The 72,089-nt window shown below is 43.0% G+C and overlaps 1 protein-coding gene across 1 annotated transcript; it reads right to left on the reverse strand.

Annotated features, from left to right (window-relative positions):
* Positions 1–16,911: 16,911 nt before the first annotated feature.
* On the reverse strand, positions 16,912–22,239 carry LOC142488770 (sperm microtubule associated protein 1-like). The gene is made up of 3 exons (XM_075589139.1): positions 21,883–22,239; positions 18,669–18,768; positions 16,912–17,398 (listed from the first exon to the last, which is right to left on the reverse strand). Exons 1-3 carry the CDS (start codon positions 22,147–22,149, stop codon positions 17,241–17,243), a joined length of 525 nt encoding a protein of 174 aa, XP_075445254.1. The 5' UTR covers positions 22,150–22,239; the 3' UTR covers positions 16,912–17,240.
* Between the last annotated feature and the right edge of the window lie 49,850 nt (positions 22,240–72,089).

Below are 72,089 nucleotides of genomic sequence, written 5' to 3' on the forward strand. Positions count from 1 at the left end.
GGACCGAAACGTCGGTTTTTGTGTCTTCTATCAAATATAGAACATTTTTGATTTACTTAACTGCGTGCTGTCCCTTGATGTCGTGTTGCAACCGGTATCGTATGGTCTGTTATTGCTTTATGGGATAAGCACAAAAACGTATTTACTTGCATATGGTGTGCCGGCTGTGCTTTGGATTATATATATATATATATATAATTATATTATATATTATATTGCCATGGCTGGTCCAGCTATCTCTCTACCTTCCCTGTCACATAAGTTCTAGTAAGATACAGACAGTGACAGGCTGTCCTGTGGGAGTTTCCCCCTCCTCATGCTGACTTCCTGAGTGACCGGAGTGGTGGGTACACAGAGATCTGTGAATAGCCAATGGTGGTGCAGATACTGGGTCCTCCCTCCTTGAGTCTCAGGAAGGAAGTAGCTAAATTATAGATTGAAGTTCAGCCCTATTGGGGTGAGACCTTCAGTCACAGTGAGGGAGAGTTCAAGACTATCCCTTTATGGGGTAGGAGCTTTCCTCGTCTCCTCCCGGCTGGGAGAGAGACATGGGCTCAGTCCCTCATGGGCTGAGACAATAAGCGAATCCAGAGAGGCCTCCCCATTACCCGCAGGCCAATACCATCCAGAAACCAGGGGTCTACCTTATCAACTGGAGCATACACTGTAACGACACCAGCAGTGGCTGCTATAATAACGATCATCCTCATTTATACTTCTGGCTCCGCGGCAGTCTGTGTGGAGAGAGGTATTGGGAGTAAAGGACTGTCATAGAAGGGACCGCTTTCGGCAATGCTGAAGCCCCCTATGTCTGGAGGCGCTCTCACCAAGAAGTAAAGAACCAGGAGGTTTGTCCTGTCTTTCTGCCACAACATCGCGGGCATTTCATCTCTCCTGTACCATTACAGGTAATCAGCAGTACACGTAGCAGTAGCCTGGCCAAGATCTCCCAGAGGGGTGTGGGTGGAAAACTTGCGCTATATATATATATAAAAGGTGCCCCGTTATTGGGAGCTGCTCATGCACTAAGAGGGATCCTGAACCCCCTGGGCGCACTCCTTCCCTTACTGCTGCACCGTCCTTTGCTGCTGGAGCTCAGTTGGGAAGCGCACACCAAGCAGCTCCCACAGCCGAGCCCGCCGCTACACTCCACCTTGTCGGGCAGGCTGCGCTGAAGCACATAAGGGATCTTCATCCTCCAGCGGGCCGCATGGAAAGAGGCCCACCGCCCAGCACATCTCCTACATATAACCTCCCGCCCTTACTACATCACTAGCTCCTCCCCCCGGGATTAACTCTGTAGCTGCCGACGGGGAGAAGTGGAGCAAAGGGAGCCAATGTGAAAAGTCCCACAGAGTGGGGGAAGGGGGAAGGGGGGCTCGCACCCACCATGGGCCCCTGCCTTAGTGCAGGGGGCCGATTATACTTCCTCTGCAACCAGGGATTCTGGGAAATGACATGCAAATGAGCACTCAAAATGCGTCACTTTTTGTTCTTACCCATTTTAACGTGGACCCCTATGTACTTATGCCTGCTGCATTACACAGCTTTTTCAGCACTGCCTGGGTTAAAGACGTGCATAGCAAATGTTTGGCAAGACAGTGTTTTAAATTAATAGCTGTCCAGTCAGAAATGCTTGCAATTCAGTGAAGTGGATGACATGTCTGTACTATACGCACTTTAAACAATATGATATATATATATGTAACATCATCTACTATGTAACTATGTAAGCATAAGGAAGAAATGGATAAGATAAATTAATTTAATTTGCTTTAGGATGTTAATTAACTTTTGGAAAGTGTCGTGGAACAGGATTTTACATTTCTCTGTCTCCCTTTGCAGCTCATAGGATTCATGTCTCCCTAGTTTTGCTGCCTGCTATTTTCCCTGTCCCAGCAGCTAGCTGCATGTGAAAAGGCAACATTATTGTTACATGTTGTTTACACAGCCCTAGTCAGTGTTGGTTGCCTGCAATCCCCTATTCTCCTAGCTGAGAGTGGACTATTCCTACCCCCCTGTCCTTGCTGACAGTTAGTATAGTCTCACTTCACTTCTAGTGTGATCCTTGCCCCTCACTTCCTTTTCACCCTGGACTCTGAGTGAGTACCTGCCTGCTATTTGCCCCAGCGAGGCCTTTCTGTTTTAGGCCGAGTCCATAGACGGACAGGCCGTGCTGAGGCGTGCGGACGCTCCGCGCTGAGCCCCTGCATCCTCAATGAGGATGCCTTGAGAGGGGGCTCACGCGAGCGTCCGCAGGCGTGCTGACGAGTTGGAGGTTTCAGCTGAGCGCCAAGCTGTTTTTCAGCGCGCTGTCGGCTGAAAACCTCCAATCACAGCACAGCAGCGTCAACGTCACGGCACCGTGACGTCGGCGCCGTGACATTGACGTCAGTGCGTCGCGGGCGATTGGCCCAGTGACGTCACTGCCCCGCCTCCAACCACCTCCCCCCGGCTCCCTTCGCGCATGCTGGCTCGCCTGCAAGTCCGTGCAATCGCGCTGACTGAAGCAGGCGAGCCTCAGCGTTAGCGCGCCTCCGCTCTCCCCACACCTCTATGGCCCGAGCCTTACACTGCCTTATCTTGATACACTACACTTCAGAGAGAGAAGCACTCTCTACCCTCTACACACTACATCTGCAAGTACCTTTCTTCCTGTGATTTTCCCTCAATAAAACTAAGAAAGACAAAAGGACTTGTTGTGCTTTGGAAGAGGGAAGGCATGAGTTAAGCTAACTGGAACTATTCATACATCATTCGTGACCCTGGTTCCAGGATAGAAAGTATTGAGTCTGTGGTTGGAAGCTTTTCATTTAGGTAAGGCACTGAAAAGAATAATAAAAATGTGCTAAATGAATGAGCCTGGCAGTCGAGGGGTTACCCAGGGGTTTATAAGGGCTGTTAGGTTTACATCAGAAGCCATCTTCATAAATACCCAGTACCCACATGCTTAATAGTACTGCAGCCGCACTAAAAAAACACAAGCAAATACACAGTATGGTTTTCTGAATGCAGGGGATTAGCTCATTTCCCTGGAGATGCGATTTGCAATTTCTTCAGCTACATTTTCATATCTAATGAGGCTAATGCTGTAAATTTGTGCAAGCAAAATAGCACCGGTGAATGCCCATTTGTGTGCAAATTTGCTGCAGATGACAAGGGCATGTAGTAGTATCGTCTTGATGCAAAGTCCTTTTCATTTTATTTTTCTTAAACAATGAACCTATGGTGAAGTTAAAATGTACAGTATAGTGAGACTTGGATTACTATACAACGCAGCACATTCAGTTTTAAGTTCAGGTTCAAATTCTCCCCTTCCTAATACATGCATAGCCTATGTGTGTTAAAAAAAAACAGTTCTGTAGTATTAAATAATACTGTACTTACTACATTTATTTTGTAAATTCAACTGTTAATTAAATTTTTAATGAGTATTAATATAATGAGCATCCTTCTATAGATTTCTCTAGCAGGGTTTATCCCACCTGCCCAGCAGTGCAAAATATTTGTAACACGTTCCTGTTTGTGATTTGTTGCTAATCTTCCCCCTAAATTTGAGCTGCAAACTGTAACACTAGCTAATGTTACCTTAGGCTGCGTCCATGGAAGGACAGGCAGCGCTGAGCCGTGTGGACGCTCTGCGCTGAGACCCGGCATCCTCAATGAGGATGTCTTGAGAGGGAGCTCACGCGAGCGTCCGCAGGTTGGCTGAAGCGTTGAATTTTTCAGCCGACAGGCAAAGCTGTTTTTCAGCGCGCTGTCGGCTGAAAACATCCAATCACAGCACAGTAGCGTCAACGTCACAGCGCTGTGACGTTGATGTTGGTGCGTCGCGGGCTATTGGCACAGCGACGTCACTGCCCCGCCTCCCCCCGCCTCTCCCGGCCTCCCGATCGCGCACGCTGGCTTGCCTGCATGTGCATGAAATCGCTCATGCTTGAACAGGCGAGCCTAAGCGTCCGCGCAGCTCAGTGCGGCTCCATCCTCTATGGACGCAGCCTTAGTCATATAAGAAAATATTGTAGCTGCTGAGTTTCACTGACTGAAGGATTGATTGAAACTGAAAGGCGGCCATTAAGGGAACCCTGGGAAGCATAATTTCTTTGCTGATCGATCATGGGAGAGCGAATCACTCTGCAGCTTAGGTAATTCGTTTTCAATAAAGGTAATCAAAGGCTGCATACAGTATATTAAAACATCAATATATACATATATATTTATTTTTACGTGCCACGTAGACTGCATCTTTAACCCACACAGTAAATGTCCGCTTTGACGTTGCTTCATTACACTTCTTAGGCTAAGTCCCCGCTGGCGCTGAGCGCGCTCATGCTTGGAGAGCGCTTCAAGCATGAGCGCCGGGTGTCCGGCTTGTACGTGCGCGGGGGAGGGTGGGGGGGATATTGCGGGTAGTTCAGCGTGCGGGTAAGTATAGATTTTTTTGTTTTGCTAAGCGCCGAACGCTGCTGAGCGTGTGTGCACGCGCACAAGCGCCGCGCGCACCGCGTGAGCGGGGACTTACATATATCTATATATGTAAGTTTCCTCCGCAAGCGCCGCCCGCTCAGCGCTAGCGGGGACGCAGCCTTATTGTCTTATAACAGTTAGCTGTGCTGATACCATTTTGTTAATGTAAGAAGCTGTGCAAAGTGATATTAACTTTTATTGGAAGATAGTTCCATTATTTATGTTGTAAAAGGAACAATATGTCTTTTGTGAGGCTGTTTGCTTTTAATAATGGCAATAATTACCTAGTATAACAAACCAGGTTACATTAGTCCTTTGTGCCTTCTCTCCCACATACCCTGGAATCTATGTGAAAAGTCACACTTAATAAAAACATACAGCGCCGGAAACCAAGTCTTTGTATTTGCTCTAGTATCTGCGCACGCCGAGCTTTCTGTGTAGCCTCATTTGGTGGTTTCCTTTGTAGACATATTGTATGCATGCGCCTGTCCCAACTCCCAACACCTTTCATGTTAATTGCACAAGGTAGCTTCATTGAGCAGACGTTATCACTTGAAGCAATGGCATTCAAATGAATATGAAGTGCTCCACTTTCTCAATCTCATTTCCATGTCAATACAAGGAATTTGTTTGGGTGTTACACACCTGTGAATCTTTTTTTTTTTTTCAATTCATTTTTTATTCAATTCATTGAACAAGCTAACTAAACCTAATATTTATTTTTCAAAGTGATATTCTCATTAGATCATTGTTGTGGCAGTCAAACCTTTTCACACTTTGTTCAAATAATATACATTTTCAACCACTCTGCTGATGTATTGGAGTGGCTCAGTGAGTTTATTGGCACTGAGTTTGAAGCAAGGGAACCTGGTTTAATTCCCGGTGTTGGCTCCTTGTGACCTTGGGCAAGTCACTTTATCTCCCTGTGCCTTAGGCGCCAAAAAACATAGATAGTAAATGAACCTTTTTCCCACCAATTAAGTGCTACCTCCTTCTCACGATTGTCAGGCATAGGATTAGCAGACATATTTTTAATCATACATTTCTGGGATACATTGTGAGACACATTTGCTTCAGCAGGCCCACATCCACTCAGACTGCCCGGCTCACCAATGTCCTGGTTCCCCACAGGTGCGGCTATTTCCAGCACCGGAGTAACTAAAGAGTCTCGGCACACAGTCCCAGCAGCCGTAGCAAGCAATAACTATCCCGGTCTCATACTCACTAGCGATTTGTCGCCATGGATCGCCGACACCAGTGCAGCTTCAACAGTGCCAGGCTCACGGGCCTCCTCAATAGCTTGGCCCCAGGGCAAAACAAAATGGGGAGCATCCGCTTCTCTCACCACCAAAGACGATTCTCTCTTGAGAACTTTCTTGGGAGTAACCTGTGCTTGTCACAAGCACTTCTGCTTGGCCTGTCTCTGGCCTTCCTGTGCTGAAGCGCTGGATCCCCAGCGCTATAGCTTCACTGTTCCTGTGGCCTGTCTGCAATATACCCTGCTTCCAGAGGCCTTCATTGCTTCCAGTTCCTTCCCTGCTTTGGAAATCTATTCCTGTGCTGAAGCGCTGGATCCCCAGTGCTATAGCTTCATTGTTCCAGTGGTCTGTCTGCAATATACCCTGCTTCCAGAGGCCTTCATTGCTTTCAGTACCTATCCTCCTTCCAGAGGCCATTCATGTGCTGAAGCTTCCTGTTTCCTGAAGCCTCCTTCATCCAGAGGCCGTTCTTGTGCTTAAGCTTCTCGGTTTTCTGAAGTCTTCGCCTTCACTGCGACAAAGCTCCTATGCTGAAGCTCCTACGCTGAAGCCTTTCCTGGTACCGAACCCAGATTGTGACCTGGATTCCGTTTACCCTGCTATCTCCAACCCTGACCTGGCTACCCACGATGATGGAATCCGCAATCCGGACCCAGCTTCGCGGTCTCAAGTTTGTGTTTCTCTATCCCCACCTCAGCCCTGCGGTCCGGTCCTGGTTTATGGTGAGCACGTTCGTTAAAGGGAGTTCATTGGTAAATAGGGTGTTATGGTGCTCACCTGTTGGTTTCCAGGAGCCTGGGACTCCGCATACAGGGAGCTTGGAGGGTAGATATAGAGTCTGGTGCAGCACCTTCACCTGCAAGGGCTCTCCAAGAGGCAGGGATTCACCCCTTGCAGGAGATTGTAGATCATTAACGGAATGCAGAGTCCAGGAACATTGCAACTGGGGTTTATTGGAGCCTTAGTTGTCAGAGATTATAATACTGATGGTGTCCCTTATTCTCACCCACCCACTCATCTAAGCAGATGCACTGTTCTCAGAGTCAGGTCTGGGGTAATCAAACCTCACTCTCTTCCTATGGCAAAGGGCTTTGGCAGGAACCAAATGCCCGAGGTGACTATATCCCCACCCTCTTCTGAGTAGCAGCTATATTGGGAACTACGCAAATAGTAGGACACAGGGTTCCAACAACCCATGCTCAGCTGTGGAGAATCAATGTAGAAGTGATAGTATCTTGAGTAATAAAACAATTCTTAGAAGAACCACTTTGAATCCACTCTCTTGAGCATATGAAATTCCAGTGTGTCTATTACTATCTCCTAAGATGTGGGGGACCTGTGGTATAAAGTGCGGGTCAGCTATGAATGCCTGACCCCATAATATGTACCACAGTAATGAGCGTCTCCCTGGAGAATGACACAAATATGCTATAAACAACCGATCCGTAACTGAAGGAGTGGGGTACTCACAGTTGAGATGTGGTGGGTCCGTCTGCGTGCATCACGTGAAATGTAAATACAGTAGCAGGAGGATTTCCACAATGGAAAGAAGCGGAGCACAGCAGCGAAGTACGGGGGCTAGACGCCGGTGAGTATAGGGTTAAAAATCCTTTAATCCATGGTAGACATCATGGTATGGGATGAGTAAAATCTCTAACGCGTTGCGGGCCGTCGCCCTTTGTCAAAGAGAATATTCTAGCCCCCGCACTTTGCTGCTGTGCTCCGCTTCTTTCCATTGTGGAAATCCTCCTGCTATATTGGGAACTAACCTCAGTCTGAAATATCCCAGCCATGGGGCATCCTCCCTTCCCTGTGCAGGACAGGACTCACCAAAAGTCAGAGTACCTCAGACCCTCCCCGAGGCTTCTCAGGAACTCTCTGGAAATGGGAAGATCACCAACTTATGTACCCAGGGGGTGTAACCCTTGTTATCCCCAGTCTCTGGGCAGAACTTGCTGTAATAAGTCTGTCACCCCACCAGTCACATGACCTACTACAACTCTCCAGGCCCTGCCAGACAAGCATGTGCCTGGAGATTGCAACAATATAACTTTGTAGTGAGACTACTCACATACAAGGCCATGTGCAAGCTGGTTAACACTAACACTAGCAGCATCTATCATAGTTGACAAGCTGCACAGGGGTCTAACGTCTAGCACTGCCTGCTATTACCAGGACATATGTGCCAGGCTATGGAAAATAGCAGGGTGCTACACATGCAATGCAAGATTCTCTGCCAATGCGTCTATTTCATTGTCCCCATCTGTAAAATTCCAGTTCTGTGGCCAATTTTCAATGTAAAGGTATCGAGATTGTGAGTAGTGTTTCACACTTTTCTTTGCATACCGATGCAGGAGTAGCCTGGATTTCATATTGTTAATCAAACTTTTTAAAAATTGATTCCCATTACCAAACTTCCTTTTTCCAACCACTTCTTTTGTTTTGATGTAGAAGTTGCCGGGTTTTTCGGTCTGACATTCTAAAAACATTAATGTTCTATTTATTTCTGAGCGAAACTGATGCAAACTACATTGTCAATAGTGTAATTCCAAAGACAGTTCAGAAAACTCCAATAAGACATTGTACAACAACAGACCTACAGTTTCAACGAATGCAGGCGATTCTAAAACCTTCTTTAAACCGTGGTATTTGGTACTTTCCGTGCTTACTCTAGAAGTATCAGAACTTGCATTGCTGAAATGTTCCCATAGAGCATCATACAGTATAATTGCCAAATAGCTTTGACGGTCGTAAAAGGTGAATTAACCCATTTTACGTTAAACACAACCAATTTACAGCCACTGACATTGTAGAGACTCCGCATAAGTTTTCAATTCATCCTGATTTTTCGCAGATCTGTGGTACAGTGAATATCATTTCGTCACAAAAAAATTGTAAATGATTCAACCCTGCAACTTCATCAACATAATCACTCCCGCTCATTTCAAGTCTGTGATTAGCACAGTGCCAAATAGTTGCATTAGGGAAATCATCGGGGAACAATTTTACAACTCCAGCATTTCGTGCGAGCATACAGTAACTGATGCACCATCAGATGCAAAAGAAATTACATTTTCCTTCAGATATTGAAACGAAAATCATGCATTTTTGAGACTGCCTGGAAGTGCATCATAAATGTTTTTTGATTTTGCGCCACATTGTAAGTGTGCCAAATCAAAATAGAAAGGAACTGTATCATTAGATTCACCAAATTACAAGAACGGTTTTGCCATTGATTGTAGTTGATTCATCGATTATAACAGAAAATTTAGATTTTTTTTGGTTCAAAATATTTTGAACTACGGCCTTACGTAAAAAGAGGAGAGAATGAGGTAAAGCAACTTGGGATGTCCCTAAGCACAGGGGTCTAAGGTGAAGAAAAATAAAAATAAACTGGGCACTACACGTAAAAGTAAGAAATCCGGGTCAAGGAATATGTAGAAGTGAGCCAAGCACACCAAACGATAGCAAAAATCACAGTGTAGCAATATAGGTCATTTAATGACTAGAGAGTCAGAGTTTCTCCCTGACACATTACACACCTGCCTTACACATTTCCTGCCATAGGCCTCATTCAGACCGGATGCAATGCGACGGGTGCGCGCTTACGTGCGTGTGCACGTTCGCCACTCTTTCGCTTTGGTGTATGGGAGTTTTCAAACTGAAAACGACACCCGGCGGCAAAGTACAGCGCTTGAAGACAACTGAAGTTGTAATTTTAAGCGGCAGCCGCGTGACGTGTACTTTGCCAGCCAATCACAACACACACACTTTGTTTTTTTAAAGTCCCACCTCCAATCGTGTCATTCTGTCTGCTGGGGATGAGCACACATCACCCTACAGAGAGGCGCGGACACGCGGTACTGTAGTATTCTGTCTGAGCTCAGCCTTATGTGGTTTGCAATATCTGCGCAAGAGTTTTGGGAATGTGAAACAAAACGCAAATCATTTCCGTTTTCCTGCAGTTCAATGTCATGTTCCATATCTATAAAAGGTCTACCATTGTGGACAATATTATAAACAGTTCTAAAAATTATGTATGCTTTTTCTTCATGTATCTTCAATGATTTATAGACTGTTTATTTGCTGTATAGTTTGACTGTTTTCTGTTAGAAATTTTTTCTCTTAATTATTTCACTTTTTTTGCTTTTAGTACCACTGTTGCAGGGTACATGCAACCACACCCGCGGGTTCTCTTGATAAGGCTTCTTTATTGAGCCTTAAAAACATACAGCACACAAAACAAAATAGCTTCTCTTCAGCATACAAAAACAAAATAGCTTCTCTTCAGCAGACAAAAACAAAATAGAAACAGAAAATAAAGAGATGGTAAAAACACATAGAATTAATGCATGTATTAAATAGACATAATCAGTCTTGTTTGTCAATGAAGGTGAGGGAAGGTGGGGGGGGGGGGAAGGGGAGGGAGGGTGGTGGAGAGTGGAGGGGAAAGGGATATAGGATAATTCACTTGATGGTGTTGCAATAATAAAATAATAGAAACAATGGTCATATGTTTCAGTGACTCACACGGCCTTATGTGAGATCCTTCCTCAGAGGCGAGTTAGAGGTAGACCCTTTCCTTCCAGTTGAACTCCCACTAGCGCGTCCGACAGTGGGACCGGTGTCGGAGGGTCTTTCCGGAAGTCCGGCGGCTGCCTAGGTCCTTCACAGAATGAGCTCCGGCAGGGAACTACGCGTTTCACAAGTAATGCTTCGTCAGGTTCCTACCGGTCCCGCTGTCGGACGCGCTAGCGGGAGTTCAACTTGAAGGAAAGGGTCTACTGGATAGACCCACGGCTGACTCTGGGGTGTTTTTTCGTTTTGTGTGAGTGCTCCAAAGTTTTTATCTTTATTTGTTGTAATAAACCCTCTATTGTAACTAATGCAGGCTCTGCCCATTTCTTGTCATATGGTCACCTGGGAGAGGAGCTATCCACACTGTGTCCCCATTGGGAGATATTGAGAAGGAGACGAGATTGATCCTTATTAGACTGACAACATCATTCACTGAGGGAAGGGGCTCACACAAGGCCGTGTGAGTTGTTCTTCCATATTTATATACATCCCCCACTGCTAGAGCATTTATATGCAGTGTCCCATTCTCTAACTCGCCTCTGAGGGAAGGATCTCACATAAGGCCGTGTGAGTCACTGAAACATATGACAATTGTTTCTATTATTTTATTATTGCAACACCATCAAGTGAATTATCCTATATCCCTTTCCCCTCCACTCTCCACCACCCTCCCTCCCCTTCCCCCCCCCACCCTCTCCTACCTTCATTGACAAACAAGACTGATTATGTCTATTTAATACATGCATTAATTCTATTTGTTTTTACCATCTCTTTATTTTCTGAGATTAACACCTTGCGCTGACCGCTACAACATATCCATCGCCGCAATAAGAAGATCCTGGGTGTCATCTTCTTCTTGGTCAAGCTGCAGAATTGCGACAAGGGCTAGTATATACTCACTTCTTTGGTTCTACACTAGCCCACAGGCGTTATATTTTTCACACGCTATATAAGGTAGGGAGCGCCCCAGTTTTACTCTTTGTTCATCAGACTAATTAAGCAGCCCTTCTCATCTGAAACTTAACCTCGTCACTGCTGCACTGCAAGCCTAAACATAGGTTTGCCATGTATATGGCTGGTGACGTTCATTCACCCTGTCACATTCCTCCCCTGTTAGTGTGTGGCTGGGGCCACGCACGGCTGAAGCCCGACCATCCACCCCTTCTCTAGAAAAGAAGTCAGCATTTGCATTTTCCAGGCCTGTGCTGAATCTCAAATGAGAAGGGTTGGAGGGCCATATACCACCTGGTCAATCTAGCATTGGAGTCCTTTATACTATTTAACCACTTCAATGGAGCATGGTCTGTCACCAGAGTAAAATGGACTCCTGCCAGGTAATGCCTCAAAGCCTCGATTGCCCACTTTACTGCGAGGTACTCCTACTCAGAAAAAGGATTGGATGTTCCACTCCCTCAAACTGTTGTGACAACACTGCCCCTAGCCCTATCTCTGATGCATCGGTTTGCACTACAAAAGGCCTGTTAAAGTCTGGGCTTCTAAGGACGGGACCCTCTGATAGACACCTTTTTATGTCCTCAAAAGCTCTCTGACACTCCCTTGACCATACCACTTGTGTAGGGGCACACATTTTTGTGAGGTCCGTTAATGGGGCTGCAACTTCCGAGTAGTTGGGGATGAACCGCCGATAGTACCCTGCTAAACCCAGCAGAGAGCGTACCTGTGTTTTTGTTTGGGGTGTCGGAACTTCTTTCAGGGCAACTACCTTGTCGGCTAGTGGCCTTACTTTTCCACCTCCCACTGCATACCCTAAGTATTTGGTTTCCGCCTTACCTAAGGCACATTTCTTAGGGTTGGCTGTGAGCTCTGCCTCTCTTAGAGATTTGAGGACCGCTTTCAGCCTATTTAGATGGGCCCGCCAGTGTTTACTATAAATGACAATGTCATCTAGGTAGGCTGCGGCATAAGCCCTATGGGGTCTCAGCACTTTATCCATGAGTCTCTGAAATGTGGCTGGTGCTCCATGCAGTCCAAATGGCATTGTCACAAACTCGTATAAACCCATGGGGGTGGCAAAGGCTGTTTTTGCACTTGGACTTTTCCTCTAAAGGTATTTGCCAGTATCCTTTTGTTAAGTCCAGCGTGGATATATATTCCGCGTTACCAAGGGCGTCAATTAACTCGTCCACCCTTGGCATCGGATATGCGTCAAACTTGGATACCGCATTGACCTTTCGGAGGTCCACACAAAATTTTAACTTCCCATTGGGTTTAGGGACCATAACTAGTGGACTACACCACTCACTGCATGATTCCTCAATTACTCCTAAGTGTAACATTTCTTGTACCTCCTCTACCAGGGCCCTACGACTTTCAGGCAACCTATAAGGACGGGAACGTACTTTTACCCCAGGTGCTGTCTCGATCACATGTGAAATTAAATTAGTTTGCCCTGGCAAATCAGAAAAAACACCATGGAATTGTGTAATTATTTCTAACAAGTCCCCTTTTTGTTCAGAGGACAACTGTCTACCCATTGGGATTTTATCATCACCCACGATGTTCTCCCGTGGGGGGCTGAGGACCCAAGTCTGTTTCCTCCTCCACCGGGTGGCTGAATAGAGACCACTGCATCTTCCAGAGTTTCAGCAAGTTCCCATGGTAAATTTTGTTTACCCTATCTGGACCCTGGTTGAGCGATCTCGTAATCCACATCACCCGTGCGGCGGAGTACTTCGAATGGGCCCTGCCATTTGGCTAGGAGTTTGCTCTCACAACTAGGTAACAACAACATCACCTGATCTCCTGGGTGAAACACTCTCATATGAGCATTTTGATTGTAATGTCTCTCCTGACTGTCCTGGGCTGATCTAAGATTCTCCCTAGCAAAATGCCTGACCACATCTAGGCTCTTCCTAAGGTCCAATACATATTGCAGGGTATTCTTAGAAGGGGACCGCTGTTCCTCCCAGGACTCCTTTGGAAGGTGCAGGATACCCCGGGGTTGGCGGCCATACAGCAGTTCAAATGGAGAGAATCCTGTGGAGGACTGGGGAACTTCCCGCATGGCAAACAGCAGAAAAGGGAGAAGTTCATCCAAGGCTCTCTTCTCTGAATCTACAAATTTCCTCAGCATCCCTTTTAGAGTTCGGTTAAATCTTTCCACCAATCCGCCAGTCTGTGGATGGTAGACCGATGTCCAAACAGACTTGACCTCTAGTAATTTTAAGACATCCTGCATCAGTTTAGCCATAAAAGTTGTACCTTGGTCTGTCAACATAACCTGGGGAAGTCCAACCCGTGAGAACAGCTCCAACAACTTGTTGGCTACTTGCTTCTCCGTTGCTGTTCTCAGGGGGAACGACTCAGGATATCTTGTTGCATAGTCAACTATTACAAGAATAAACCTGTGTCCTTTCGCAGAAGGTTCTAGAGGTCCTACCAAGTCTACCCCAATCCTCTCAAAGGGAACTGACACCAAGGGTAGAGGAACCAAGGGGGCTGGATTTTGTCCCTTTGGACTAGTTAGCTGGCACTCCAGACATGGCGCACATAACTTAGCAATATCACTATGCATCCCTGACCAATAGAATCGGGACGAAATACGGTCCAATGTTTTATCTCTGCCAAGGTGACCACCCCAAGGGACAGTATGGGCTAGAGTGAACACAGATTTAACAAACGCCTTGGGAACCAATATCTGTCTGGTGACCTCCCCTGTTTGTGTCTGCCTATTCACCCTATACAGGATATCATTTGATAATTCAAAATGGGGGAATACCATCACCCTCTGTGCATTCAATATCTGCTCATCAATTTTTACCACCTTATCATACTGTCTATCAAGGACTGGGTCTTCCCTTTGCCTCGGGCGAACACCAGGGAGGTATAGGTCTGGTAAATCTCCAGGGCCCATATCCCCCTCCCTCTGGCCATCCCCAGCCATCACTTGTGACTTCTGGCTACTAGAATGGTCACCTTGAGACCCAGATTTCTGCAACCAGTCCTGTTTGTCAGAGCGTCTTTGCTTCCGAGTCTTTGGAACCCGGTGTTTACTGGGAAAAAGGTCTGCCGAGAAGGGGAACAGTTTGCCAGGGTTCTCCTGAGCCATAGAATTAGGCTCCTTGTGAGAGACTGGAGCCATTAGGTACGAAAAGAAAGGTCAGTCCTGGCCGAGCACAACGGGGGCAGGGAGCCCAGGAGCGACTCCTACTTCGAGATAGGCCTCCTGACCTTTTACCTGTAGCTGGATTTTGGCCGTCGGATACCGTTTTACATCGCCGTGTATACATTCTATACTCCATGGAGAGTCAAAAGAACACACGTTAGGCGGTAACAGTTCCTGGAAAACCAGAGTTTTCCCAGAGCCCAAATCTACAAGGGCCTGGACGTTTTTCCCCCAACCTGGCTGCAAGTAGCCAGGGCTTGTAATTTTCTCCAGTGAAGGCCGAGGCGACGGTCCTGCTGAAGGAACAATCCATCTGTGGACAGTCCACATGCCGTTGGCCTTGTTCTCTGCAGGCGGAACATGGAGAGGGTTCCCTCGCAGGAGGAGGCCGTGAATAACGCTCCGCTGGACCAGATACTGGAGACCAGGCATCTGGTGGGTCCTGTGGGCGATGCGCTTGGAACATAGTATACTTCTTGTGATGTAATGCTATTTTAGTTGGATTATTGTATTGTTAACATTGATTTGCAGCGTGTACATGTAGCTTACATTTTATGCTACATTTATACACTGTAAATGCAATGTTTTAAGTGGCATTTGAGGCTTTAGATTGAATGATTACATGAGATTTGTTTAGGAAATTGCTTTTTAATTCATTGAGGATGTTATGCATAAGTGGTGTTGCCATTGCAGGATGGCTTCACCCCTTAATTACCTTTGAGGTTAGTACTCGATAAGGTGATTAAGGGGTTCATTGGTATGTGAATGTCATTGAAATGTATTGGCTATTTATTATTTTGGCAACGGACCACAAGGATGATGCTGGCGACGGGGCCTTCTTATTGATGAGGTTAGTAGAATTTTCTTTATTTTACTACGGTATTTAATGTGTTTAATAATGGCCAAATAATGTATTATCCCTATGTGGATAATAGTTATTTGGCACATTATTGTACTGTATGTGTTGGGGGGACGGGGGTATTGGCCCCAAGGGTATGTGGTAGGACTCCCATGTGGGTAGTGGGTGAGGGTGGTTAGACCTCAGGGGGTTAGTGGGGGGTTTGTGGGGGAGGGTATGTGGGTGATGGTGGGTTAACCCCTTAATGACTGTAGCGGTTAATAACCGCTATGATGATTAAGGGGTTAGGGGACATTACATTGGATGTTTTTATTCTTGTGTCTGTTTTGCAGAAGCGGATGGGGCATGGGCAGGATGAAGATGAGGATGGCCTCCATCGTGGCAGCCGCACATGGGTGAGTGCGATATGTATTTAATGTCTTTATTGTTCTGTATGTATTTTAAATGGACAACTGCACTATTATCCATTTGTGGATAATAGTAATGTTGCCCATTACTGTATTGTATGTTGTGTATTGCTGCTATGTTTATTGGGGACATTTGTCCCCAATAAACATGCTAGTATGTGTTAACCGCTTCATTGCCTTAGCGGCTATCCGCTATGGTAATGAAGCAGCATTAATGTATTTTAATAATTTTGTGCAGGAGCAGGGGGTCCCCTGAGCTGAACCGCATTGATTTGTGGCTCAGAGACCCCCTGCTTCCCGAGTTACAGGCCCCGGTTTGGGGCATCGGTTACAGTGTGGACGACATGTTTATTGCGGGCACGTAGTGTATGGGACGCTATAAACATGGCGGCGACACTGCCCATCCGATCACACATACCGGGGCCTGCAACTCGGGAAGCAGGGGGTCCCTGGTCCACAAAGTGATGCAGTTCAGCTCGGGGGACCCCCTGCTCACTGTACAGTATTATTAAATAAATATTCATGCTGCTTCGCTACCATAGCAGATACCCTCTAAGGTAAGGAACGAGTCTTTATTGATATGTGTGTTTTATTCATAGTGTAGATGTGCAGAGGGTCTCCGGAGCTGAACCGCTTTGGTTTTAGGTCTGGGGACCCCCTGCTTCCCGAGATACAGGCCCCTTTATGGGGTGCCGGTATCCCTCTGCTTTGTTTACATTCCACGGTCACATGATCGGGACCTTTAAATGCAGAGGGATACCGGCACCTCATAAAGGGGCCTGTATCTCGGGAAGCAGGGGGTCCCCGGACCTGAAACCAATGCGGTTCAGCTCTGGAGACCCCCTGCACATCTACACTATGAATAAAAATGGTTTAAAAAATAATTTTTAATGTGCTAATGTTTGCGCCGAGAGAGCAGCGGATCTCTCTCTGCTGCAAACACAACTCGCCAGGTGACGGCTTCTCGGCAGTTTCTCGCCAGGCAGCCATCCCAACACTGGTTACTCGCCATTTCATCAAATGGTGGTGGCGCATTCATTGGCCAGGGATTCGCCCCTTACAGCATACAGCCAGGGTAACACGCCAAAAACATGCCTAATTGCTAAACTGGCTAACGCATTTTTTCGCTGCTTACTGCATGATGCCCCTAATGTTTAAAAATGACTGAGATAAGCACCAAAAGAAAGAATTGTGTCAATTTAAACAAACACTTTTTATTTAATAGCTGCAAATTCAAAATATAATATAAACAGAGGGGAAAATGGGTGCACATTGTCACATTATCATCGAATGACTCCCCAGGATCTGGTCATTGACTCCTTTTTGAAATCCAGGTTTCGTCTAATCTATATCTGATTTCTACAGATTATTAGATATTAGATTATTAGATTATTATTTTTTCTGACAACTAATTAATAACAGCTGCCTTTGTGTCTTCTTTACTACAGCACACATATGTAACACATACAAACATACATACATACATGCAGCATGTCGAACTCAACACATACATATGGTGCCAACTCCTCGATAGTGTTTTAGTCTTAGTAAATTGTTGAATGGGTAACAATGCCAAATGGGGAAGGCATCCTCCGCAGTGAGGGGGTATTTCTTCTGTATCCATAGTTTCCATTATATCCATATACAGGTTTAATTGAAGAAAGGAACACGCCATGGCCTCTGGTATAATCTGCAGAATGACCTGAAAAGTGTATATGTCAATTACTGTAGCAGTGCTCTGGAGAAACAATGTAAGCTACCACTTTAAATACCACTTGACTGATATTGTTTGTGCAAGGAAGCAGAGTGCAGTTATAGCAACCACGTATGTAAACAGCACAAAACACATAGACCCACATTTACAGGTGGTTTAGTTATTAGCAATGTCAAACTCTGTACTGTATTCCCGGACCCAGGGAATGATCTCAAACGTGTCATGTCCTATCTATTATCCTTTAACTATATTTGAAACATGATGAAGAAATCAGTGAGACTTCTAATAAATAAGATGTGGGAAGCCATAAGAAATGACAGTGTGGATTCTAGGTGTAAGGAACCGGGGGGCACGTCCCACGCGGCGTGCCCCCTCCTCACTCACGTAGGCGGCTGTGGTCGCCGCTGCCTCAGCTTCCCGTCCCCCTCTGGCACGCACGGCTGCACCCGCCATTGCCTCCACCTCTTCCCCGCCTCCCGGCTTCCTCCTGGGTTGCGCGTGCCAGCCCGTCGGCTTCATAGGGCGCGGGCAGGACCCGCGCATCTTATGCGCTCTCTCCTACTCCTGGCTCCGCCCCGGCTACCACAGGACGCTGCGCCACACTCCTGAGCAGCGCCCCCCAGCCCTGTTCCTCCCCCTGCCTTGCTCCTTTCCCAGTCCTCCCTGGAGACGCACCTCCGCTCCTCCCTTTCCCCTATTGGTGTCTGCTGGGTATTTAGCTCCTGCTGCCATGGTCAGTCAGTGCTCAGCATAATCCTCTGTAGCCTAGTTTTGTCTGGTCTTATGCTTGGCTCTCGCTCTTGTATTTCAGTTACCACGTTCCTGACCTGGCCTGTCTACGTACCTCTTCTGGATCTCGACCTTGGCTATCCTCGACTACGCTTACCTCTCTAATCCTTGTACTCGGCTAACAGACATCACGACGCGGCTCTCTCTACTCCCAGACCATTGGCTTACGGACTCAACTACGCTACCTTCTATAACCCGGGATACGGCAAGTACCCGACTAACCCTTCTCTACAGCCCAAGACCCGGCTACGCTAAATACCACACTCCGGGCACGCCCCCGCTGCTGTGGGCGTGTGGTGTTTCCCCTTCCCACCTCAGTACCGGGGTCTTGTCAGGTTTATGGGCAGCACGAGAGTTACACTAGGTAGCCCATTCATCTCGTGTTCCTACCTATCCAGTAACACCGCTATAAACACATGATGTAACAGAATCGTCCGATCCATCGTACTACTGAGGATAAAGCTACTACCTGCACCGCAGTTATTCCTGGTTATCAGATAAAGAGCAGCAGCTCCCTTGAACTGAAACCGATCAGCCAGCTCACCGTATGTTGATGTCCCCCCACGTGACTGTAAAGACAAAATGATGTTTAACTTGTAACATGCTTTGAAAATCATGTCAAATAAGTCCATGCGGATTTTCCTTTCACTTAATCCTTATTGCTGCCGATGCTGACTATGTAGTCCTGTCCTGTGCTTTACATTGATCTTCCCTCTTCAATGTGCTCGAAGTAATACTGTGTCTGGGTGTAAGAAGTTGTAAACCTGTTAAATATTTGGCCAAAACTCTCTACACCTTATTTTACAAAGATATTATCCAGTAGTATGCTACTAATTACACAAAGGGAGAAAGTATTACCAAAACTGTCTTTTTCTTTAATAATATTTTTTTTTCCTATTATAGCGCCGGCAGTTTGTGTGGCGCTGTACATATAACTTTGCAGGCACAAATAACAATATAATTTTGGTGACTTATGCCAAAGATCGAAGGGAGAGCTGTTACTGCTTCACATACTGTAATATTACCAATGGGCCTGTCCTTCCGATTTTTAAAATAAAAGTAGAACTGTAAGTTTGTACACAGAAAATGCTAAACTTTTAATTCCTTAACATTAAAAAAAATTAAGGACACAGAGTGTCTCTAGCAAATCTGAAGTACCTGTTTTGATGCACAGATTCTTCAGGGTTATAAACTGATTTGAATTAAATGCATTGCTTTCACAAATTCCCCTGTAAGTAGATACATTTGTGCAGTTATTCTTTTAGTAGCTATGTGGTCTCTGAGTAGCACTGGATAATATTTCGTTTATCTACAGATGTGATGTAGTACAGCCGCACATAACGGTTATTTCCTGTTTTTGGCATGTTAAAATGACCCAGAAAGTAGTGTAGGAATAACTGTGGCTATTGTTAAAATAGAGATGTCAAAGCCCAACACACTGACATGCTGGGGGTTCTGAAGGGGATAGGGAGATTTCATTCAAGTCAATAAGATCACTGATGTTAATAGTGAGTGAGACTTACTCTAAATCAATGAGACTCACTGAAACTTGGGCCCAGATGTACAAAAGGGTGCTTTAGGGTTATGCGTTATCTTCAGATATTGTGACCTTGTTTAAGTCTTACAAACACACAATCCCTGCGAGCTCTGAACCCAACACCCACCACCCACCGCACATATATATTTGTGTCAAATGGAGTGCTATGGGGTTTGTGACCAAATGTATACAACAAAAGACAAACTATCCAATGCTACATCCAATGTGCCAAAATATATAATTAAATACTTATCTGTCTGTTTCATAAGCATGGGTCATTTGGTTACATTCTTTGGCCAAAGCATTATAAGCCTGCAGCCTCACAAAGGCATGGCCTCTCTGCAGGTCCTAACATTAACTGTGAAAATTCTCATTTACCTCTGTAATGGAGAGAGAAATGTCTTAATAGACCAGTCTTCCAGAGGTGCATGAAAAAACCTGCTACATCAAAAGTTCAAAGGGCAAGGTTTTTCATGCAGCTGTAGAATACGGGTCTATTAAGAAATGTCACCCTCCATTGCAGAGGTAAATGCAGAGGTACTCACAGTTAGTGTTAGAACCTGCAGAGTGGTTATGCCGTGACATGGTTGCCGTCTTATAACGCTTTGGCCAAAGAGTTTAATTAAATGACCCATACATATGAGAAGACAAACAGTTAAGTATTTAACTATAGAATTTGTCACATTGAATGTAGCATTGGTTACTTTTGTCTTATTTAAGTCTTGGCATTAATCGTATCCAGACCTGGTGTTAGGGGTTTTGTTGGAGTGGAGAGAGAGAGAAAAGGGAAATAGCGCTATGTTATTTAATTCATACCTAACTTCGGCGTTACACCCATCCAGACACTGCAAAAGGCCTATATTAGAGACTGAAAGGGAATAACGCGGGGTTTAGATATGGCAAATAATGTAACGTTATCTCCCCACCTCAATCTGAACAGAGTTTAAGATAAAGGGCATGCTTATGGTAACAGTTCATTTGCATATTATTTCTACTAGCGTTCATTAGAATTCCCATCATTCTAAAACTGGGTTACTATTAGGTTATTTGTATTTAGGGAACATGGAGTTAACATTAACGTGATGTATACTCTATGCCACATTTGCCCCAAATGTCTCCCAATAGCAGGTACATCTTTCATGCCTTTTCTGTCTAACTTATTTCTGTTTTCTTACATTTTTCTGCCTTATAGACAAATTACTAGTCAAACACTTTTGCAGCCAGAAGAACCTCTAACGGTTGGTTCTGAAATGTGTGCGTGCCTACAGGACATGAAGGGTTAGAATATGTCCCATTCCTAATTAACAAATAAATCAGAGATGCTGACTTGTTAGGACCCAAGTTGATGATAAAATTTGAGGGCACTGGAGCAAACAACGGCATTTTAATGGAAAAGTATGATTTTGTATGTAAATCCTTATTTATATAGTGCCACCCAGGTACGTAGCGCTTTACAATACGCACTTTGCAAATACACCTGGCATATTATAACAGATAATGGGAATAAGTGCTTCAAACAAAAATAAATAAATAGGAAAATGAGTCCCTGCCGCAAACAGCTTATTTTCAATAAGTCCGACTCCTGGTCCATAGTCCCTATTCAGTATGCTGTCAAGACATCTTCCCCATGCTGTAGAAGACATCTGCTCCACTTATTTGACAGGAACTAAACTCTTCTCCAGCACGGGCAGCAGGTTAAATGGGGGCTTTTGAGAGGACTGATGCTAAAAATCAATAATGTGAGACATAGGGGAAATCAGAGAATTGACAGATATGAAAAGCCCATGACTCTCTATATGTTACATAAACTGCATGGCTATGTAGGTATCAAAGGTAAAAAAAATTATCTTGAAGTTTGATGCAGAAAAGAGTAATGTCAGCAGAAACCTGATGGTTTCATTTAAAAAAAAAATAGGAATGAAAATATGTATATGCACTGCCTTGTGTGAGCTTCAAATCCCATTGGCGTAAAACATAAGAATTGCATTATTGCTCATTAATATGCTACTCAAAATCTAGTATGCTCTGCCTTGGACTTTACATGTAATGAGATGTAAAGCAAAGTGTTACAGTATATCCTTTTCAGTACTAAAGCCTGACAACAAAACATTGTTTTATACTGTATAAGCAACATTCCCATACTTACCTGTCCTGTCTTCTTTAGCAAAGGCGGAACGGGTTTAGTTAGGAAATAAGCATCAACATGGGAATCCCTCTGAGAATTGTAGGGTGGAATTATGGAGCCAAGTTTTGGTAAGGAATGGCTATAGTCTGCAGAAATGCTTTCCACTGCCACACAATCTAATACAAATCTTTTTTCCATAGCCTGGAGTTCGGCCACGGAAGGAGTTGGTGCAAAGCGACTCAGCAGACATGATTTCGCTTTCCTTTGAGACAGAATTGAAGTTGCCATAAGACCTGTTTAGAAAACAAATATAGTAAAAAAATATGTTTGGTTTACTGCAGTACCTGTTTCCTAATGAATCCACATTACTCAGTCACAGCCACAACAAAAATCATGATGTGTTGCTATGGACACAAAGAAACAGAAGTACAGAGACGCTTTGCTCTAACAATTGAAGCCTGCTATTCTCATGTTTCCTGAATAATCATCTCAAAGAGCTGATCATTTCTTCTAACATGTTGTGCATCAATGTCAGGCGCCAATGAGCGTGTAATATAAACTAATAGTTCATGGTTTTGGAAGGAGAGGAAGGGATTTTATGCTCTAAATGTCAAAGTTGTAGTGTAGAATTATACTGGGTGTCTATATACTTAGTCACCCAAACCCATTCTGTCCAGACAAAATACAATTTTAAGAACCGCAACACCTATAGCTTATCATAATGGCCCTCTTGATCTTGCGTGCTGTTGCCATCTAGCAATAGCAATAATTAACCAGAGCTTTTCCCCAGAGTAAAGGTTTCCCTATGACTATTTGAGGATGTTTGGAAATGGAATGCTTCAAGAGCAGGGAGTGGGATTGTTTGAGTGGTTGCAATAATATTTGATTTCTCTAGACAGATGAAACTTTAAGTGACTGGAGTTGGTTTTCGGCATATCTCTGGGGACACACAGTTCTTGAGATAGTTACTATTTAATGTGTCAGTATTTCTGGCCCCTTTTGAGAAATTAATAGGGCTGCCATCTAACCCTCACTCCCACTTGCCATTGCCTCACTTGTGCGTGGCCTGCGTGAACATGTGTATGTTTAGGACAATTTCTTGGTGGAGTTAACAGTTATATATTCAATGGTACAATCGACTCAACTATAACATATATATATATCATCCAGGATGATATCCCAGAGAGACATTCAGAAACTTTGGTCTGTACAGCAGGTGTAAGGTCAGGGGTTACAGAGTAGAAGGTGTATCGGCGGTCACTGCAGAAATAGAAACTCCGCCAAAGTGTAGATAAAATCAATCTTTATTCAAGACGTGGTGCTGGACATCACAGAGATTCACATCCTCTGACGCGTTTCGTTCCGTTGAGGAACTTTATCAATATATATATAATATATAATATCTCTTTGATAAAGTTCCTCAACGGAACGAAACGCGTCAGAGGATGTTAAACTCTGTGATGTCCAGCACCACGTCTTGAATAAAGATTGATTTTATCTACACTTTGGCGGAGTTTCTATTTCTGCAGTGACCGCCGATACACCTTCTACTCTGTTACTCCATATCTACGGCTGGGGCACGCCAAGGATCCCCTGCACTACAAGAGAACGTCACTTCTTCCCCTCCCCTTGCTGCAGCAGGGCTATCTGGGATACGTGACTCATCGCTGGAAACCTCCCCGCAGCAACCAGCCTGGCGATCGCGACGACGTCATCCGACAGCGCAATCCACGTGGAGCCAGCACCGGGAGTACAACGGAGGCAGCAGTGAAGAATCCAGGCGGGCTAAGGGCAGCAGGCTTCGGTCGGTTTATTCGTGAGTACAGGAGGGGAGTTTAACAAAAGGCTTCTTATCCTGTCTCCTTACCAACCCCTGCATTACGGGCCCCCCCACCTGGGAATTTTAAGTCTGCATATTGCCGCCTCTATTATATACCACAAAGTATTATATGTTCATTGCAGTGGGATTGCTTGTTTTCTTATTTGTTCTCCTTGCCATCTGAGGGTAATCTTGACCCATACCCCGCTACACATACCTCTCAGGAGCATCGAACACTATGGGGTTCATTCCCCTTACGCTATATAAGGTCAGGGGTTGAAAGGTAAATTTGTGTGTCGTCAGCATAGAGGTGAAATTTAAACCCAAGAGATGTGATTAGGTCATCTAGAGAAAGTGTGTACAGAGAGAGGAGGTCCCAGGACAGAGCCCTGGGGTACCCCCCACAGAGAGATCGATAGAGGAGGTGTTAGCAAAAGAGACACTGAAAGTACGATGGGAGAGGTAAGAGGAGATCCAGGATAGAGCTTTGTTGCGAATACCAAGAGTATGGAGAATGTGAAGGAGAAGAGGGTGGTCCACTGTGTCAAATGCTGCAGAGAGGTCGAGTAATATGAGCAAAGTGTAATGACCTCTGTCTTTGGCAGCATGGAGGTCATTAGTTATTTCAGTGAGGGCTGTTTCAGTTGAGTGAGCAGTGCGGAAGCCAGATTGTAGATGGTCTAGGAGAGAATAGGTGTTGAGAAAATGTAGCAATCGAGAGAATACAAGACGTTCAAGGAGTATAGAGGCAAAAGGCAGGGGGGAGACAGGTCGATAGTTAGAAAGACAGGGTCAAGCTTGCTGTTTTTGAGTAATGGTATAACTGTTGCATGCTTGAAGGAGGGTGGAAAGGTTCCAGAGTAGAGGGAAGAGTTAAAAATGTGTTGAGCGTAGGGATTATAGAAGGAGCAAGAGGTTTTAGGAGATGGGAGGGAATGGGATCAAGAGGGCAGGTGGTAGAGGGAGAAGAGATCAGCAGTGACACATCCTCCTCCGAGACAGTGAAAAAAGAGTCAAGGAAGGCAGGAGGAGAGTTAGGAAGCGGTGTGGGATGGGATGAGGCAACAGAGGGGATGTTCTGACGTATGGATTCCACCTTTTCCTTAAAGTCAGCAAAGTCCTGAGGTGAGATGGATGAAGAAGAGGAGGTAGCCTGAGGGTGGTCTGAGTAGAGAGTCAATGACAGAGAAGAGTCAGCGTGGGTTAGACTTGTGCGTGTTGATTAGTGATGAAAAGTAGGTTTGTTTAGCCTGAAAGAGGGCAGATTTGAAACAGGACAGCATAAATTTGTAGTGAAGGAAGTCTGTGAGTGTATGAGATTCCCTCCAGAGGCGTTCAGAGGAACGAGTGGAGGAACGCAGCATGCGCGTGTGGGAATTTAGCCAGGGTCTGATGGGATAGATTTTTTTCTTTATTGAAATCATTGTTAAGGTATCATCTGTACGATGAGCTGAATAAAGAAAAGCATCTATGCTTATGCATCACGAAACCTGTGTACGGTTGTGTGACAAACGGCTTACTCCGGGGCTCCGCCGTCTGTCCGGGACTGTTAGAGCATGGTCTTTTAGGGTAGGTTAAATGACGAGGCGTCACGTGCTGTTCCTTTAAACAGGCTATGCCTGGTTTATTCAGTCCCAGGCACTGAGACTGTCACAGTGCATACAACAGAAACACAAGCAAAACAAAAACCTGCTCATCTGATCAATAACTTAACTTAGGTTTTCCCTGACTCAGGGTTGAAGTGGCTTTTCCACTTCCAACAACAAAATAAGGAACTTTGCAGTTTTAGACAAAAAAGAGCAGAATGATTTAACCTGTTTGGGGAGAGGCTTTTCCCCTCTCTGCTTCCAGCAGACTTCCTGCCTCCAGGCTCTTGGGGGAGAGGGAAGAGGAACCAGGAAATCAGTCTTAAACACCTGATTTCTAATTAGCAGGACAGGTGACAGAAATCAGGCAGCAGACAAACTCTGGTTTGGATCCTTCATCCCTCAGTTCCAGCACTTGCCAAACTGTGGGATGGAGTGCATGTATTATGAGGCTGCACTTCCAGCCTAAACAGGATAGAAACTGTTCAGTATCCTGGGAGCCCTATATATGGAATTTATTACCATCACCTGGTTTCTGTCACATATCCTCCCCCCCAGCTCAGACCTCGAGGGATGAGCGACCATGGATATTAGGGAGTGCATCCTTGACAACCCGTCAGCATTGCCATGTTTGTGCCCTGACCTGTGTTCCACAGAAAATTTAAAGGGTTGTAGGCTTAGGAACCACCTAGTCACTCTAGCATTCTTCTCTCTGTTTTGACACATCCAGGTGAGGGGTGCATGATCTGTGACCAACCGGAATTTTCTCCCCAACAGATAGTATTTGAGCGTCTCTATAGCCCACTTTATTGCGAGACACCCTTTCTCGACTATGGAGTAATTTTTCTCCTGGGGATTTAGTTTCCTACTTAAATAAAGGATGGGGTGCTCCTCACCTTGAGACTCCTGGGAGAGTACCGCCCCCAGCCCTACCTCAGATGTGTCGGTTTGGACTAAAAACTCTTTAGAGAAGTCAGGTGTGACCAACACTGGTTGGGCACAGAGAGCTTCTTTCAGGCTTCAAGGCCTGTTCGGTTTCGGGGGACCACTTTACCATTAGCGGCCCTCTTGCTTTTGTGAGGTCGGTCAGTGGGGTTGCCTTACTGCACCGACACACTTTATTCGAGCAAATACCCGGTATGTACCTGGCAGATACCTGGAATGCGCCGCTCCTCACCTCTGACAAGCCCCGTTGCATTTGCCTTCCCAGCCTGGGTTCATGCCTGGCTGATGGGCGGCTGATCTGTTAAATGATAATGATTAGGATTTAATAGGCTGCAATGCTTCGCGTGTCTACCAGATGGCATAAATTCATGAATTGTAATGCAGTATATATATATGTACTGTGCAGTATTGCAGCCAACGGGAATAAAATGCTTCAATCCCTGCCGGAAAATAACTCAATGCACTCGGGCAGAAAACAGTCACAAACCTCAATACACCCGGGTATACCCGAATTCGTGGGACTAGCCGAGCTCGAATAAAGTGTGTCGCCAGTGTAGTTGCAAAATTGGGAATAAACCTTCTATAGTAACCAATTAATCCCAAAAAGGTCCTTACTTGTTTTTTTGTAACTGGCCTTGGCCAATTTTGTATCGCCTTTACTTTGAGTGTTTGGGGTTTGAGTAAACCTCTGCCAATAGAATACCCCAGATACTTGGCTTCCTCCAGACCAATAGTGCATTTAGCGGGGTTAGCAGTTAGTCCAGCAGACCGAACTGCGTCAAGCACAGCTTGGACCTTTGGAAGGTGGGATTGCCAATCTTCACTATGGATTACCACATCATCCAGGTAGGAGGCAGTATACCGAGTATGTGGTTTTAAAATTTTATCCATCATTCTTTGGAATGTGACGGGAGCTCCATGTAAGCCAAAAGGCAGCACCCTATACTGAAAGCGGCCGTCTGGGGTTGAGAAGGCTGTCTTTTTTTTTGCCCTTTCTTTGAGGGGAACCTGCCAGTACCCTTTTGTTAGGTCTAGGGTCATGAGATATCGGGCTTTGCCCAGTCTCTCTACCAGTTCATCAACCCTGGGCATAGGATAAGTATCAAATTTTGACACAGCGTTTAGTTTACGGTAATCATTGCAGAACCTTGTTGTACCGTCTGGCTTTGGGACTAAAACTATAGAGCTGTTCCACCCACTTTGGGATTCCTCAATTACGCCTAGTTTTAGCATTTTTTTAACCTCTAAACTTATAGACTCTCTTTTGGCCTCTGGGATTCGGTACGGTTTAAGGTTAACTCGGACCCCCGGTTCAGAGACCAGGGGCCTCATGCAGTAAGGCCCGATAAAATCTTTTCACCAAGTGTGGCGGATAGGTGGGGGATCGGCCTTTTTTTGGCGATTTGCCCTCGCAGTATTCAGTAAGGGCCGAATCCTTCCGATCCCTGCCGAAGCACTGCGAAAGCAAAGCTGCCGATGAGCCTGTGCCGATACAGGCTGCCTCCCGATAAGCCTCCCGATAGGCCTTGTCTGCCGATAGATGTTTGCAGCAGAGAGAGACAAGCCGCTCTCTCAGCACAAACATCGGCAACAAATAAAGTATTTTTAAACAACTTTTACTCCTAGTGTACATGTGCAGGGGGTCTCCGGAGTTGAACCGCATTGGTTTCAGGTCGGGGGACCCCCTGCTCCCCGAGATACAGGCCACTTTATGAGGTTCCGGTATCCCTCTGCATTTAAAGGTCCCGATCACGTGACCGCGGCATGTAAACAAAGCAGAGGGATACCGGCACCCCCTAAAGGGGCCTGTATCTCGGGAATCAGGGGGTCCCCGGACCTAAAACAAAAACGCTTCAGCTCCGGAGACCCTCTGCACATCTACACTATGAGTAAAACACACACATCAATAAAGACTCGTTCCTTACCTTACAGGGTATCGGCTACGGTAGCGAAGCAGCATTAATATTTATTTAATAATAGTGTACAGTGAGCAGGGGGTCCTCCGAGCTGAACCGCATCACTTTGTGGACCAGGGACCCCCTGCTTCCCGAGTTACAGGCCCCGGAATGTGTCATCGGGTGGCAGTGTCGCCGCCATCTTTATAGCGTCCCATTCGCGACGTGCCCGCTATAAATATGGCGGCGACACTGTAACCGATGCCCCAAACCGGGGCCTGTAATTCGGGAAGCAGGGGGTCTCTGAGACACAAATTAATGCGGTTCAGCTCAGGGGGCCCCCTGCTTCCGCACAATATTATTAAAAATACATAAATGCTGCTTCATTACCATAGCGGATAGCCGCTAAGGCAATGAAGGGGTTAAGGCAGAATAGCATGTTTATTGGGGACATTTGCTCCCAATAAACATTGCAATACACAACATACACCCCCTGTGTATGTAAAATACATAAACAACAATAAATACATTAAATACATATAGTACTCACCACCCATGTCCGGCTGCCACGATGAAGGCCATCCTCATCTTCATCCTGCCCATGGCCCATCTGCTTCTGCAAAACAGACACAATAATTAAAACATCCAATGTAATGTTCCCTAACCCCTTAATCACCATAGCGGTTATTAACCGCTACAGTCATTAAGGGGTTAACCCACCATCACCCACATACCCTCCCCCACTAACCCCCCCAACCACCCTCACCCACTACCCACAGGGGAGTCCTACCAAATACCCCCTCCCCCAGCACATACAGTACAATAATGTGCCAAATAACTATTATCCACATAGGGATAATACATTATTTGGCCATTATTAAACACATTAAATACCTTAATAAAATAAAGAAAATTCTACTAACCTCATCAATAAGAAGGCTCCATCATCAGCATCATCCTTGGGGTCCGTTGCCAAAATAATAAATAGCCAATACATCTCAATTACATTAACATACCAATGAACCCCTTAATTCCTTATCGGGTACTAACCTCAAAGGTAATTAAGGGGTGAAGCCATCCTGCAATGGCAACACCACTTATGCATAACATCCTCAATGAATTAAAAACCAATTTCCTAACCAAATCTCATTTAATCATTCAATCTGAAGGCTCAAATGCCACTTAAAACATTGCTTTTACAGTGTATACATGTAGCATAACATGTAAACTACATGTACACGCTGCAAATCAATGTTAACAATACAGTAATCCAACTCAAATAGCCTGACATCACAAGAACTATATTATGTAAGCAAATAAAGTCAATATCAATGAATAAACACACATGAATTACATCCCTAAACAATTAAAATACCATCCATACCAATTACACAATTAACTATAGCTATCGTAACAGAGAACAACTTGAAAACATACAAAAAAGGACACCAACAATTACAATATACTATTGCAAGGCTCTCCATAACCTACAGTACAGCATACAGCCCAAAACTTGCATCTCTCTAATAATAAAATACATTTAACACACATCTATGCATAGCAGCATACAGTAGCCACAATCATTTACAATACAGAAAATCAAGCTTTAAAAACACTATCATTTCTTACCCTGTATGTATATATCTCTCTAGACATACATACATACATACATACATACATTGGCAAGAAATGATATGCATAAAAAAAAATGAAGACATTAAAAAGCAAAAAAAAACACAGTTACATTAAATACATTTCTTTATTTAACTTACCATTACTTGCCCCCACCGACTCCCGTTGATCAGCTTACTCACGAACCAATCCACGAACAGGAACCCATAAAATAAAAAACCATAAAATAATAAACATTAAAATAATAAAACACGACAATCCAGGGGTCTTCTAGTTGTAATCCATCTTCATCTGTATTCTTCTACCTTCTTCCGGGGTCTTCTTGCCGTCCGGTGCCACGCCCTGGTCTTCTTTCTTCAGAGGAGGTCCTTCCTCCTCGGCGTCTGGCTTCAAAATGAGACGACATAGGCTTTTAAAGGCCTATGACGTCACATTTTCGTCATATGGTTCCATGTGTTTTGGCCGATGTAAAAAAAAATGATGACGTCACTTAAAGGCAATGACAGCACAGCCAATCAGAATGGCTTTGCTGCAATTGCCTTTAAGATGACATCATGAAAAGACACATGGCCGGACTCACATGGTACGGCAGCCAATCAGAGCGTGGGAAGTCTATCCCTACTCTGATTGGTTCAAGTACCATGTGACAGAGGCTTAGGGGAGAAAGGATGTGACGTCATAGAAAGCCTCTGTCACATGGTACTTGAACCAGAGTAGGGATAGACTTCCCACGCTCTGATTGGCTGCCGTACCATGTGAGTCCGGCCATGTGTCTTTTCATGACGTCATCTTAAAGGCAATTGCAGCAAAGCCATTCTGATTGGCTGTGCTGTTATTGCCTTTAAGTGACGTCATCATTTTTTTTTACATCGGCCAAAACACATGGTTTTCACGGCCCAATCAGGGCCGTGGGAACCATATGACGAAAATGTGACGTCATAGGCCTTTAAAAGCCTATGTCATCTCATTTTGAAGCCAGACGCCGAGGAGGAAGGACCTCCTCTGAAGAAAGAAGACCAGGGCGTGGCCGCAGATGGGGAGAAGACCCCGGAAGAAGGTAGAAGAATACAGATGAAGATGGATTACAACTAGAAGACCCCTGGATTGTCGTGTTTTATTATTTTAATGTTTATTATTTTATGGTTTTTTATTTTATGGGTTCCTGTTCGTGGATTGGTTCGTGAGTAAGCTGATCAATGGCAGTCGGTGGGGGCAAGTAATGGTAAGTTAAATAAAGAAATGTATTTAATGTAACTGTGTTTTTTTTTGCTTTTTCATGTCTTCATTTTTTTTTATTGCATATCATTTCTTGCCACTGTATGTATGTATGTATGTCTAGAGAGATATATACATACAGGGTAAGAAATGATAGTGTTTTTAAAGCTTGATTTTCTGTATTGTAAATGATTGTGGCTACTGTATGCTGCTATGCATAGATGTGTGTTAAATGTATTTTATTATTAGAGAGATGCAAGTTTTGGGCTGTATGCTGTACTGTAGGTTATGGAGAGCCTTGCAATAGTATATTGTAATTGTTGGTGTCCTTTTTTGTATGTTTTCAAGTTGTTCTCTGTTACGATAGCTATAGTTAATTGTGTAATTGGTATGGATGGTATTTTAATTGTTTAGGGATGTAATTCATGTGTGTTTATTCATTGATATTGACTTTATTTGCTTACATAATATAGTTCTTGTGATGTCAGGCTATTTGAGTTGGATTACTGTATTGTTAACATTGATTTGCAGCGTGTACATGTAGTTTACAGTACATGTTATGCTACATGTATACACTGTAAAGGCAATGTTTTAAGTGGCATTTGAGCCTTCAGATTGAATGATTACTTGAGATTTGTGTAGGAAATTGTTTTTTAATTCATTGAGGATGTTATGCATAAGTGTTATTGCCATTGCAGGATGGCTTCACCCCTTAATTACCTTTGAGGTTAGTACCCGATAAGGTGATTAAGGGGTTCATTGGTATGTTAATGTAATTGAGATGTATTGGCTATTTATTATTTTGACAACGGACCCCAAGGATGATGCTGGCGACGGAGCCTTCTTATTGATGAGGTTAGTAGAATTTTCTTTATTTTATTAAGGTATTTAATGTGTTTAATAATGGCCAAATAATGTATTATCCCTATGTGGATAATAGTTATTTGGCACATTATTGTACTGTATGTGCTGGGGGAGGGGGTATTGGCCCCAAGGGTATTTGGTAGGACTCCCCTGTGGGTAGTGGGTGAGGGTGGTTGGGGGGGTTAGTGGGGGAGGGTATGTGGGTGATGGTGGGTTAACCCCTTAATGACTGTAGCGGTTAATAACCGCTATGGTGATTAAGGGGTTAGGGGCCATTACATTGGATGTTTTAATTATTGTGTCTGTTTTGCAGAAGCGGATGGGCCATGGGCAGGATGAAGATGAGGATGGCCTTCATCGTGGCAGCCGGACATGGGTGGTGAGTACTATATGTATTTAATGTATTTATTGTTGTGTATGTATTTTAAATGGACAACTGCACTATTATCCATTTGTGGATAATAGTCATTGTGCCCATTACTATACTGTATGTTAGGGGGGTATAGGTGTTGTTGGGGTTATATATATATATATATATATATATATATATATATATATATATTTATTTAGTTAGTTAGTGTGGGGCTGGTGTGTGTATTTTTTATTATTGTGGGTAGTGGGGGTGGGTGAAGGGGGTATTAGCCCCAACAGTGGTTGTTTAGGGCTTGCGGGTGGGTAGCGGGAGGCCTTAACCCCTTCATGACCGTAGCGGTATTAACCGCTACAGTCGTGAAGGGGTTAAGTGCCCCCGCAACCCCCCCGCAAGTCCTAAACTCACACCCAGGGCCAAATACCCCATTCACCCACCCCCGCTACCCACAATAAAGATGGCACGGTGGGTTAACCCCTTCAGTGCCTTAGCGGTTAGCCGCTAAGGTAATGAAGTGGCCTTTAAAGGCCTTTTTCCTGCCTCGGATGCATGCCGGGGGGCTCCGGTGCGGGTATCAGCTCCGGAGACCCCTGGCATCAATCACAGGCAGGAAAAAGGGCTGATTTTTTCTAAGTGTTGCCCTTGCCGATGCTTCTCCTCCAGCAAGTTGCCAACTTTAGTTGGCGGGCTGGATTGGCCTTAAAATCTCCAATCTGGGGTGCCAATCAGCAGCGAAAAGCTGATCGGGGCTTCCTGAATTCAGCTGGGTTTAAAAAGTGCCGATAAGTGGCTTATCGGCAGCCGTCTCCCGATAAGTTCTTATCGGGAGGAAAAGTTGCCGATAATTCCCACTTATCGGCGCTTACTGAATCAGGAAGGAAAAAAATGGCTATAAAATGCCGAAAAAGCCTTATCGGGGCTTACTGCATGAGGCCCTAGGTCATGTTCAATTACGCTAGTTCTACCTGGCTGTGTAGAGAAGACTTCTTTGTTTCTTCTCACTAAATTCTGGACCTCTCGTTTCTGATGAACGGACAGGGTTTCAGCTATGCTAACCTCTGGGTCAGTTTCTCGATTCTCTGACGGACCTGGGGGTACTAGGGTTAACAAGACCTCTCTATCTTTCCAGGGCTTAAGTAGGTTTATATGGTAAATTTGCTTAGGTTTCCTCCTACCTGGCTGTCTCATCTTATAATTTACTTCTCCCACTCTTTCCAAGACCTCATATGGCCCATGCCACTTAGCAAGGAATTTACTCTCTACGATGGGAACCAGAACTAGTACCCTATCGTCTGGAAAAAAAAATTCTGACCCTAGCACCCTTATTATACGTATTCCTCTGTGCCTCTTGAGCTTTTTCCATGTGTTCCCTCACTATAGGTAGGACTGCAGCTATGCGGTCCTGCATCTGGGCAACATGCTCTATTACACTTCTGTAAGGGGTAACCTCATGTTCCCAAGTCTCTTTGGCTATATCCAGTAAGCCCCTTGGGTGTCGGCCATACAATAGTTCAAACGGGGAGAAGCCTGTGGATGATTGGGGAACTTCCCTAATGGCAAATAACAGGTATGGTAACAAACAATCCCAGTTTTTCCCATCCTTATCGACCGCCAGGCGTAACATGCTCTTTAAGGTTTTATTGAACCGTTTCACTAAACCATCTGTTTGTGGATGATAGACTGAGGTTCTGAGATGCTTGATTTTTAGGAGTTTACATAACTCTTTTGTTACTTGGGACATAAATGGTGTTCCCTGGTCAGTTAAGATCTCTTTAGGAATTCCAACCCGGGTAAACAGAACTATTAACTCTTTTGCTATGTTTTTAGCAGAGGTGCTACGTAGGGGAACTGCCTCCGGATATCGGGTGGCATAATCTAATATTACCAATATATACTGATGTCCCCTAGCAGACTTTATTAGGGGTCCTACTAGATCCATAGCAATCCGGTCAAATGGTACATGTATTATGGGAAGGGGTACCAATGGGCTACGATACGCTTTGAACGGGGCGGTGATCTGACATTCTGGGCATGACGAGCAATAATTTGTCATTTCTGCCAGAACCCCAGGCCAATAGAAGCTTCGGAGAACCTTTTCTTTTGTCTTTTCCACCCCAAGGTGTCCCCCCAATGGGTGACTATGTGCAAGGTGTAATACTACATTACGGAATGTCCGTGGTACCAACAATTGTTTAGGTATAATTGATTTCCTTTTATCAACCCGATATACTAGGTCATTCTCTACCTCGAAGTAGGGGTAGGCAAGTGACCTATCTAGTTGGCCAGGAGTACTATTCTGGTCCCGTATATTCCCCCTTGCTTCCGCTAATGTGGGGTCTTCCCACTGGGCCTTCTTAAAACTCCCAGGACTGACCTCTAGGTCAGCGAAGGTCTTATCGTGTTCTGGGGTGGTAAGTGCCTGTTCAACATCTTGATTTGGGGTATTCCCTACCAAGGTAGCCATGGGGAAGGGAATTTTACAGCACTCATCCTCTTTCCCCTTCTTATTTGGGCCCTCGTCAACCTCTATTTCTGAAAAAGGGAAAGAATTTGTTTCTTCTGTTACTTCGTTATGGTCCGTTATTGAACTCTGGGCGCTATTCTGAGAGGAGGACCACATTTTTAGAAAATGGGGAAAGTCGGTCCCTATTAACACATCATGTGCCAGTTTGGGTACTATACCCACTTTGAAATCTAAAGAACCAAACTCTGTTTCAATAAGAACATCAACAGTGGAATATTCGTGATTATCCCCATGTATACAACAAATTGCCACTCTTTGTGAACTGTTTACCTGTTTTTTCTCATTGGGCAACAGGTATTCGGACACTAGTGTGACCATACTCCCAGAGTCAAGAAGTGCCCGAACCCTCTTACCATTTACCTTTACAAATGCCCACAGATGGTTATTCAAGGGGTCCTCTTGGTCTAGGGCCCATACATTGGGACCACAGCGAATAAGGTTCAACGCTGTTGCATTGCATTGGTTCAGCATTTAGTGGGCAGAATTTCGCGGTGTGGCCACTCTCATAACAATTTACACATTTAGGTACATAGTCTGTGTCCCACTTAGAGCCCTTTTTCGGCTCCCCATGTTGACTGTTGCCATTAGTGTGCGAGCCACTGTTGCTGGTGCTGTGTGAAGGCGGTCATCGCTCTTCATCCCCCCTTAACCCTGGTACCCTTTTACCGTCTCTGGAAGAGTCCTGGAACCTTGGGTAGTGGGGATGCTCCATGGCTATGGGTTGCGGGGGCTCTTCTGCTGCATTGTACCTTTCTACGAGGGCCACCAGCTCGTCTGCATTGTGGGGGTCACTCTGACTGACCCAACGGTGTAGGGCAGAGGGAAGTTTCCTCAAGAACTGGTCCATGACCAACCGTTCCACAATGTGGCTTGCTGAGTTGATCTCGGGTTGTAGCCACTTCCGAGCAAGGTGGATGAGGTCATACATCTGGCTTCAGGTGGCTTTATCCAACGTGAAGGACCATGCGTGGAACCTTTGGGCACGAACAGCCGTGGTTACGCCAAGGCGGGCGAGGATCTCGAACTTCAATTTTGCATAGACGTTAGCTTCGGCTGGCTCTAGATCAAAGTAAGCCTTCTGGGGATCGCCGCTTAAGAAGGGTGCAATTAGACTGGCCCACTCAGATTCTGGCCATCCCTCTCTCTGTACTGTGCGTTCAAACGTGAGAAGATAGGTTTCAACATCATCCGAGGGCCCCATCTTCTGAAGGTAGTGGCTTGCCCTGGTCATTTTCGGGACTGGGGCTGCCTCCGCCAGTGGAGTCTTGTTGATAGTCCCTCTCAGGATCTCGAGTTCCTGCTGTAAGCCCTGGGCGAACCGTTGTTGCTCCTCTCTCAGCAAGCGGTTTGTCTCTTGCTGGTTTGCATTCGCCTGTTGCTGGTTTGCATTAATCTCTTGCTGGGCTATTTGCAGCTGTTGCTGGGTTGCATTCGCCTTTTGCAGGGCTGCATTCGCCTCTTGCTGGATTTCATTCGCGTCTTTCTGGGCAGCGACATTGCGTACCAGCGCACTCACCACGTCTTCCATCTTGTTTGGAGAGAAAAAACTTTTTTTTTTTTTAAAGTTCTTTAACCCGCAGACCTTTTAGTCTTCTGCCCGCATTCTCCACCATATGTGACAAACGGCTTACTCCGGGGCTCCGCCGTCTGTCCGGGACTGTTAGAACATGGTCTTTTTGGGGTAGGTTAAATGACGAGGCGTCACGTGCTGTTTCTTTAAACAGGCAATGCCTGGTTTATTCAGTCCCAGGCACTGAGACTGCCACAGTGCATACAACAGAAACACAAGCAAAACAAAAACCTGCTCACCTGAGCAATAACTTAACTTAGGTTTTCCCTGACTCAGGGTTGAAGTGGCTTTTTCACTTCCAACAACAAAATAAGGAACTTTGCAGTTTTAGACAAAAAAGAGCAGAATGATTTAACCTGTTTGGGGAGAGGCTTTTCCCCTCTCTGCTTCCAGCAGACTTCCTGCCTCCAGGCTCTTGGGGGAGAGGGAAGAGGAACCAGGAAATCAGTCTTAAATACCTGATTTCTAATTAGCAGGACAGGTGACAGAAATCAGGCAGCAGACAAACTCTGGTTTGGATCCTTCATCCCTCAGTTCCAGCACTTGCCAAACTGTGGGATGGAGTGCATGTATTATCAAGCTGCACTTCCAGCCTAAACAAGATAGAAACTGTTCAGTATCCTGGGAGCCCTATATATGGAATTTATTACCATCCTCTGGTTTCTGTCACAGGTTGTTATTCATGAGTGTGTTGGGTTTGAGACAAAGGGAATGGGATACAGGGAAGCAATATAGAGGGAAGAAATGGGATACAGACAAGGAATGCAAATTGTTATTGGGGAAAACTGAAGAATGTATTTCAGATCCATGCCTAGATAGCAAAATTGTGAAATCATAGGGAAAAAGGATGAAACAACTGTTAAACATAATACAAAAAATAATATGTATGGAAAACAACAGATAAAATAAATGTAAAAGTGCAAGTGATATTAAAATAAAATTATAAAAACAATGTACATTCCCACAATTACAGCTGAAAGTGCATATAAACTAGAGAATTAAGTCAAAAACATTTTCTTAATAGGAATAAAGAAAAAGCTGGAATGGTTTTCCCATCGCGCCTGGAGAGCTGCCTTCATATATTCACACGCCAGTAATCACAGCAAACAATTGGGCTTCAGGGGTACAGATTAAAGCAATAGCAGGTGGCAATCTAATTGCTATAAATCTTATATTTGAATCGCTCATTGGTTATCTTAACTCACTACAGCTGGCTCTCATCCCTGATTATCATCATTACAGCTACTTACTTTCTTCTTTCATCTTTCAGGTTCAAAGACAGTGTGTGGTTTATTAATCTGCATAGTGCATGCCCCACACACCAAGAGTCAGAAAGCAAATATGGTGACAGTGTGTGCAGACTTCACCATGACGGCAATACGATTTTACAGGTGGGATGTTATCAGCACAGGAGGAACCAGATAAGACCAGAACATGAGTCATCTATTAGCCATACTCATTAATAAAAAAAAAATATAGCAAAACTTGTGATCATTATTGTAGAAGCTAAGCTGATATCAGCTTGATTCTTGAAGCCAAGTGTGATTGAAACTATGAATAATGCAGGACTGGCTTTGTGTGTCAGAAACCAGCAGGTAATTAGAAGCCATACAAACTCACAAATGCTAAATTGCCTTTCTTTTAAAAAGGGAAAGCGGTCTTATAATTAAAATAATCAAAATGTTAGATATGTGAAAGAGTTCTTGAATTACAGTGGTAATATGGCAGCGTGATATTTATAGAGTGTTCCGTTTAACATTTAAAATATATATATTTATTGCAACTACTATTAAAATGTAAAGACTTCACACCTGTTTTGAAAAGAAGAACTGGGAAGCTGTACTATTTCACAGTGTTCATACGTCTGTCCTCTACACATATTACTCAATTTGGGGTCATTTATGTATGTGAGCGAAACATTTGTGCACATTCACAAAACAGGCAAAGTATAGAAATTCTCAGCCAGCAAAAAGGTTGTGAATAGGACAGTTAGCAAAAATTATATTCCACGTTCCACTGTTTTATTCATAGACTAAAATGGTCCTACACTAGTCACCCGCTTTAGAGGTTTCTTTAGGGAAAAGGGTAAATGCTAAGGTGACCGAACCACTCAGCCTAAATGTAAAACAGTTTCAAATTTAATTGTAGTTGATACAGGTGCAAAAAGGGGAAGGTATGTAACGAATAAGTACACAAGAAAATTGTGATCCAAAATCACTCGAAGCCCCTATTACATGCACTCTATTGTATCGGCAAGGAAATTGGACTAGAAATGTCCAGAGATTGAGGTATCCCCTTCCTGATCAGGGGGTCACCAGAGTAGCGATTAGGAGTAGGAAGACGGGCTTCAGCGGAAAAAATTGTTGTCCAGTGAAGGCAAAAAAGGGGTCGGGGGTCTCAGTGGACTGGCCTGTTGATATTGCAACGTAAGTGCCCCAAATGATTGTACAAGGGAAGCAACATCAGTCTCTAGTTGGGAACATCTGTCACCAACTGAGGGCAAGGCCCAACCTACCTCAGTGGGATCCATGTTTGTGGGGATGAGCATACTGTAATGCTGTGCTCACCACAAACAAGGCGGGACCCTGGTACTGAGGTGGGAATGGGTATAAACGCCACCCACAGCCACGTGGGTACATCTGGACAGTGGCTGGTAAGGCAACCGAGTCAGGATGGAGAGGTTAGAGTAGCCTTGATACTTGCCGAGGTCAGAGGTAGGAGTCGGGAGAATGGTCAGTGTCCGATAGCCATGGTCAGGGGTTTGAGCCAATAGGAGCGTAGAAGTCCGTAAGCTGTGGTCAGGATTGGAGAGGTGTGGAAGGTCAGAGTTAAGCCGGGGTCGGTAAGCCAGAAGTGCAGAGTCCAAGAAACTAGACTCTCCTAGGTGCAGGGAATCCTAAATAAGGATTTTTCCCTGATTGGGACTTATCCCAAAATGTTCTGGAACTCAAATCGGCATGAAATTCCAGACGCCACTGCTATGTTCTCCTCTTTAGGACTTGGTTGCAAAAAGCAGGACTTAGAAAATATCCCGGGAAGACTTTGCTGAAGCTGGTGCCTTGCTATTTGCACAAGAGCACTTTTGAAAAGCCCGCTAGCACTCTTTCTTGCTTGAGATTGGAGACTGATGGGTGCATGGATTCTTATAGTATTTCTGACTCCACTCACAAAACACTACAGCCCCATCAGAAGTGTGAGAACTTTCTCAGCAGCCAATCACAGACAAACCGGTAGAAAAAACAGGGTTAACTGGAAATCTGAATGAACCAAGGGGCATGTGCAATTTGGCAATTTCTGTCCCTGGTTCCCTCAATGCCACCTGTGGTGACAGGCTCCTTCCAGTCTGACAGAACAACTAGCAGACCGGACATGGGTGCTCAGCCTTTTCCTGCTGCCCATTTGCTTCTCACACCTGTGGCATCCTCTGGCTGCTTTGAACTCCGATGTCTCCCAGACTTACTGGCACCTAACTTGGTAATCCTGGCAGTCTCTGGGACATCGGTTTTGAAAGCCCACTAACTTACAGTGCATAACACTACACTTCATTACATTACATGTATTAATAAAATTAACCTTTCATTCATCCCTAAGCCCTGGGTATGGGGAATAGAAAAGTGTACTTTTATTCCTATGCCTATATTCCCCACATACTATCTATAAGACCTAGCTGGACTCTGAGAGTCCCCCCACAACCTTATCTACGGTTAGGGCTACCCATTAACCCAATACTGGTTCTGGGCTACCTGACACTAACTGGGGTACCCCTATATTACCTAGGGATCCCCGCAGCTACAGGAACACTTTTCATCCCTGTGCCTCATTTTACCTTTCTGGCTGTGCTGAAGCAAGTAACGCTAGTGATGAGTCGAGCGAGCCTTTTCAAGGGGAGATATTGCTGGGACAAATGTTCCTATATGTATCCGAGAATCAGGCTTGATTGCCGGGTACATTTTTGGGTATCCAGCAACTCTGGACCCGTACTATATAGGCACATTCCATTTATTTATAAAAAAATTTTTACCAGGAAGTAATACATTGAGAGTTACTACTCGTTTTCAAGTATGTCCTGGGCGTAGGGTTAAGATGACAAACAATACATGACAACAATTCTGACAACAATTCCTCTGCAAAATCCCCATTGAAACTCATGCCCTAGCAATCCCTGCTCTCTGACATTATCCCAAGATGTATTAAATTCCTTTTTTATATGCCATCATTTTTCATATTCTTTTTCATAAGTAGTATTATTAATTAATTTTTACAAATCATTATTTAGTGTAAACCATTAAAGTTTTTATATTTAATTGCTATTTTAAAATTATAATTAATGCCATACTAATTATTTCTGATTAAAAGAGCTTTATACTTAATGGTAGCTCATGAGTTACCATAATGGATCTTCATGGACGCTTGGTTTGTAAATAGCATTATAAGATGCAAAGTGTTAACTGTGAATTCATTGGTGCATAGGGTTAATGTATGCCCTATATAAACAAGAGTCTTAGCCACGGAGACACAGCGCCCCTGAGGAAGAGGAGAAGACTCCTGGAAACGCGTAGGGCTGAGCTGTGTCTCTGGTGGCATTCAGTCTGTCATTCCTGCTACAACACCCGTTGCAAGCCGTGCTTAGTTCTCAGAGAGTAGGAGCATTGCAAAGCTCTTAGCCAATCCCCAAGCGACGTGACCAGCGCACAACGGATTGACGTCACTATCCATGTGGAGCGAACGCGGAAGTGGGATTGATCCAATAGTGGAGAGAGGGGTACTGGAGCTGAAGGTGCATACCCGGTGAAAGAATTGCGGCTGCGGTTGGCAGTGGCGTGGGACAGCACAGACGATTCATTATCTTTTACGTGCACACTTATGGCGGATGTTTGTGAGTGTTTTTAACCGTTTTCATTGTCCTATTAAACTTACAGAGTACACTATGTGTTTTGCGCTCTCTCTTTCTTCTTTTCTCTGACTTGCCCGGAAAGATAAAAACACAAAAAATATCTTTATTACATTTCATGAACTGCAAAGATACATTGTTACTGGGCTCAAGAGCTAACCCTCATGAACCATTTATACTGATCACAGTTAACCATTCAGGGGCCTGACCTTTATTGAGAGCTTGGTTAACCCTTTACCGTCACAATAATATCCACCTATGACCGAGTGGTAGCACATACATATGTTTATAATCAATATCTGCCCAGCATCATTCCATCCAGCGACGCGTGTAAACAGGTAAATGGTACTGAGACTGGACAATGGTAATTATCTATGGTTCCTATATGAAAGATATCGATAGGACCAAGTGCCACAAAGAGTCTAATCATGCAGGGGACATTTCTAGTCCAATGTCCTTGCCGATACAATAGAGTGCATATAATAGGGGCTTCGAGTGATTTTGGATCACTATTTTCTTGTGTATATATTCGTTTCTTTAGGGAAACATGGTGTATTTTTTAGTTGTTTTTAAGGTTAGCCATTTGTTTGTTTTTGATCATGCTTAATTTAACGTACTAACAGAGACAAAGTACATTTCTTGCTTTCATTTACATAATGGAATCGATTCACTGAGCTCCCTCATAGCAGGCCAAATAATGTGATGTTACCTAAACAGCAAACGAGGTTTCCCCCGCAGAGTTATTGACGCCATATTGACTGAGGAAATCACATGCGATTGAAAGATACAATATGAAATTTGCACATTTAAATATGTCAAATGTATTCAAATGATTTAAATGAGCATATTTCCCAGGTAGGAAAGTTTTGATCCGCGCTCGTGCTTTCTTGGTATTTCAGGTGTTTGATCAGCTTCACCCTGTTGCAGCTTCTGCGTGTGTAAGTTCTCCCCACTTCCACGAACTCCACAGCAGACAAGCTCCGGCGACAAGACAGACAAAGAAAAACAAACACAGAGCGCACCAAAGCTGAAGGTAAGCAGTGGTGGGATTCAGCCGGGTTGCACCGGTTTGTGTGAACCTGTTACTAAAATTTCACAAGTTCGCCGAACCGGTGCTTAATTCTCCTACCTGTGGCGGCGGGGGGCGGTGGGTAGCGTGTCTAACAGCATCTTTTCCCTGCATATCTCTTCTCAATATAAAAAATAAAGGGGCGCAAAAGAGAAATAACAACGACACAATTAGTAAAACATAATATAATTTATATGTCTAAATGGAACATATAACACTTACATAAATTAGAGGTGGATCACAGTGAACATCCGCAATACCGCAGAGGGTCGGGCACCAATTTCCAGAGGCCCCGCGATTTCAAAGTCACAGATGTTTCAGAAAGGGTGACGTTCCGGCTCCAAAGATGGTATTACAATGCCGGATCAAACTTTTAGTCGGCGTCCTCATGGGTATGTTGAGATGGCAGCTTCCGCAGTCCGTCGTCACGGACCTTACGTCGCTGCGTATGACCTCACCACAACGTGTTTCGTGTCAGAGCAACACTTCATCAGGGGGTTGGTCTTGTGATTCCCAGGCAACTCCCTTGTGGTGTTCTCTGTATCAGATTCGTGTGCAGTGGTTGTTGGTTGCGCCACCTCCGCCGTTCTGAAATATAGCAGGATTTGTTAAGGACGCTTGGTGTGTGATGTTGCTTGGGCAGAATCTGTGACATATTGTGTCTTTGTTATTTCTCTTTTGCGCCCCTTTTTGTTTTTTATGTGCTTGGATTTGCCCCGCTGATCACGGGAGATTAGAAGCAGCAAGGAGAATTACACTGACTGTGATGAGATAGGAATTAAGGGACAGCGCACACTGTATTTCTCTAAATACATCTCTTATCAATATGGCTGCACGGTGTCAAGTGGCGCCGCGTTGCCATGCCAATGGGAATGCCACGTGACGTAACCGCATGACGTGATGTCAGTTGCTATGTCAACGAGGCACTACGCGACGTCACAACATTACGCTGTGTCGTGTTGTCATAAAAATGCGGCGCCATGTGATGCTGCGCAGCCATTTTGAGAAAGGATATGCAGAAAAAAGACGCCACCCAGGTAAGGACCGGTTATTAAAAGGTAAGGTATAGTCAGCAGTACATAAAAAGCAAGTGTAAACTTACATTTAAAATGTCTGCAGTTCAGTGGGGTCTGCAATTGTCTGCAGTGCAGTAATTATTGAACCTGTCCGTGTTACCTGGTTATTTGCCGTTATAAACTTTAAGGCAGAGTTGGTTTTTAAACAATGTGTCCCGCGCACTGGGATCAGCTGTTCATCGGCGCCGGTCTGCCACTTCTGGGTTCGCGTGTCCCGTATGGTGCAGTCAGACACAGATCACTACTTGCTGTTTCATTTGGTCTTAACCTCAGTAAGCGACAACTTCACAGGCCATCTCATTCTGCTCTATACCCCAACGCGTTTCACACACTTATGTGCTTTATCAGGCGGTATTTCCCAGGTAGCTCAGGGGTGTTCGCAGGTATCTTTCCACATGGAATATAGGTTAATGCAGGGGTGGCCAACTCTAGTCCTCAAGGGCCAGCAACAGGCCAGGTTTTCAGGATATTCCTGCTTCAGCACAAGTGGCTCAGTCTTCAACTGAAGCAGGGATATCCTGAAACCGTGGCCCTTGATGACTGGAGTTGACCACTTCCGGGTTAATGTATTTGAAGGTATATATGTCAATGAGTGCTCTCCTACAATAGGGTCTGGATGGGTAAATGGCATTGCATTTGTGCACAGTTTTTCACCCCTATTTAACACTAGGAAATTGATCCTTTAGTCACTTGACTATTTATTGATATTTAGTATTATTCTGCTTATTAAAACTACTTTCTGCTGTTTGTAATTCCTTACATAGTATCAGATTCCAACTTCACTGCTAGAGGCGTTTGCAATGCAAAGCCCTCTTCTCTGGCAGCAAATGGCTTACCATACGACAAATATTAATTGAGGGACAGGCACATGCTCTGGGGGTTGGGGATGCATTCATGTTTGGAAATCCACCAAAAGGAACAAACTTAAACAATAAATCCCAGCGCTGCGACATAAACACAAAGGAGGTTATCCATAAAAGTTATTTTCTTCCATCGAAGTTTCTGTGCCATAGTGCTTTGATTGGCCGTTTAGGGGCTTACCCCCTTTGAGACATAAGTATCAAGGCAAAAGTGGAGCAATACAGTACTGGGACACAATAATTGTAGTATATGTATCAAAGAAAAAAGCCCCATTGAAAGTAATAAGAATACTTGTCTTTGATACATCTGGTGCAGCTATTTTGCCTCAGAATTACTTCTTGATACATACATAGCCCGTTTGTTGAAACGCGTAGGGTGATCATTTGAGAGAGGATCGCCACTGTGAGAGGATCATTCCTGGTTCCTAAGTCTGTTGCCAGAATCGGTAGCAAGAGAGCTGGACAGGCTGCGGTGTGGATAGAACTTAAGACGGAGCAATTTCTAAGTTGGAGATCTCGCGCGACGCGAACAAACTCCCCCACGTGATGCGGAAGTGGTGAGTGAGGTTGGGCTAGAGGAGGAAAGCCGTGCGTCTAGAAACGCTGAAAGCACAGATCCGGAATCCCCAGACGAGCACTGTAAAGAGGGGTGAGTGAATAATCGGAAGAGAGGGATAGAAAGGAAGGAGAGGCAGGATAGCCCCTTCCCTTCCCTCCTTGCCCCCCCCCCTCCCTCGTAAAAGCGTCCTTCACATCATACTGCAAGTAAGCAGTTTTGCCCCAGACCCACCACCCACAAGATCATTACGGAGGGTAAGGAGAACAACTGGGACTAATACCAAGTTGTTATTACACGGGACATGAACTGTGCCTTAAGAATTAGTAAGTCTTTTTAAAGACTCTTATTCATATTGGGACTCTATCTCCACACACAATATATATTGTGATCCTCTCTCAATTTTGCACAATTGTATTTTAAATATTACATACCTAATGTTGGTTATAAGTTTTTATAATAAATATATTCAAGAAGAATACTATCCATAGCTCTACACTGATTGCAACAATATCAAGCTCTGTTACTTATCTTGTATAACAGTGATTTGACCAACAGTTTCCACAGATGCGGAATTATCCCTAAATTGATCCAAATCGGATATGGAGACAAGTTCAATTTTTGCAGAGATCCTAACCTGTTGCTTCTCCATTCTGAATTTATGGTGTGGGATACACTAATTTTTTTCTAATTGTTTCCTTTTCCCCTTCCCTTTCCCGGTTGCATTTGCTTTGCGCCTAGGTCATCTACGGTGTGTGTGTGTGTGTGTGTGTGTGTGTGTGTGTGTGTGTGTGTGTGTGTGTGTGTGTGTGTGTGTGTGTGTGTGTGTGTGTGTGTGTGTGTGTGTGTGTGTGTGTGTGTGTGTGTGTGTGTGCCAAAGGAGTGCTTCTGGGCATGGCTAAATGTATACAACAAGAAACAAAGAAGCCCAAAGCTACATCCAATATGACAAAAATATATATATATATTCTCATGAAAAAGGGTCATTTAGTTTAACCCTTTGGCCAAAGGAAGATCATGTGACCAGGCAGGCACTAGATTCAATTGGTTCACTGCTGGAGAAGGCAATGCTCAAAAAGGTGATGCTGTTCCACAAGGGGAGGGGATGTGACTTTGTAAATGGTTGCTATAGGAACAAAAATGCTTCTTACATTAGAATACATTAAAAAGTCTTTAAAGTTGTTTGTTTTTTTATTTTTTTAAATGCTACAAATATTTTCTCATAGTACAGAACTGATTTATTAAAAAAAAAAAAAAAAACACGTGAGATAATGCTTTAATGCAGCTTTAAAGAAGTGAATAGCTGCACATGATTGATCAATGCTTCTGGCCAGACCTGTAATATTCACAATCATCCCACAAGATGGACCCAGAGAGCTGGTTACAGATTTATTCTGGATTACTCCAACACAGCCAAGAGAAACATGGCAAACTTTTCATTTGTTAGAGATTTCAGACACATGGGGCCTCATGCAGACAGCAGCGCTTTTTAAAATTGGAGAGGGGAGTAAAAGGTTGGTTTAATTGAGAGTTTTATTCTCCATATGCAGAAATGGGCGAAATCAGCTATTTATACCATTACTGCATGTGGAGAATTTTAAATAAGGAGATGCGCGCTGCTGAAAGGGAAAAAAAAAACACGCAGTTTTTTGGGGGTTTTTTCTCCCTATAGCCGGCAACCTCCTGCTTCTTGCCAACTTTAGTTGGCGGAGAAAATTGTATAATTTCTCTCCATGTTATTGGCGCGAACAGCCACTAGATGGCGATCGTGCCTTTGTGAATAGGGACATTTTTACAACAGGGGAAAATTAGGTTCACAAATAAAATAAAAAAATTGGCGGTTTTTTTAAAACTTGCCAGTACCTGCCTTTCTAAAGGCATTTCTCTCCAAAAAATGCCGCTATTCACCTTACCGCTGCTCTCTGCATAGGCCCCATGGACTTTAAGATTGAACTACAAGAATTAGGAGAAAGCTAACAAACATTTATAAAAGTCATGTAACATACATTTATTTCAGACATTTTTAAATCAAGGAAACAAAATACATTCTTCTATACATACTTATTTTGTACCATTTCAAACTCCTTGCACTACATTAAGGAGGATGTAGGTGTTACAAGATAACAAATGGCCCTTTTTTATGTTTAAGCTGTTTTTGTGTTGGTATTAATCACTGATATGCCGGTGTACGCATGTGCTGGGTTGAATACTAGTGAGAAAAAGGGGAAGTAATAGGGACTTATCACTGTTTGAGGAAACTGCCTCTAAATCCAGCAGTGTGCTGGTTAATTGCACACAGGCAATCAACCAGACTCCACCTGGCTGATTAGGACTTTTAGAAAAAGCCTGATCTGAGAAACAGGAGAGAGATTCCTAAGCTCACAAGGGAGCTGACATAAGGAAAAGGAGGGCTTTGTTCTGGGAGCAAGACAAAAGGGGACAAGACCTCTATGCCTGGACCCTCAAGCAGACACCTACCTGGACACCACTGACCTGAAGGGCCACCTGCGTTAAGGTACCGCTGAGACTTTGGGGTGATAAGTGGGTAAGGGGCTTCCTCCCCCCCCCCAGCCTTGCAGAGAGGGACTGAGGAAGTAAGTTAGTCCTTACACAGGGATAGGTGCTCATTATTTTTTGTATATGTTTGCGGTATTGTTTAAAGGAACAGGCAAAAAAGCCTTATTTTAATTTCACCTTAAAAATGGTCTCCAATGCATACCTCTGCACACATCTCTTACATAAGGGGTCAGAAGTGGGATGAGAGGTGGCCCTTGAAGTTCAAATGGGCCCCAGAAACTGCCTGTGAAAATGTTTGTGCTTTTGCCTGCATAAGTTCCTGCAACAGTCTGAGCAACAAAACACGTGCAGATGTGCCAGAGTTAAAAGGCTACACATCCAGGCAGGAAAACTACACTGCACTGGAGAAAGCCACAATGCCACAGTTTGACTGGGAGGACGGTGACAGATGGTGACCCACACAAGGGACTGATGCTGTGACCAGAGTCTACTCCACCACTTATGAAAGAAAAAAAAACCATGGGATTTTAAAATGGCTGCCCATCTGAAGTCAATTACAGGCTCTGCAAGAATGAGGAAGAAAATGTGTTCCTGGTGTAAAGAGCCCAGCCACATGGAGCAGTGTCCCTTCAGGCCTTATTCGGATGATGAGGATGATCCCTACGTGACCCCAGAAAAGGGCAACAGCCAGAGGAATATTTTTTTCAATGAGCCAAGGAACTACAGAAGCAAGCAATGCGTTCTGGTCACAAGGAAGGTACAGAAGTTTTACTTAGCAAGTGCACATCCAGTATTACTGATGAGAAAGAATGTGTGCACATTACTGCTGATGTTACAAAACATACCAAAGTAAAGAAGAAGAAAAAGTGTACAGAGATGCCTGTGAGAGCTACAAAAATGAAGAAACTATTGGAAGGTGAAAAGTGTGAAGCATTGGAGCAACACACACAAGCAGAGCACCTACGGCAGAACCAACTGCAAGGTCTGTGTACGCACCTCCAGAATGCCGAGGAGAAGTAGCGAACTGTGCAGGAAGAAAATCTGCAGGCTGCTAAAGAAGTACAAGTGTTGCAGGAACGCCTAATTACCCAGTGTGTCCCTGCAGAGCAGCATGAGGAACTGAAGGCTACCATGAACAAAACTAGAGCTTCATGGAAGCCAAGCTTAGAGGTCAGATGACTCGGTACAAGAGGAAGCACAAAAAGGTCCAGAAACTGAGGCAAGCAGCTGCCGCCCTAGCAAAGAAATTCACAGTGCTCCACAATATAATGAAAGATACATGGAAGCAAGCTCAGAGAAATCACAGTGAAGAGATAAGGACCCTGAGAGGAGAATTGCAGGATGCACTCAAGAAACAGGGATCTCTCGCTGATGAGTTGAACTTGCAGGAAAGCCTAGAACTTGCCGCTCTGCAGATGCAGATTGCTGAGCTCAAGATACAGCTCGCAAAAAAGGAAGAGAGTGAAGAGGTGTCCGTTCGTCAAGTGGGACTTGACGGCGCTATGAGGTCAAGATGGCCGATGCCCTCTAATTGCTGGACCACATGGACAATGAGAGGGCCCGGCTGCAGCTAGAGCTGGACAACATCCGGGAGGAGCACCGGCAGCTGCGGATCAGAAATAGAGAAAAGGAAACAGACAAAGACAAAGTCCCACACTAGGGACGAAACGTGTCAGAGTTACTTGCCATGTGTGTGACTGTTACTGCACTTTACATTTTCTAACTAATCATTGATTGCGCTTGGTTTTCTAAAATCCCTACCGGACAGAAGTGAACTGCCTCTGCAGCTATTTTTTTTTGGGTTGAATACTCAGCTATTATAGTGAAGAGGAGTAAATGATCGGCAATAATACTCACATAACTGTTGGCCTGCTAACAAATGAACTATGATATTATTAATAACCTATTAACAACTTTCTGGCAAATTATTATTTTTAATGTGGTTGATACATTAATAATTTGTATTATTATTTCAGGGACAGTGTTATGAGAATAGGATATGAAGGAAGAATACCTGAATTAAAATAAAAAAGTAAGGCTGAATAGAGAAATCTGCCAGTTCACCTCAAGAGTTCCCTGCAGTTATCATTAGTGAGATGAGCGTGTTATATGACGAATTATTAGCTGTCAACCTATCTAGACAGTTCGGGGATCCAGGATCTGACAGGCAGTGGAGATCTAACACCTGCCAAATAATCATTGTCTCTTGTCAACCCAGCCTAATCAAATGCCTACTGGTAACAGTACTCATGCAGACAGCAGCTACAGTACATCATGATAAAGCACTACTTGTATGCTATAATGACAAGCTCAAAGTGGTGCAAGGCTGGAAAATTGAAGTAGCCAACCTGCAAAATTCATTGGTGGCATCATTCTGGGAACAATTACCTCCTTCAGTTGTACTGCCCTTGTTGTGCTTTGTTAGTCACCCTGGTAATTAAAGAGTTAACTGACTGATGTTGAACTGCTAGTTCTTTGTTTTATTACAGTTATTCATAATGACTAATTATACATGCTGTACATGACCTCTTTTTTTCTCGCTCCCTTCATCTCTTTGCTCTAACTGAAACCTGGCTCCTTCATCTCTTTGCTCTAACTGAAACCTGGCTCCCACAATATGTCTGCTGGCTTATACGGTGGTCTCTATTTCTCTCACACCCCACATACAGTACCAATGGCTGTGGTTGTGGTGGTGGTTGTAGGTCACCTCCTCTCTTCCAGCTGCCAATATCAGCTCCTCGCTGTGCCCTGATTCATTCTATTCCTTTCAGTTTTTCTTCCCTGTCCCTCTGCATGTGACTGTCCTCTATTGACTGACTACCTCTACATCCTCTACCTCCACATTCCTCTCAGACTTTGGGGTCTATGCAGTAAGCAGCGATAAGCCACTTATCACAACCTTATCGGCAAAAAAGCCTACTGCTTTTCAGTAAGCTCCGATAAGTCGGTGTTAAGAGAGCTTTTCGGTAAATTTTTGTTGGCGAAAACAAAAAAATCACCCAACGCGCGGCGATAATCCACTTTTCGGCACTTATCAGCAGTTTTGGAAACTCGCTCAATTCTAGTAACCCCGATCAGCTTAACGAGGCTGATTGCCACTCCAGAATTGAGAATTCCTCACCAAATCGCCTCGCCAGAGAAAGTTGGGAAGAAGGTGGTAAGAAGCTGCTGATAAGAGGCAAGACGGCACTTTAAAAAAAAAAGAGGTATTTTTCCTGCATCGCATTGATGCCGGGGGTCTCCGTAGCTGATATCCATTAATACCAGCACTGAGTCCCCCGACATCAATCTGATGCATGAAAAATGCATTTACAGGCAACTTCATTACCTCGAAAAAAAGGGGGGGTTCATGGGGTGCTCCAATCTTGTGACAACTATATCAAAAGTTCACAATCTTCATGGACTCCAATCATAGTTTTCATAGTTGTTATTTCCACTTAAGTGTCACTCACTTGTATGAAGGATAGGAATTATTCATATTGAGTATACTTATGAATTATTGATAGATGTATTATGATCGCAATTTTTATCATTGTAGGTTCACTATTACATACTCAAGGGAGGATGCATACATTACTAGGGCAATAGGATGTCTTTAGTCTATCTCTTCACTTATGACAATAAAATATCTATAGGCTTGATAAAGATACCTCTATGCCCTAGCTGGAATTTATGTATGTGTTTTTATTGTAATTCAATATTGTTTGGAGATTCATTTAATGTGATTTTACATATTTTCATTGTGGAATGTTATATCAGAGAGAGGGGTTACCTGCGGTATACTATATTATACTGTGGTACTATGTATCCTAGTATCTGTTACTTAGGGTGCTATATATATTTATTTACAAATGTTGATATAAACCATCTACATTATTTACTAATTATCTGATCCTCTTGTCTTCCGGGGACCGTCAGGAGCGATGTACAGGGGGAGAGGGGGTGTCAGCTGCCCTTTTCCAATCTCTGATTGGCTGGTAACGGCGACCCTTGACCTATGGGATGTCGCGAGGGGCGTAACCTGGGGGATGGAGGCGTGCTCAGTTGCATGATGTTTACACACTCATTCTCCCTATTCACCTCCCTGACAGGCGCGTATGCGTGACTGGCCGGGGGCATGCACACTGGCTGATTCTCTCATGCCACGGTGGCGCCCCGCGTGACGTCACGCGCATGCGCGGTAGGGTTGCGACTGAGTTTTTTATTGTTGCGATGCAGCCGGGGCTTAGAACTAGTCTGCAGGTTATCCTCTCTTAGATGCGCATGCGCGTGATGGGCGAGCACGGGGGGCGCACTGTGAGAGGCAGTTCCTTCAGTTGCGACGGCGGCGCCCACCGTGACGTCACGCGCATGCGCAAGGGGGCTTTTTGAATAAAATATACCAGCTGTTGTAATTTAGCCTCGTTTACTGGGGGTATATAAGATGTCCCTTTATTATGGGTTCCACACTCCTTGATAAAGGACCTACCCGTCCGAAATGCATAGGAGGTTGTTTGTGCCCCCCCCCTGGGGCTATGTTTGTCATCAGATATGTTCTGAATTAAACGGATTTTAACTTTTACACCACCTGACTCCCTGGCAGTGCGCCTGTGCTTTTTTGTTCAACTTCATTACCTCAGCGGCTAACCGCTACAGCAATGAAGGGGTTAACCACCAGTGCCATGCTTATTGTGGGTAGCAGGGGTGGGTGAAGGTGTTCTTTGGCCCTTGGTGTGTGTTTAGGCCTTGCGAGGGGTTTGCGGGTGGACTTAACCCCTTCATTACCTTAGCGGTTAATACCGCTAAGGTAATGAAGGGGTTAACCCCTCCTGCTACCCACCCGGTAGGCCTAAACACCCATCCTTGGGGCTACTACCCCCTTCACCCACCCCTGCTATCCACAATAAACAAAAATACACACAACAGCCCTACTACCCACCTCCTAGGCCACCAATAGCCATTAAAATATGTAATAAACACCAATACACAAACCACCCACCCTGCCCCCACATAAAACCATTATTTATTTTTTATACACAGGATTAATACCAGAGGTCGGCGGCGCTCCCCTCGTGTGTCTGGGGGTCCTTGGGAGGTCCCTGTGGATCCTCACTGCCCTCCGTTCCCATTCATGTTGTAAAAAAAATAAAGATGGCTTACATTTCAATAAATACACCCCCACCCAAACACATACAGTACAGTAATGTGCAAAATTACTATTATCCAGATCATTTGCCCATTATTTAACAAAACATTAGCCAGGCAGCATAAATAAAGTTAAAAAAACGTCAACTTACCCTGCCATTATGAATTGCGTCCTCGTCAACATACTGCAGGGCAATGTCCTCCATTGCCAGAAAGAATACATTAAAAATACAATATAATGGCCCCTAACACCTTAATCACCTTAGCGGTTAATATAGTAATTAAGGGGTTAACCCAGCCTACCCAGTCTACCCACCCGGTTGGACTAACCACCCACCCCGGACCCACTATACCCACCCTGTACCAATTGAGTGGCATAGTAGTACATCATTCCCAAACAATATGGGCATGATAAGCTACTATAGCAGTCAATGGTCACCCTAATACAAAAGCATGAATGTCCAAAATACACAATAATCCAACATATACAGCAAGAACCTAAACCACCCAAATCAAAAATTAAAAGCACTAGCCAACCAATCAATTACCTAAATAAAACCACTAGCCAATCAATTAAAGAAACAAAACCACTATGCATTCAATGAAATCATTAAAACCACCAGGCAATTAATCACATAAATCATACCACTAGCCAAACAATACATTTAATACATAATAGCAGTAAGCAACACAACAATTAATTAATACAACCACTAGGCAACACATAAATGAAACCAGTAGCCAACAAAATACATCATTTAATAAAAACACTAACCAATCTGTCCCCAAAAAATACACAAAACATCACAATTCCAAAAATTTAATCTAAACAATAAACAGAATATAACAGTCAATAGAAGAAAAGCATTTGGCCAAAAATGCTTTGACTACCACTGTATTCATCTGTACCCTAAACAGGCACAGATTAACACATTAGTAGTCAATGGGCAATGAAAAACATTTTTTTTTAAAAATCCAATAAAAATACCTGTAAAAATAAAAGTACATACATGCAAAATGTATCTTACCTTTAGAAGTGTTGGCCCTCCGAATCTTGGGGAATCACCAAGCTCTCGTACCGTGACGTCATGAAACTCAATCCAACACCATCCACCGTGACATACAAGGCCACCGACCAATTTCCCGGAGCCCAGGACTAGAGTTTCGACCAGCCGCCCGCCCCCCATGTCATCTATCTTGCGAGCCCCCCATACACACATTTCACACCTCCTTTCGAGCCCCCACCTCTATTCTCCCTCTCTCCCCATATATTTCTATCCTCCATGTTTTACCCATCTCTATTCCTCACCCTCTCTCCCCCCTTCACCCCTCTCACTCTTGCTCACTCCCTCTTACACCCCCTCGCACTCTCTGCACGCTCCACTATCACTCAATTACTTCCCTCTCACTCAATCCCGCTCCCTCAATCTCACACTCATTTCCTCTCTCCCCCCAGCCAAACACATATACAATTGCCCCCCAATACCCATACAATTCCTCTCACACAATGCCCTCACAATCTACCCACAAAATACACACAACACTACCCTCCCCATAAATACATACATAGAACACTACCCTCCCTACGAAATATAAACTTACAACACTACCCCCCAAGTACCTACATACACACAACCCCCCAAGTACATACTTAAACTAACCCCCCAAATACATGCATACACTAGCCAACCCAACTACATACTTACAATACCTCCCAATTATATACTTACACTACTCCCCAAATAAATACATACCCTACCCCCCCAAACACAGACAGCTAAAATCGGGATGACACCCACGCACTAGCTGCCAGTAACGCTGGCTCGCGTTAGCCATATTCTAACAGAATTGCCAGGTATATATTGCAATGAAATATGTACCTGGCATCTGCCTTTAAAAAAAAAAAGAATCGTTTATTAACACCTTGTAAGCCATAGTTGCCATGAAGGCATGCATTATTCATGTCTTCATGGTCACTATGGTAGACATAGGGGTAAAACAGCAATACTACATTCCCTGACCCTCCAACCAGCCACCCCCTCCCCTTTACAGTACTGGCCATTAGCCCTACTAGCCAAAGCTGGCTAATACTGTAGGTCTAATGGCCAACATAGACACAATAAACAATTACACCCCAAGCAATCAAATATATATTTTTTAAAGTACAATTACACATATGATGTTTGTGTATATATACAGAATCCAGTATTCTTAAGGAATTCTCATTATGACCACCTGACCAGTCCCCATGCCATCCTGTTTTGCTGTGATATACTTATCCTTTGGGAATTATATAGTAGATTGGCAGGACCCACCCTGAAGCTTCATATAATAAAAGGGTAACAAACAGTATTGTTTCAGTGTTCTAAGGGGGACCAACACATTGAGAAAGAATGAAAGATTAAGAAGATTTCCACTTACAATAAATATTCACCTATCTCAATGCAGCCAGTCTGAAAGCATAGGGCTTACCTCCTTATTAATTCTATCTTACTCCATTGATTAATACATTTCACAGATAAACAGCCAAACATGCACATTTTAAAGAGGGTTGAGGAAGTGTTACATTAACTAAGTATTTCTCATTATATCCAAGTAAAATTATCTTCCATGTGGCAAAAAGAAATAATGTCTAAATAGTTTAAGGGACTTTTGTGTCATAGCCAATTAACAATAAAGGCACCAATCAATTTTTTTCTGGAGCAACTTATAAAAGAACAAATAACAATACTGTATATTCCTCATGCAGGGTTTCCAACCATATCCCCACTTCTGACACCTGAATTATACTGTATGTATTTACTTTCTTGTACATGCAATTCCCTTAGTGCAGGGGTGGTCAAGTCCAGTCCTCAAGGGCCACCAACAGGTTAGAGTTTAAGGATATCCTCAATGACTGAGCCACTGATTGAGCCACCTGTGCTGAAGCAGGGAAATCCTTAAACCCTGACCTGTTGGTGACCATTGAGGATTGGAGTTGGCCATCCCTGTCTTAGTGTACTATGCTGTATCTGTATTCACAAGTCTTACACTGCCTATCTAGCAGGTCACCTTGCCTCGTTTTCATTTCCCACTATTAGATGTCAATGTGTATAGTTACTTGTAGTCATAATAACATGAATTCCACAAAATGTGCACATGTGAGGATTCAACAAAATAGCTATGAAATTGTGCAATTGTCAAGTGAAACAGTAAAAAATTGAGAATAATTCCCAAGAAAGCCACAAGAGGGAGCCAAATAACTAACATGTACTTGGTCTCTCTGCCAACCATTCTTTAAAGACTTTAAAAAAATAAAATAAAAATAATTTTAAATATTTTAAAAATACCTGTAGCTAAGTACTGTATTGCAGTTACATCATAATCTAGCCTTAGTACTTACTGTATTTACAAAAATAAAAAATAAAGCATTTTTTAAAATCCACGAGAAGCTATCATATTAGATGTGTTTATTATTTGGGGAAATTATTTCAGGAGTATATATGACCTGATTCTGAATTATTTTACCTATCACTGCTGGTGGGGCGGGCAATGCATTGTGCTCAACGGGGTAAAGCATTTTAATAAAATAATATTACATAGTACACATTCAACAGATTGCCCTTATTTGGTAGATTGGTACACAGAGCAAGGTGTGTCCTTTCGTTGCAGGTTTTAGGTGACCCAGGGCAGGTGTAGAATAGCCCCAACCGGAAGTTGGACTGAACTTACAAGGATTGGCCAGGCCTCTTCCTCTGCTGGGAATGTGAAGCGCAGGTGGGCAAATCAAGAAGGACTCATGAAAGTGCCTGGCTGCATACCTGATGGTTCTCTCCACTAAGATTCTCTGGTGGTCATTCAATCTTTAATGTGCAAGGAATTACACAATATATGGCAAAAGTCATGTACATTGTCTGAAGTAAGCAACAGTAGTGTGTAACCGCTCTTTATTTCCCTAGATGTGAGTATGTAGATACTAGGACGGGGGCCTCAGTCCGCCTCCCCTGTGTATGAGAGAAAATAGCCAGCCGGCAAGAAACCAGACTGGGGGCAGACAACGCATCGAAGGACCCTGGACAACACTTATTACAACTTATAATGATCGGATGAGGTACTCCACTGCGCAATTGTCCCACAGTGTCTATTACTATAGCGCTGCTCGTCTCAGATCAAAAAGCAGACCCGCAGGGCTAAGGTAGGGGCATATATTTACCGACCAGGTCCAAGGGACAGAGTCCTGTTAGAGTTAACGTAGTCAGGTTTCAGGCAGAAGATCAAGGTAGACGGCATAGGCGCAGACACAGGGTCACAGTCTGAGGTCAGCAACAGGGAATTCACAGGCAAGAGGGAAGGTGATATGGAGTAACATGGCTGGGACTGCAATAGAAACAGGAACCTTGGCAACGTCCTGTAGAATGTGCAGCCTTAAATATAAGGCTGCCAGGAACCAAGATGGCCGCAACAGCCAAGTGAGGGATAAGTTCCATAAAAAAAGATCGGCATAAAAACCAGATCAAGAAGAATACTTAAACTTACCCAGATATTAACTAATGGGCCACTGTTGGTGGCAGCACAGTATTGGAGCTTGTGTGCAATATATTTGTGTTTATCGGTGCAGGCCTGTTACTTTGCAAAGATTAGTGATAGCTGTGTACAGTAGAGTATGCTGAAACGGATATTACAGAGTAGTAGGGGTGATCCCCTGGATGAGGTTCCACATGCCCTACTCACTGCTTCGGGACCCCCTTTAATACAGACTATGTACTCTCCGGGATCATTCCAGCAACCCCTGGAACGTGCTGCTCTGTCAGGTTGGGAAGTCTCTGCTACCGCAGTTTCTCTCGCCAGGCTCCTCAGGACAGGTCCTTCTCTCTTGCTCTCTGCCGGTCTCTCTCGGGATTACTTGCCTTTCCCAGCATATATCTCTTGCCATTCCTCTCTCATTATATCATACTCTCAAATTCAATGTTCGATTGTCTCAGTCCTTTCAGTGCCTCATAGCTATTGGCTGGAGGGCATGTCCATCAATATACTTGTGTGTGTCCTTAAGGGTGTAACAAGTGTTTTTTTTGTTTTTTTCAAATACTAGCAGCAACTCGCCTGCAGTAGAACGATGCCTGTTAATCTGCACCTCTGAGTGCATCTCAGCAGTTTGTTTGATGCCAGCTGCAATCAGCAATGAGTGCCTTCAATGCAAGCGGTACCTCAAAAAGACATGAATATAGGAAATTAGGGAGGGTTCAGGGCAAGAGGTTGTTCCACACTCCTAACGTAAATGTATTCCTTATCTCTTACAGCTAAAAGGATCTCCAAACATGTGAGTGATATCAGGGGGTCCTCTTGATTCACTTGGCAGATTTGTTGAACAGGGAGAAAATATGCAATGTTTCTAAGAGTATTAAAAATAAATTGATGTCTCTAAAGGCAATAGAACAATTCAATTCATGTACCACATAACCTTTATTAGAAAAAAAAGATTTAGAGGGGTGCTGTAGGAATTGCAGAATTGGGATTTCTCTTAGGGATTGCAGAATTGGTGCCATCTACTGCCAGACAATGGGACAAATGGGTATAAACTCTTTTTGAATTCTCGAAATCACAAAAGGTCAACAGATGCTAAACCCCAATTATAGTGATGCATGTTATAAGAATATGCCAGGTACAATGTTTGCTGTTCCTATTGTATGGTTTCCACTACCCCGTAACTATATGTATATCCCTGAAAAAAACCCATAAAAAAGATTGAAACAAAAAAAATGATAGTTACAGAATTAAATACTTTATGTAAAAAGAGACTGATAGTGATATTAAACAAAGGCATAACTATAAAGTCTGTATCATTTACAGTTATACAGTATTAGTTACTGCTCTATAACAGAAGTGGGTTAAAGGGAATCCTTATGTGATATTACAACGTGTGAAACTTAAAATCTGGAACTATCAGCAACTGACTTAATTCTTCATAACATTTTGCAACAAGTCCTGATTCCAGCAATAAAAGACAGCAAAATGCAACAATTGGAGGATTTGCAAAAATACTTCTATTGTATTTGAAATGTCAAAGAGACATGCAGCTGCTTCACAAGCAAAATCCTTATTTTATCTCTAGAAAAATAGTCAACATTTTTATTTTATTTTTAAATGGCTGCAGTTAATTGTGGCCATTCAGGTACTAATGTGAAACTCCAAGCTTTTTGGTTATTGAAATACATGGGTAATGAATAGCAGCATCTTCCTACTGTAGTCATGGATGTTGTCATTATATATATATAGATTGTGGTACAATGTCCAAAATGTATTCACTTTTGATGGAACTGATTATTAAATATAAAACAAAAATTAAACAATTGTGCAGCTAAGTGTTCTACTGTACTTTTGGACACAGTAGATGACTTCTGGGTTTGCAGCGGAACAAGTAGTGCTTTTAAAACTGTGATTTCCCATGGGATATTTGTGGCAGGGATTAGTACATGTCCGTTAGTGTCCTTTATTAGCTCATCCTAATTACCCTGCAATCTCAACTTTTTCCACAGGAGGCAACACAGGACAGAAGAAAGGTTTGCCCCTGAATTCATAGCCTGGGGTTCTAAACATAAACAACTGGTATGAGTTAAAGGCATCAACAATATTCAAAATGAAGAGAGAATTGGTCACCCAAATAAGGAAAGTAAGAATGTTCCAGATTTGATGAGTAGTGGAGGAAAAAGATCTACCTCCCATTAGTGGGTGGGCAAAAGCCAGGAAACTCAGCAATAGAAGGAAAGGGAATAAATTAACAAGTTCTACAATGTTTTGAAGAACAGTCCCATATCAGTTCAAGAACCACTAGGTAGATCTACAATGAGCCCTTAAGCAGGTGACTGGGTGGATATTGGTGCTTAAGAAACCAAAAGATAATTTCTAATGTGTGTTTTTTCATCTTTTAAATGTCAATTGTATTTGTTAATGTTGGTGGCAGCATGAAATGCAGAAGTATTTGACAAGAAAAAGTATCTGAGGGGATTCAATAAATGATCTTTTGTCAATGCAGAACAAAATGGTCATGTGTGTGCACCTTACTAAAGAGTTATTACTGCACTCCATTTTACACGTCCTAGATCCACTTGTGTACTTAAAAATCTGTTTTTTATGCATAGAAATGTCATAACATTTACCATTGTCATCATAAGCACATATTTATCCCTAATTAAGTGGGACATTATATTGTGCAGTCACAGGGTGCATTTGTCACCTGTTACACTTTCTGCTTTAATAGGTTTTTATTTGGGCTCTCTGTTTACAGTGTAATGCCGATTAAGTATTATATGACCCCTAGGCGGATTTAATATCCTTTAATGTAGTCTCTAGCAGACTAAAGAGGTACTTTTGTACTTCTACACAGCATACTTCAGTAATACCTGTCTAAGGCCTGGGACATGGTGCAGGGAGCGGCGCTGGGCAGCGCTAACGCTCATGCTCATGCAGGAGATTTTTCTTGTCCCTGCATGAGCGTCAGCGAGCGCGCTTGTGTGCAGGGTGGGAGCCGGGCGGGAGGCGGGCATGGAGGCGGGCCGGGAGGCGGGGCTAGGACGCCACGTCACGGCGCCGATGTCACAGACTGCCATTGGCTTCTGGCAGTCACGTGACCGGCCCTGCGCTTGCATGAGCGGAAAAATGTAAACTTGCCTGTCTCCTGCATTTCCACACGCCTCCGCACGCCTGTGGAAGCGTGCGGAAGCGCCGTCTAAAGCCGCGCTGATAGGGATAATGTTGCCCCTCAGCGCGCCTCAGCACGGTCTTTTTGACCATGTCCGAGGCCTAAGGTTAGCTGATCTTCGTAGGGGTAAACAAGCAATATTTTACATATGCTTGAGTTAAATGTATACATTACAGCGCTTTGTGTGATTTATATGGGAATATACTCTGAGTACTTTCCTCCACACCAATACTGGGGCTATGGTATTGTTTGGCTGCCATCTTTATAGCTACCATGGTTGCCCTTACTTAGAACTTTTCTGGTGATGCATACAGGTCTTCTTATTGTGCCTTACTGACCCAATATGGATAGGACCACACTTCGAGATCCACTCTTCTAGGTTGATTGATGGTGATGGTACACTGGGATATTAATCCCATAGACTATTGATTATACCCTTTCACTACCTGGTATTCACATGTTCACATTTTGAATAGTTACATTTCTGCTATGATACCCTATCGCGTTTTTTAAATTAGATTGCTACCCCTACCATATACACAGTATCTCTATACTTTTATCCTTAGTGTATTAGTTTATTTGCGTCCGTTCATGGTTTTGCCTGATAGATGTTTTCCACTTTACCTATCTTTGGACTTTATTTATATACTATATTTCTTAGTAAAGTTTAAGCTTTATTGTTACCATATATCCTATCCACATATGTATTGAGTGCAAGGCGGAAGGGATCTTTTTCTCTTTCTTGTTTATGTATACCATTTATCCCTTCATGCACCACTACTCATTTTTATAGGCTGACGCAAGAGCTTTTTCGCTACTCCTCATCCCCCTTTGGCTCATCTAATGTGTGACGATACAATTTCTATGGGGTATATCCTCAGAAGTGCTCTAAATAAGGGCAAATAACGTTACTTTACCTAATTATGAGTGTAGTTCTGTGTGGTTTGGGCTATAGGTCTGCCCTCCTCCTGGCAGTAATACCTGCGTAAGGGCAGGTTTGCCAGGAGCAAGCATGGGTTTTTCCCACTTCATGCAGTACAGTGAGTCAGTGAAGGCAGTGTCATCAGACTCTGTGTCCAAATAGAGACACGGGGTGGTGCCTGCTGGAGCTGCTTATTGTATTGCTACTTCCAATTTAGTCAGCCTGCCCCTACCGTGAGAGGGGCAAAGTTACCCAGACCAAGCTGCCAGGGCTCTGGCAGGCTTGAGGCCTCCCTACGGGGAGTGAGGGTATACCATATACCTCCTATCCTACCAGAGGATAGGGGAAGAGCTGGAACCCCTCTCTGTGCCCTTGGCTGGGAGTTGGGTTCATGGACATCCTGAGGGAGGCAGCCTGCTGTGTGATCTGTGCTGCTGAATAGAAGAGACCAAATAAAGAGACGTTGCATTTTTACCTATACCTCCTGCCTGAGATTGGAGTATATTGGAAGGAGGGGAGCATCATTCTTTTGCAGATACTTCACCCCATACAGCTGGTTGCTGCACGAGATGGAGGCACTGCACCAGTAAGTGAGATTGAGGCACAACCCCAGAAGCCTGTCCTGTTCATCCCCTATACCATCATGCGGGAGACTCAGGGGCCCCTGTTGCCAGCAGGTATGCACCACCCTAAGACATGTAGCCTGAGCAGTATATTCTCTAGGAGACCCTATGTGAGATTGGGGGGGGGGGAGGAATAAGGGTTACATGAGTAACACCTCTGCCCCCGGCCACCAGAAGAGTGGCCACACCACAGTGTTCCAATGTCTCTATAGAGGTGTAGGTGATGCTAGAGGTTCTGTTACCTTAATTCTCATGGGCTAATGGTTGTGCAGGGCTGGTATGGTCAGCAAGAATTAAAAGGGTGCCAGGAACTTCTCTGTAACTTTATTTGAAGAGTCCAATACGACAACTTCTTCTTTAGGGGCGCTCATGCAGCATTCCCCAAAGAGACACAATTATTTCCCTGGTTGTCACTTTAAAGCAATGCATTTGCCTAAATGAATGTAACTGCTCCCACCTCCACTGGGACCCGTTGGCAGGATGCCCTCACATTTGAGGAATCACACCCTATCCCGCTGACATAGCTTCTGCTCTCCTCTTTTGAGGACAGCTGGGAACCTATCCCTTCTGGCAGCTATGGGGTGATACTCTAAGGAACCTATGTCTAAGGAACCTATGATGGAGTTCCTTGCCATACCCTCTTGTGGGTAGGATGCACCTAAGGGCCATATAGGGGACCCTGAAACTGATTGTGACTTTTCCCTCACTGGAAAATAACAAAGGGCTTCTTTCCTAGTTACTTACTATATAACATATTTACAGGTGAGACCCCCTCCTTTGGTTCCTCCTGGGATCTAAGGGTCTAGAAGCTTTTGCAGTTCTATTTATACCCTGCTGTGATGTCACCATCCCTACCCCTGTAACTGGGCAGAATAAGGGCAGCCTTAGCCTATGCTAAGTCACCCTAGATCAGGTGAGCCTTCCAGCATGTTCTAGAAACAAGGAGTGTCTAAGCACCTGCCTTAATTACTTTGCAACATTTGCATCCTGACTACTTGCAACATTAATCTAAGGTCTGTTACCAGGATTACAAGCATTATTTTTCCTTCCGTTAATGGGGATCCTCAAAGCTAATCATATGCATAAATAAAGTCCTTTATCAAAACTCCCATCCTTACATTATCTGTAGGAAGGGGGATGATTGTAGTGCTGAGACACGTTTTCCAATACACTGCACATGCGCATTGATCGGACTTTGAGGTGCGTTATTAAAGCAGTGGTATTAACAGAGATTTTCATGTGCATTACCAAAGCTAATGCAAATCTTGTTATAACATTGAGAAATAATAATAATAATTTTTACACTTATTACATTTTTCTCTAAATTATATGGTATATAATGTACTAATTACTGTTAAAATATGGGTGTTCAGTAATGTACAGTATATCCATACACACCACAAAAAATATTAATGAATATATCATTTTTATTAATGTACAATTAAAATGAAAGGACATCCCTCATTTATTTTAATTGTACATGAATAAAAATGAAATATTACTTTATATTGTTGAGGTGTGTATGGATATATACATTATTGTACTCTCATACTTTATACAGTCATGATTACATTATATACCATATTAGTTCACACGAACATATCAAACCGCAATAAACACGTGGCCGCGTTCATGCCGCGTGGAGTAGAGCAGCGCACACGAAAACGGCGCCTAAAATAACGGCCGCTACATCTGTAGTTATGCTTCAGTTACCATAGCGTACATGAAGGCATGCATTGCTACTATGGTTACGAAGGGGTTAAAAATTCCAGATTTTTAGGATCAAATAGGCCAGGTATATATTACAATTACAATCACACCTGACATTTTAGATATTAAAGATACTGTAGAAATTAGCAAAATCGAACAAAATGTTTTAGCCTTTTGACACTTTTAAAGACATTTTTCTTTGTTTTGCAAATTTCTGTCTGCAAATTAGCTGCCTCCTCCTTCGAAAATTGTACAAATAAATTTTTTATTTAATTAGGGAAAAATGGACAATCCGGAAATAAAATTGTGATTCCAAATATGCATTATTGAACTTTGTTTAATAGGATCCTTACAGTTCTGACAATGTTGGGGCAGAATTTTGGTAGGTATACTGTTCCTGGAAAAATTTACCTTCTTTGCAGAGTGGAATACTTTTTAATGGCACTACAATATACTATGCAGTATGCACAATCTCCCAAAACAATGGAGATCTAGGAAAACCCATGAACATACTTTACCTATCAAAAACTCTAATGTTTGTGCATTGCAAGAAATCTACCATGCAAATAATGAAATGTCCATTTGTGGTATACTGCTAATGTACGTGAACACAACAAAAACATATAGGAAGAAATAGATGTATGCTATAGTGTATTGCAACAGACTGAATAAAGTGCTACTACAAACTTCCCAAGATACACACAGACACCTGATACCTCCTTTCAACTAACAGAAATTCTTAATTTATATATTTTATTCATACAATTCACATTGTGTGCAATACATTGCGAGCAAAGATGTATTGCTGGCAGCTGTAACACTGGCATCTTTGTCCTAGAGATGTGTAAATTTGCCTAAGTTGCATTACCTTTTATTGGATCAACAAGAGAGTACATCAAAGGTGTGCAAAGCTTTCAAAATCTCACAGGTGTCCTCTCCATGTATATACAGTAGTGACATTTAGAGAGACCTGTGAGGTTTTGAAAGCTCTACATCATTACATCTGAAAGGTATCACAGTTATTAAAGCAAAAGCACAGCAATATATTTCAAGGTATTCATTTGCCCCAGTCTTTGCATTATTATTTTTTGCCGATAATTTGTATTATGACTTTTTCTAAATGACAACAGTATAGGCTCGCAGGCCAGGAAAACATAAACATGTATAGTAAATATATAGGTACATTGTTAGGGCCCATTCAGGGAAATGTCAACATTTCCAGTGAAAACAGAATCGCATTACAGTCTGTGTGCATTGAACCATTAAACGTTTCAGAAAAACAACATTAAAAACAGTTATAACTATAAAAGAAATCATATATGTCTCATTTGTTCAGATAAGTATAACATCAAAAGGCAATAGGGTCTATGGCAGTGCTCTTCAACTAGCAACCCTTGGGCCAAATGTGGACCACAAAGGGCCTTAATGTGGTCCTTAAACTCCCTGCTCCTGCTAATTGCAAGGTGGTTGCTTAGGTAGCTAAGTACAATATTACACATTGATACTCACTTGTAGTTTAAATTCATCTAAATACATAGAGTACAGATGTTATAAATGCTTGCAAAGTCTCGAAATATAATAAATGTTATAGTCTTTATATGTATCTAAACTTACACTGTAATAAGCTGGGGGCCCTTCTACTTCCTACATGTTTTCTGATCTGGTCCCTTTGGAGAACTGGTTGAAGAGCTCTGGTCTGTGGGGTCAGCAGAACAAAAGGATATTCTCAATGAGAGGAGTATTCAGTAGACAGAGACCAACACAAGATATTACCATTGTTTTCAGAGTTGGTCTTCCAGAAAACATTTGGTACTGTAGGTTTAAAAGGCTTAACACTCTTTCTTTCATAGTGTCTGATAGGGAGGTATATATAATTCCCATGTGTTTCCTCTATCTTCCTTATCAGAGAAATAGAAAACGATGAATCAGTCCATTCACCAATGTATAGAGGATAGAATTAGTAAACTAAGGTGCATGGGAGGAGAATATAGTGTATACAGAGTTGATCCCTAAGGATCAAAAAAGATCCTCCAAATGATTGCACTCAACGTATAATAGTGAAGATTTGTAGAGGACAACAGTAGTCCAACAGATCATTTTCTGTAATGACTGTGAGATAGACTGTAGGATCAGTATGCAGTATTTAAAATAAAATTATATTACATCAAAATATTAAGTGACACCGTGTATATAGTTATTTACAGTGAAAATATATAACAAGATAAAAAATTCCAGTAGAGGAGTGCAAGAGTAGGGTGGAGCGCTGGGTTAGAGTATAGGGTTGGACTAATCCATTAATACATTAGTATGTGTGTCCACCTTAGATATATACTCCCAGGATTCCTAATCAGACATCAAAATAATGTGATGGTGTATACATGCTGAGTTCCCTGTATTGGAACAAACTTAGAGTATACTAAGGTAAGAAGGATACCGATTAGGTCCTTGTAGTTCCAACCATAGTACATATAGCAAATTACTATAGTCATGTGTAATAGTACACTATTGTACACAGTAATGTGTTGATGCAAACAATACATCCAGAAATGGTAGGTTATAACATATAAGGCAATATTTTGCACAGAATGTTTTCCCATGAGGAATACATGAGTTCCTAATGTGGAAATATACTGTGCACATACGTAATGTATAAATATGGATGGTGATGATTATTATGCCACCCCTAATAAATACAAGTGCATAAAAACTATATAATATCCCAGTCCTATAATAGAGTTTGCATGGTGGCTTCCCCAAGTTCTCCCATCTTCCATCCCCAGCTATTGGACACGGGAGCTCTAGGTGATGTCAGAGCTTGCGCTCCTGCGAGCAGGTGTCTAATGTGAGCCATGTATAGTATAACAAACTAACACGCTAGCTGAGAAAAGAGCAAGAAAGGGACTTGTCCCTGTGTCCCTATCCCTTTGTGAAAATCAGGAGTGAGGAAAGAAAAATGTGAGTACCAAACACTTCCCTTTCAGTTGGGCTCCTCAATAAATCTTAAGTTATTCATAAAATCAGAAATTACCTGTTCTCCTTGTAAAGTGCGTGAAAACCATCCATGAGTGACCATATAATTTGATTTGCTAGGCAATCTGCTAAGCGATTGCACATCGTTTATAATGTTCATTGAGCATTTTGCTTAATTGTGTCTGTTTCTGAAAGGGAAGCTCAGCCCCCTCCTGACTGCATGGAGCACAAGTGTTGAGATTCCCATGGATTGCCCCATACTGCAGCTTTGCTTTCAGACCAAAGGCTGAGCAGTTGGTTTTCCAGCAGGGTGACCGCAGTGATCCTGACGTTCATGGCTTGTAACTGCTGAGAAAAGGACCCAGGTACAAGCTACATTTCTGAATCCCATTTCAATTCACAGGCGGCAGTTCTTGCAGGTGTTACTTTTGAAGCACTCATTGTCATTGCTGTTCACTTTCTAACCCCGGAGTGCTCCTAATTGTTCTATGTAGCAGTCCCCGAAACACTGTTTTAATTGACTTTGGTTACTGAGGGGAAAAGACATTTGCTCAGCTCAAAGGTTCCCAAAATACAAACATAGGGGATCTCAATTAAAGTCCCCAGGAGCAATTCTTGCCCAATCCCAAGAAATGGAGCTTTGTGCAATGACAAAAAAGATACACTATTGGGTGTTATAGGAAAGTCAACTCTGATATTGCAACAGCTGAAATAAATGTTGTACATACAATTATATTTACTCACACTGATTAAATGGTAGTCACCTGTGCATGCCATTTCTGCATAGAAAACTATGACAATAAGGAGCAGGAACTGAAAAACAATCTTATCACATGTTATTCTGTGGCACTTTGTTCGGTCAGGTCTATGCATATATTCCATGTGCACGTGTGTTATACATCACTGAAACCTCCTACATTCTGGGTGTGGGATTATACATTAATGTAATATAGCTCAATTACTTATTCTAATTTCTAGCAGTTATCTCTTTGGGAAAATTGAATAACTGCGTTTTCTTTCAATTACATAGAAAACCCCATGGTACACATATGTGTCTCTATTCTGTGTATGTTACAGGTTATTAACTACTGTATGTATGCCAGTAGGTTACATAAAGAAATATATAACATATGCACACACGTTAATGAAACCAAATCAACAAACCCTTAAACTTATAAATCCTCTTGAAACAAATAAAAAATAAAAGCGTGTGTGTGTGTGTGTGTGTGTGTGTGTGTGTGTGTGTGTATATTTATGGATGCTAATAATAGCAATAACAAATACTATAGTAATGGGTCATGTATATCTTATACATATAATATACAGGCTCATAATATTAATAGTTCTGCAGCTTGCTGAATTATACCTTTGGGAGGCTTGCCTGACGGGGCACCCATCTTTACCATGTAATTTCATTTGTCAGAAAGTGTGCAGATCGATTGCACCTCATTTGTTCTCCTGGCTGGCTGCTTTGCAGGGGGAAAAAAAAACTTTGCTTTGGAAGAGCACAAGTGGCAGGATTCCCATGGACGGTCCCTGCTCTGCAGCTTGCGCTGGCACCCAGGGCTGCAATAGTTATCGGGGAGGAGGGGAGGGGGGAGTAGACAGAGTGACCTCTACCATCTTGACATGAAAGAGCCTGAAAGAGGTTCTTTATGGTGCATTACCAGCAAAGGACTCAGGTACCAGCTTCTTGTATAGTGAATGTTTTGACTGCCCGTGCTGCAGGTGCCTCCCAATGATGCAAAATTAGGAGAAAAGAGTGGGGTGATGTGACATCCTTGTGTAAAGAACCTAACTGATTCCCAGACCTCACAGGGGGCAACGTGTTTTGTGTGTATGCTGATATTTCAGTTTCTCCCATTAGCAGATGTAGTTGGGGCATTATGTATGCACTGGTCCTATGATGTATCAAAAGAGCAAAATCTGTACTCTAAACTGAAGCAATAATAGGACTTCTCTAAGTGTCCTGTTGTAAAAGGTCATAGCTGTTGGTGTTAGAACAATGGTCAATCAGTTTTATTAACTGAGATGCATTGGGACATTAGACCTCAGAAAGGGTGGATGCTTCTCCACAAACATGCTAATTTTGTGGCTTCGGGCTACAGAAAGCAGTTAGTATTGATCTTCTAGCAAGCACTCTTGGAGAAAAATAATAGATTTACTGATTATTTACTCCCATCAGAAGATCAGACATTTCAATTAATTATTAAATTACAAATCTACAGGGGTAATCCCCAAAAGTAATATTTAGTCATGATAGTAAACAAGAGTATTGGTAAATTTAAGTTATCACTCCAATTACCATTATTCAATAGTTTCTTTTTTTTTTAAAGAACACAACTTGACATTGTTTTATTTCCCGTAGATACATGCCTGATATTTCAGTATTTATTCTAGTCCAGATATTTTTTAATAGCATATATTTTGTAGATTGTTGCAGGGATTATAATACTCCCATTATCCCTGCAGAACACATTTTACATAGCAATTGTAAATGAAAGATCTTAAAATATGTTGTTTTATTTTAATGACCTCAGTCGAAACTGAGTTGGATTACATAATAATATTGCAATGGACATTTTACCATTTTAACTTCCCAAATATTGTTTATGATCAAAATTGTGGCTTATTATAAATACACAATCTATTGCAATAACAGCTTCACTCGGTGTAAATAATTGGCTAATCAGAAACAATGGTTTTGTATCTTATTCACATAGAAAGAATCATTAAACTATACGGAATAAGCATAATTGTTACACATGTGTAGCATTGTAATATCCTATAAACCTGAGCATGTGCTAGTCATGTGCAGTGAGTGTGCTAATGCCCTCATAGGACAGCTGGTACCACACAGGTAGCTAGCATGGCATAACTGGCAAGGTCGTGCTGCTACTGTAGAGTTACTGTACTTAGATGTCCGATAATGGAAAAGATTTGGGCGTTTAAAGTGTAGAGCACTCAGTATGCTCACATTCATAGCTGGAAATAAAAAAACCCCACACAAAACGTCATTCTAAATAGTGTACAATTAAATAAAGCAGTACCAAGGCAACATTCCTAACATTTGATATTTGTTATTTATATAACAAAGTGCTGTGTGCTGGGTGATAATGGTGAAAGGCGGGGTTGCACACCTGTCTAAGACATGCAAATGAGCATACAGGAATATTTCCATTTGATATATATATACACACACACACACACACACACACACACACACACATATACACATACATACATATACATATATATATATATTATACATAACGGTAGTCAACTCAAGAAGAGTAAACAAAGGACAGCACTCAGTGGTAGATGAAAAAACTGTATTCAAAGTAGACAGCAGCACAAACAAGACCAACATTTCGGTCCTCACAGGGACCTTCTTCAGGGCAGTGCTGAGGACCAAAATGTTGGTCTTGTTTGTGCTGCTGTCTACTTTGAATACAGTTTTTTTATCTACCACTGAGTGCTGTCCTTTGTTTACTCTTCTTGAGTTGACTACCGTTTTCTATTTTATCCCTATGGGACATGCACCGCAACTATTGTTTTGTATTTGGAGTGCCAACTGTCTCTCTATTTTATGTATATGTGAGTGGGTAAACTGACTTTGCATCTCCCAAGTCCTTGCTTAAAAGCTGTGTTTAAAGCAGCATGCATTGACTAAGGGTTGCTCATGTAATGTGAGCATGAGAAAGGCAGGTCTGCACCCTGCCTTTCACCATTATCACCCAGCACACAGCACTTCCACTGCAGCAAGGGATTCTGGGGAATGACATGCAAATGAGCACACAGTGCCACTTTTTGCTTCAAAAAACATTTTTAACATGGTTCCATATATATATATATATATATATATATATATATATATATATATATATATATATATATATATATATATATATATATATATATATATTTATATATATATATATATATATATATATATATATATATATATATAACAAATGCCAAATGTTAGGAATATGTACAATAATGTGGAGATATATATCCACATTATTGTACATATTCCTACATTCATCAGTAAAAGTCTTGTATTCTCTTGTGAGCATCATATATTCAGTTACATTTAATTAGCGTAATTTTGCCTCGGATAATTAAGTAACTGGAAGTACATAAAGACCTTTGTTTAAAGACCCATGTATTTGTTGGTTCAATAGGCTGCCGAAGTTAGTGCTCAATAATTACAAGGTGTTACAACTAAATCATCATCATGTGTATTTAAAGGGGTTGCACATTTGTCAGTGTGTTGCTGGTGCAGGAATACCCTGTATTTAATGCTTATTGGGCAGACTTCCAGAGATTCTGATTCCATTGTTCACTGATAATAAGCTCTCTGGGGCAGGGACTGCTTTTCCTAATGTAACTTTGATGTCTAAAGCGCTTATTTCCATTAGCTGTTATATTATTGTCACGTGTATAACTGTTGTGAAGCTGTGGCTACTGTATATAAATAAAGATAGAGATGCATAAATACATAAATAACGCTATATATGTAATTGGACACATACATTAGCTGTTTCCACAATGGTTACATTGAAATCTAAACTATAGTCATATATGGCATCAAATATTACACGTTGAAGCTATAACATGCTGTAATATATATGTGCAAATATTCAGGGCACAGTACTCTCAAAGCCTGTACCAGGGAAGTGGGGTTGTAATACATTTTACCAATGAAACAAATATTTACAGTGATTTACAATAAATAAACTGTAAATCCTGGCTGGTTTGCCTTGAAACACAATGCAAGCTGCGGGTTCATGCATTTATTGAAATAAGTATTTTCTTTGAAAATCTCTAATGACTCCTAGTCCCATTGTCACTGGTTCGGCCCCAACCCATACGTGTTCTTTTATTATTCATACTGTACACCAGGTTTTCAGGATATATCCCTGCTTCAGCACAGGTCAAAGAAAAGACTGAGCCTCTGATGATGTAGGAACTGATTGACCCACATGTGCTGAAGCAGAGACTGGTTGAACCACCTGTGCTGCAGCTGGCACTGATTGAACCACCTATGCTGAAGCTGGGATATCCTGAAAACCTGACCTGTTAGGGGGACTTGGGGACTGGAGTTGAGCCCCCCTGCTGTACACTATGAGAACAGATAGGGAACTTATTTTTGCTCTGCTTTTTCAAATACCATTTGAATGTTATAATATGGCGGAGGATATCTTGTGCAAAAATAATAGAAAAGCTGATTATAAATTAATATTACATCTGCGTTGACCTTTATTAACATGTGTTAATAAGTGAAATACATGAATGGACATCTATATTTTGCAGCAAATCCTCTTGGAACAGCATACAAGGTGGATACAAAACGTAAAATGAGGCTGTGTAATTCGTCCTTCATTTTTTCCAATCATATTATCTATTGGGAAATGTAAATTGGCCAATTTAAGTTAGCATTCCAATTGCCATTATTCAATATGCTGGGGACTTGTCTTCCATGTGCTTGTGAAGATTTTGGTCCCTATCATTGGAATGGAGCTAAATGCTTCTCCAAACCAGGCAAGTGGGTTCACATGTTATTGAATGAGTACCAGTATCTTGCTTTGTACTGTTTTTCCTACCGGCTGATAAGCTGCTTCTGTAAGAGCTGACACTTACCAGCTTACACTTTATTAATCATTGTATATCTGACCTTGCCCACACACTGCATGATGCCAACGAAGAGATGTAGATCTGAGAATAGAATCATTTATGATGTTTACTTTGTTACACAGGCAGATAAAAAAATAGAGACATCAAAACAGACCTCTCGTTACACAGGTACAAG

The sequence above is a fragment of the Ascaphus truei genome, chromosome 2, assembly GCF_040206685.1.
Source record: "Ascaphus truei isolate aAscTru1 chromosome 2, aAscTru1.hap1, whole genome shotgun sequence".
Lineage (NCBI taxonomy): Eukaryota > Metazoa > Chordata > Amphibia > Anura > Ascaphidae > Ascaphus > Ascaphus truei.

What these genes read in the sequence shown, in the direction of transcription:
- LOC142488770 (XM_075589139.1), bottom strand. Translation starts at nt 22,149, where the DNA reads ATGGCAACTTCAATTCTGTCTCAAAGGAAAGCGAAATCATGTCTGCTG. An exon ending in TGCTAAAGAAGACAGGACAG is followed by an intron (nt 18,769 to 21,882) that starts GTAAGTATGGGA and finishes TTGTCTTTACAG; the next exon opens with TCACGTGGGGGGACATCAAC. An exon ending in CAGGAATAACTGCGGTGCAG is followed by an intron (nt 17,399 to 18,668) that starts GTAGTAGCTTTA and finishes TACACTTTTCAG; the next exon opens with GTCATTCTGCAGATTATACC.